The sequence below is a fragment of the Pelophylax lessonae genome (assembly GCF_965119305.1).
Source record: "Pelophylax lessonae genome assembly, chromosome: 9".
Lineage (NCBI taxonomy): Eukaryota > Metazoa > Chordata > Amphibia > Anura > Ranidae > Pelophylax > Pelophylax lessonae.
This window is the reverse complement of record NC_138776.1, coordinates 173627682-173699770: the sequence shown is the minus strand read 5'-3', so window position 1 is coordinate 173699770 and position 72089 is coordinate 173627682. Positions and strand designations below refer to the sequence as shown.

At 43.2% G+C, this 72089-nt stretch overlaps 1 protein-coding gene across 1 annotated transcript; it reads right to left on the bottom strand.

Annotated features, from left to right (window-relative positions):
• Positions 1-14994: 14994 nt before the first annotated feature.
• SNCG (synuclein gamma) lies at positions 14995-53076 on the bottom strand. Its single transcript, XM_082268036.1, has 5 exons — positions 52633-53076; positions 44119-44160; positions 35423-35550; positions 17660-17731; positions 14995-15319 (listed from the first exon to the last, which is right to left on the bottom strand). Exons 1-5 carry the CDS (start codon positions 52751-52753, stop codon positions 15299-15301), a joined length of 384 nt encoding a protein of 127 aa, XP_082124162.1. The 5' UTR covers positions 52754-53076; the 3' UTR covers positions 14995-15298.
• Between the last annotated feature and the right edge of the window lie 19013 nt (positions 53077-72089).

The window sequence follows — 72089 nt, the reverse complement described above, 5'->3', positions numbered from 1 at the left end:
ACCTTAATGCATTAGGGTAAAAAAAAAAACCTTTTAAGCGTAGCTCCCCCTGCAGCCCCCCTAAATGTTCACCTGAACCCAATACCAGTCCAGCACTGTGCACATCTAAAGCAGTCTTCGGCTCTCACAGGCTTGGAGCGGGAGCCATGGGAGAGGTCTGAGCAAGTGGAAATGGGTACCAACAAATAATGATACTCCCCACCCACCCCCCAAAAAAAAAGAAAACCCTGCAACTCAGTTATAGGCTGTGGGTAGGGAAAGAATGCGTGGTACATGACTTTCTTGAGTTCAGTTTGGGTTCTCAATAGGGACACTTTCTGCATAGAATTTTTAGGTTCTTTCTCTGTTTGTTTGGGTTCCTTCAGGTATTCAGATTTCTTTCCTTACACTAAAAACTTACTATTAGATTAGCTGTTGATAAAAACGGGGGGGGGGGGGGGGTGGTTTGAGTGTGTATGTGTGTAACTGCAATAAATAAAATGAGGAATGACAGGAAGAGCCTGTGACACAATAGAGTTTAAAATACTCCATGTGTTTTCTTGAGTTTTAGGGAGCAGGGCCTCTACTTTCATGTGTAGCCAGGTCCTTAGCTAGAGAGAGAGCAAGTTAGGACACTGTGCTGTAGCTGCTCTCTATGCTTTTACTGAGCTGTTCATGCTGCATTTAGTGGCACTGTCTGCTTCCAGCCAGTAGGGAGAGAACTACAAGCAGAACAACTCAAGGGACTTTAAAGTGAGGTGCACTGCATGATTCGAGGTGTAGTTCAGGATGGGAACTATGCTGTGGAAATCAATGGACAATCTGACTACAATTACAACTAAGGGAGCCTACTAGGAGGAGAAAAGAGCTGTATTTTACTGGGCAAAGAAGGTGTAACTTTCTCTTTGCTGTGGGGAGAGTGGAGAGTGCACACCTCTGCCATAGAGTGCACACCTGCATGCCACAACCTGTGACTGGGGGCTTAGGACCAGAGCAATGAGGATTGAGGTGTCATGACCTGAGTGCCTGAGTGCAGTTGCAAATAAATTACAGACAGCTGGGCTTAGACTTATTGTACCGCTAGGACTGGTGAGGGGCAGCGGCCGTGATTGTTATTTTGCCGCTAGTAGAGACTGAGCACATAGGTACAGTACCAGAAAAGTCTGCATGCAGTGGTAAAGGCTACTAGCCTATGTGCACCAGCTGGGCCCCAATGCTAGCCAGCTGAATAACTAGGCCAAAGGACTGTCTCCTCAGATAGCTGCTCTACAAGGACTTCACTTGCAGCCTATAGAAAAGGGTACCTCTGCAGTAAGGTCTGGGTTTTACCATAGTCATTCAATAGAGTGCACTCTAGCAGGGTAGTAAACTGGTCAAAAAAAAGTCATTACTGCACTAAATACCATTGCTGTTAATGTGATCTGTGCCAATGTTTTATGCTAACTTGCAGGCTCTCAGGTATAGATTACTCTAACCATATGGGTTCTTAATCTAAACTGCTACAATATAGTAATTCCTTTGTCTAGAAATTTGTGTTTGACTCACACTCTACTTGTTCCTATACAAATGTTAATTTTGCCATCTACTTTGATCCAACATAATACAGTGAATTGCTTTATTCCTAACCAGTTTAGTGTTTGCTTCCTAAAACTGAGCTGTGTGTGCAGGATATTTATATTTGTGCTAGTAACAGTAGTGCAATATCCTCTTTTCTTAGCCTGGTGTGTCAGAGGGGCTGAGGAGCTCATCGAGTTAAGGCAAAGAACAGAGAACCTAATCTACCAAGCAGCTCCTGCAGGGGTAGAGGTACACATGCCTAAAAAATAAGTCTATATCACCATGCCCACCAATTATTTTTCCGTTAATTTCAAACAGTGCAACTTTTTTTTTCAGTGGATAGTATTTTACAGTATTTATTTATTCAGCTTATTTATGCTTTCTGTATGCCCACAGTATATAAGAAAGGTAGGCATAGTCTGAGTTATTGCCATGGTAATGTAAGATTTTAAGTTTTTATTTATTTTTTGGCCAGGTCAAGATAAGATGGCACGCAGCAAGCATAATGACCTTAACCACTTCCCGCCCGCCCTATAGGCAAATGACGGCGGGAAGGTGGTCGTATTATCCTGAGCTGCCGTCATATGACGTTGTGCAGGATAATGCGCTCTGCGCGGTGCTGCGCATCTCCGATCTCGGTAAAGAGCCTACTGAAGTAGGCTCTTTACTATGTGACCAGCTGTGTCCAATCACGGCTGTTCACATAGTAAATAGGAAGAGCCGTTGATCGGCTTTCCTCAGTTCGTGCCTGACAGGCACGAGTAGAGGAGAGCCGATCCGCGGCTCTCCTCACAGGGGGGGATCTGTGCTGGTAATCAGAGCATTGATTACTAGTGCAGACCCTGGGGGGGGGGGTGCCAATAGAGCCACCAGGGATGCCCACCCATGACCACCAGGGATGCCCACCATGGCCACCAGGGATGGCAATCAGGGCTCAGGGAGTCTGCCAGTGGTGCCCTCCCTATCAGTGCTGCCCACCATTGCCATCTATCAGTGCTGCCCACTAGTGCCCATTATCACCATCTATCAGTGCCGCCCACCAGTGGCCATTATTGCCCACCAGTGCCACCTATCAGTGCCCATCAGTGCCGTCTATCAGTGCCCATCAGTGCCGCCTATCAGTGCCCACCAATGCTTCATATCAGTGCCCATCAGTGCTACATATTAGTGCCAGCCCATCAGTGCCACCCATCAGTGACTCCTCATCAGTGCCTGTCAGTGCGGCCTCATCAGTGCAGAAAAAAACTTATCTATTTACAAAATTTCATAACATAAACAAAAAAGTTTTTTTTTTTCAAACTTCAAGCTGATTCACGGGGCCGGCAGCCGCAATTGCCGCCGGGCACCCGCCATCGCTCCCCTTTGAGAGAGAATGGCGGTCTGCTGTTGTAAACACAGCAGACCGTTGTTCTCTCAGGAATCAAATTAGAGCTCCTGTATTCCTCCTATTTAGGATCATAGATCTCTGTGTTGATTCCACAAGCCCACCCCCCTCACAGTTAGAAAACACCCCCTAGGCATTCACTTAACCCTTTGATTGCCCTTGGGTTAACCCAATCCCTGCCGGTGTCATTAATACAGTAACAGTGCATATTTTTAGCTCTGATTACTGTGGTAATGTCCCTGGTCACCCCAAAAGTGTCAAAAATGTCAGTTAGGGGTCCGATCTGTCAGTCGCAATGTCGCAGTCCCACTGATTGCGGCTATTACTGTTAAAAAAATAAAAAATATAATAAAAATGACATAAATCTTTTACCTAGTTTGTAGACACGAGAACTTTTGCTCACACCAATCAAACCAATGTTACATGTTACACCCTGAATATGGATGTAACATGTTACAAAAGGTGAACTTATCCTTTAATATGTTCGGTACAATAATATTGACCACAGTGATTGACCACAGGTCACAAGCATATCATTTGACAAGCTGTCAATAGGGCATGCAAAGACAGAATGACACTTACCTGGCTATGGGCTAAGCAACGGCAAACTGTTTTCTTCCTCAATATTTGGTTATACAATGTTTTGTTACCTGTGTCATTTCTTCAACTTAAATGGAAATCTATTTAAACTGTCTCCGTTCCCTAAAGGCCCCTTTATGTTACATAAAAATATATGCATACATATTTTTCAATTGTCGTCTGCCAGCATCAGTACTGGTACTGGTGGGTGGTCCTTGCTGCTAAACCGAAGACGCTCATGTAATAATGTGTGAGCATCGTTTATTGCAATAGTACAGTGGATACCATAATGAAGGATACCATAATGATGCATACCCAGGGGTGTGTGTCCATGATAGCCTGAACCATATGGGTTCAGTTTCATTGATAAATCAAAAGATTAGCGACAAAATGGGAAGAAATTAATGCTTGGAAAGGGGGGGGGGGTAAGGCAAGGGGTGAAGGTAAATGACCTATTACCACAATTTTTTTTTCCTTTATGTAGCACCCTCCTAGGTAGGTGCTAGGAAAAGGATAGTTTGCTCTGCCTGCTTCTTGGGAGAGCCTGATCTTTAGTTATGCCTGTTACATGTGTCCAGTGGGTGATTCATCTGGGCTAACAGAGTGTCCCCACTGTATCCAATAGGGAAGCCTGTTGGACAGTGGAGGAAACCCAGCCAGTGACACGCAGGTTTTTGTGGCTGTCCCAGAGGGTTGGCTCAAGAGTGTTGCATCCTGGGATAGGTCATAAAAGCCAGGGGCTCATGTGACAGGGCATCTTTAGGCAGGAAGCCAGGTCCCAGGAGGAGGGTGACGGCTGTCCCTCCTCCTGTCTGCCAGGAAGGTGATCACAGGCAGTCGGCCTAGTGAGCCAGAGTGTAATGCTGTGCCAGAAGGTCCAAGAGGCTAACAAACGGGGCTGGGAGCAGAGCAACCTGGGGAAAAACAGTGTCTGTGAGTACCAGGGAGCTTGCCAGGGGTCTTCCCAGGAAGGGGACCACTCCAGTGAGATGTCAGTGGACAGGAGCTAGCACACACAGCAAGTGACAAAGGGGGTGCAAAGTTAGACCCTGAAGAGTAACTTAGAAAGAGTCCACGTTCTTCATCTTCACTTTAGTGGCAAAGTGAAGCAGCGGCCTTGCCGCATTCTGCAGTCAGTTGTCCTCAGAAATTGTGCATAGTTCAAGTTGGAGTATCCCACTCATCCCTTCTCCCATTTAAGTCCTAAAATAAAACAGAAAAAAAAAAAAAACAAATCCCCTGGACTGTTCATTGTCTAAGCCAAGTTTTTAAATGGATATGTTTCTACAGGCTGTTGCTACGGGTAACCCAGGGGAACCCAAGAAGTCTAATTCTCAGCAGCTCCCTAGGGGGGCAGTGCTACATTTATTTTAATGGGCTTTAACTACTTCAGCCTCTTAATGACTACTGTGTTACTTTAACTGACAATTGCACGGTCATGAGGCACTGCACCCAAATAGGTATGTCTTTTTTTCCCCCCCACAAATAGAGCTTTCCTTTCGTGGTGTTTGATCACCTCTGCATTTTTTATGTTTTGCGCTATAAACAAAAAAAAGAGCGACAATTTTAAAACAAACCCAATATTTTTTACTTTCTGCTATAAAACATACCCAGTAAAAAAATGTAAAAAATTAAATTTCTTCAAAAACTTAGGCCAATATGTATTCTGCTACATGTTTTTGGTAAAAAAAAAAATCCCAGTTAGAGTATATTAATTGGTTTGCGCAAAGTTATAGTGTCTACAAACGATGGAATATTTTTATTGAATTTTTTTAAAATTTTTGTTTTTACTAGTAATGCTGGTGATCAGCGACTTATAGTGGGACTGCGGCGAACAAATCAGACACCTAACTGACACTTTTGACAATTTTTTGGGGACCAGTGACATTATTACAGTGATCAGTGCTAAAAAAATATGTTACTGTACTAATAGGGATACTGGGTACTGGCAGGGAAGGGGTTAACATCAGGAGCAATCAAAGGATTAAATGTGTTCCCTGGGAGTGCTTGCTGACTGGGGGGGTTGCTCTGACTGGGGGGGAGACAGATATCGTTGTTCCTGCTTAGCAGTAAAAGTACGTTAGGCCATAGTTTTATAGCGGCAGGTCGGCTCTATTACGTGAAACAACGTACCTGTTGCTTGCTTAGTGTAATAGATAGTGGGGGCACGAGCGTGCCGCTGGAGGCGTGCACATGCGCTTATTGACCAGAGAGGGTGCCAATTAGTGGGTCCGGTCGACGTGATGTCCACCGGCCACCCACGATCGCTCCCGATGTATACAGAACAGCAGTCTGCCTATATGAACAAGGCAGACCACTGTTCTGTCAGAGATGAACACATGGATCCTGTGTTCCTCCTATTTAGGAACACAGGTCTCTGTGTTCATCCGGTGAGTCGATCCCCCATACAGTTAGAAAGCACTCCCTGGGAGCACACTTGACCCTTTGATCGCCCCATGGTGTTAACCTCTTCCCTGCCAGTGTCATTAGTACAGTAACAGTGCATATTTATAGCACTGATTACTGTAGTAATGTCAGTGGTCCCCTCAGAAGTGTCAGTTAGGTGTCCGATATGTCCGCCGTAATGTTGCAGTCCCACTAAAGATCGCTGCCATTACTAGTAAAAAAAAATAAACGAATTAAAAATGACATAAATCTATTCCCTAGTTTGTAGACGCGATAACTTTTGTGCAAACCAATCAATATACACTTATTGGGTTTTTCTTTGCCAAAAATATGTGGCAGAATACATATTGTTCTAAATTAATGAAAACATTAGATTTTTTTTACTGGGAATGTTTTAGAGCTGAAAGTAAAAAATATATTTTTTTTTCTTTCAAAATTGTCACTTATTTTTTTGTTTATAGAGCAAAATATAAAGACCACAGAGGTGATCAAATACCACCAAAAGAAAGCTCTATTTGTGGGAAAAAAAGGACATCAATTTTATTTGGGTACAATGTCGCACGACCACGCAATTGTAAGTTAAATTAATTCAGTGCCGTATCGCAAGAAATGGCCTGGTCATTAAGGGGGGTAAAACCCTCCGGTTCTTAAATGGTTAAAGTAGATGTAGACCCTAAGGCCCTATTTCCACTAGTGCGACTTGTTGTGCGTCTTGACACATGTCAAGTCGCATGACTAGTCAAAATCTATTCATTTCAATGGCACCCTTTCCCATCTATGCAACTTAAAGTTGCAACGACTTTGAAAAGGTGCCTGCACTACTTTGATGCGACTTTGAGTCAGAGTGTGTCAAGTTAGATCAAAAAAGTTGCATCAAAGTTGCACTGCAAAGTTGCACTGTAAATAGCACGACTTTGGTCTCGCACTAGTGGAAATGTAGCCTAACTGAAGGACTTTTTGTATGCTGATACACTGTGCATCATAAACAACTGGTATTTTTTATTTTCAATAAAAGCTTTTTTTTGCACTTTTTCTTTAATTCTCTGTTGTATGTCAGTGCTGCTGAACACATGCAGCCCTTGTACAGTCACTTCCTGTCTACATGCATGCACTTCCGGAATGGCAGCATATAATTCCCCAAATGAAATTCCTCATGGTAACCGTAGGGAAAAATGCCTGCATAATGGCGTGTTGAAAAGTTTACATGTAGTCTTCATCAGAAGAAGATAATAAAAAGTAAAAGAGTTAGAAGAAAGGGACAGAGTATTGTCACCCTATGACAGGATGTGCCTGAACAAGCAGGGCCGGCGCTACCAGTAAGGCGACTAAGGCAGCTGCCTAGGGCGCAGCTTAACAGGGGGCGCCGCCATCCTGCACCCCGAATCAGTAGTGGACCGGCCGGTGTGGCACTCCTCATGCTGTGCCGCCTGAGCGCTACAGCAAGCGAGCCTCAGGCAGCACACACCACTAGTCTAGAGCGCACATTAGAATAGTCGGGGCGCCAGAAGTGCCCTCCATAGAATCCTGGGGATCCAGCTCGGCGCTCACTGCACTCCGGTCTCCGCCCCTCCAGCTGATTTCTGCTTGAAGAAGATCAGGAGCCGATCTCCAATCACACTCAGGGAGCTGGGCTTGTGCCTCTCCAGACGCCCCCCCCCCCCCCTCTGCTCCGTGTTCAACTTCTGGCAGAAGCAGATTGCTGGACACCGGACAGTCTCCCATCCCCCATCACATGCCGAGGACAGCATGCAAGGTGAGACGATGTGTGTCCCGTCCTCTCCCACCCCTCACACAGACAACACAGTACACTCCCCCACCCGGACACTGGCCTCACTCTTCATACATGGGGGGCTGCATTGTATGATATTGGGGGGGGCTGTATTGTATGATATGGAGGGGGCTGCCTGCATTGTATCATGGGGGGGGCTGTATTGTATGATATAGAGAGGGCTGCCTGCATTGTATCATGGGGGGGGGCTGTATTGTATGATATAGAGGGGGCTGCCTGCATTGTATCATGGGGGAGGGCTGTATTGTATGATATGGAGGGGGCTGCCTGCATTGTATCATGGGGGGGGGCTGTATTGTATGATACAGAGGGGGCTGCCTGCGTTGTATCATGGGGGGGCTGTATTGTATGATATGGAGGGGGCTGCCTGCATTGTATCATGGGGGGGGGGGGCTGCATTGTATGATATGGAGGGGGCTGCATTGTATTATATGGAAGGGGCTGCATTGTATGATATGGAGGGGGCTGCATTGTATTATATGGAAGGGGCTGCATTGTATCATATGGAGGGGGCTGCATTGTATTATATGGAAGGGGCTGCATTGTATGATATGGAGGGGGCTGCATTGTATCATATGGAGGGGGCTGCATTGTATTATATGGAAGGGGCTGCATTGTATGATATGGAGGGGGCTGCATTGTATCATATGGAAGGGGCTGCATTGTATCATATGGAAGGGGCTGCATTGTATCATATGGAAGGGGCTGCATTGTATCATGGGGGGGGCTGTATTGTATGATATGGAGGGGGCTGTATTGTATGATATGGAGGGGGCTGTATTGTATGATATGGGGAGGTTGTTTTGTGCAGGCTGTATTGTGTGATATGGGAGGTGTGCTGTATTATATGGGGGGGGGGGGCTGTATTGTGTGATATGGGGGGGCTGTGTATAATGGACAGTGTCCCCGTCTACCCAAATGCTGACCTCGTCTGACTGATGGTGATCTGTGATTGGCTGTCTCCATGACCTTATTCACATGGATGGCGGTGAAGCTGCATTATTACCAACCACCAACCGGGAGGAGAAGCTGAGGTTGGTGGGGACTGTACACAGGTCACAGCAGAAATTACCCCCCATCAGTGTTCCTTTAAACTGCTTCCCACCTCACTACATCAACCACTGTGCTCACACTTTGCGTAATGCAGAGATCTTCTGGCTCTTGGCTGATGTAGTGAAGGTAGGTCATATGGGGGGGGGCCGCAATTTTTATTTTGCCTAGGGCGGCAAAAATCCTTGCACCGGCCCTGTGAACAAGGATTCACATAGCAGGATTATCAGATATTATTTTAACAAAAGCAACAGATTTAAAAAATATTTTAAATTATGCTTGAAATTACGTTAACATATTACTGTACATCTTGTATGAAATTTTAGTGATTGGGTTTACATTTTCAATTTTACAGTTTTTTAAACTTGCGTCAATAACTGGTCCATAAAGCCATACCTAGTAAGTACAGATCTAAATTCTCATCATTTTTTTTTTTTCGATCTGCAATAAGAATTACGCTTTAAACTCAGTTTTATTTATGTTGGTAAGAAATATAATTTCCAAGAAAAAAAATTAAAGTGCCAGTATGCCAAAAAAGAAACACAACAATGAGGATTCAATGGCAGACATAGTTTTGACACATTTAGAAGACAGCATACAACTGTGGGAAAAAGTGTATAAACCTCAAGGAATTTATTTCAATTTTTTTTTGAATGGCTCTGAAAATGTGGTCCAACACTTATACGGTGTATACTTATGGTCTTAATAAACAGAGCACATTAAATTGCCATCATTTTATTGAGCAAATAGTGTGATCAATTAAGGTCATTGGTGGAAAAAGTATGTGAAATTTTAGATTCATACCATTCTGAAAAGAAGGTAAAATTCATGCATTCCAATCAATTCAGATGTGGGTTTTACATGCTTTTGGCAATCCACTGGTCACAACAGAATGCCGTTGTAGTGTATATGCCTGGAAAGGATTATAAAGAATTTCTGACAACATGAGCCCCCTTTGGTCTACAGCTCCAGTTTACAAATGTTATAGCGTTATCTACAGTTAGGTCCATATATATATTTGGACACACCACAATTTTAGTTTTTTTTTCAGGTATTTACCAAAACATATTCAAGCTATAGTTATATAATTGTATGAGTATGGTGTGTACATCCAAATCGGAGGAAGGGTTTAGGAATTACAGCTCTTATGAATAGTCATCCCCCTTTTTCAAGGGACCAAAAGTAATTGGACAATTGAATCAAAAGCTGTTTCATGGCCAGGTGTAGGCTACTCCTTTGTTATTTCTTGATCAATTAAGCATATAAAAGTCTGGAGTTGATTCTAAGTGTGGCATTTGCATTTGGAGCCTTTTGCTGTGTACCTACATCATACGTTTAAAGGAGCTGTCCATGCAAGTGAAACATGCTATTGTAAGGCTTCAAAAACTAAACAAATCCCTCAGAGAGATAGCAGCAACATTAGGAGTGGCCAAATTAACAGTCTGGTACATTCTGAGGAAAGAAGAATGCCCTAGTGAGCTCAGCAACATAAAAAGGCCTGGACATCCACAGAAGACAACAGTGGTGGGTAATCGCAGGATCCTCTCTATAGTAAATACCAACCCATTCACAAAATCCAGACGAGTGAAGGACACTCTCCAGGAGGTGGGCGTATCATTGTCAAAGTCTACAATCAAGAGAAGACTTCAGGAGGGCAAATACAGAGGGTTCACAACAAAGTGCAAACCATTCATAAGCCTGTAGAATAGAAAAGCTAGATAAGAATTTGCCAAAAAAAAAAACTACTGAAAAGCCAGACCAGTTCTGGAAAAGCATTCTTTGGACGAATGAAACTAAGATCAATCTGTACCAGAATGACTGGAAGAAAAAAGTGTGGAGATGGTTTGAAACAGCTCATGATCCCAAGCTCACAATTCATCTTTAAATCATGGTGTAGGCAGTGTGATGGCAGGAGCATGCATGGCTTCCAGGGGCACTGGGTCATTGGTGTATATTGATGATGTGGCAGAAGACAGAAGCAGCTGGAAGAATTCTGCAGTGTTTAAAGAAATACTGTCAGCCCAGATTCAGCTAAATGCAGTAAAGTTGATTGGATGGTGCTTCACAGTAGGGATTGACCGATTATCGGCAAGGCCGATATATCGAGGGCCGATATGCACTTTCCCCGATATATCGGAATCGGCCCCGGAAGTTACCGATATTGCCCATATTGTGCGCAGCGCGCACGCGACGTCATTGCGTATGTTACTTCACATGTCTCCGTGCTCTGGGCCTATAAGTCGACACGTTTTGCCTTCTAAGACCGCCTCCCATGCCTCGGACAGTGTGTGCAGCTGCAGTCCGGTCACGGTGCCAGCCAGCCACCCACAGTGTTCCAGCAAGCCAGCCACCCACAACAGGCCAGGGTGAGTGACACCAAGCCAGCCACCCACAACAGGGTGATACCAAGCCAGCCACCCACAACAGGGTGACACCAAGCCAGCCACCCCCCACAGTGTTCCCGCAAGCCAGCCACCCACCACAGTGTTCCAGCAAGCCAGCCACCCACAACAGGGTGACACCAAGCCAGCCACCCACTACAGGGTGACACCAAGCCAGCCACCCACCCCCCACAGTGTTCCAGCAAGCCAGCCACCCACAACAGGGTGACACCAAGCCAGCCATCCACAACAGGGTGACACCAAGCAAGCCACCTACCACAGTGTGACACCAAGCCAGCTACCCACAACAGGGTGACACCAAGCCAGCCACCCAAAACAGGGTGACACCAAGCCAGCCAGCCACCACAGTGCTCCAGCAAGCCAACCACCCACAACAGGGTAACGCCAAGCCAGTCACCCAGGACAGGGTGACACCAAGCCACCCACACTGCCAGACATCAGCCATCGACCCACAACAGGGTGGCAGCAAGCCACCCACACTATCAGGAGCCACCAACCCACAACAGGGTGCCAGCCAGCCACCCACACTGCCAGGCGTCAGCCACCGACCCACAACAGGGTGCCAGCAAACCACCCACACTGTCAGGCACCAGCCACCGATCCACCACAGGATGCCAGAAAGCCACCCACAGCAGGGCAGGGTGCCAACAGTCAGCCATTTTTTAACCTTAGTGTCTCTTTCAAATTGCAATGGAGATGGATGAAGACAGAAAAATTAAAAATGTGTTCTGGGACTATTTCTCGTCTCAACCATCTCCAGGAAAAGCAGCAGTGTGCAACTTATGCACAAATAATGGGATTAGTAACTGCAAAAATATGTCCACTATTTTGGCCCATCAAAGAGTTCATCATATTGAATTATATCATACAGCACAGAAAAAACAAAATTAATATCAATGTGATTTTGAAATACCTCCACCTCCTCCACTATCCCAGGCAACAATAAAAGATACTGTAAGTTTCAGAAAAAAAACAGGTGTCACCATCTAGTTTCATATGGAAGATCCAGACTGCTGGACAGAGTAATCACAGAAATGATGATCACTGATAACCAGCCATGTACAATGGTGTCAGACTCAGGATTTAAGCAGTTGATGTCCATACATGAGCCAAGGTACACACAGAAGAGTGAGAAGAATTATCAAACCGAAATGTTTGGAAATATTCACCAAAAGTTCGCTGAGAAAGTAAAGGCTATACTGCAACCAGAGAATGCTGGCAACTCGCTCTCATTCATGACTGACTGCTAGTCAGGAGGACAAACAGAGTCACTAATGACTCCTTCATGCCACTTCATTGACAGCGGATGGACAAAAAGGCAATTGGTCTTGAATAGAAAAGTGATGCAAGGATCCCACACTGGGGAGTACAGTAGAGAAATGTTTCTAGGCATGCTTGAAGAATGGGGAATCACCAAAGACCGAGTGATGCTTGTGCTCCTTCAAGACAGCGGAGCAAACATACGAAAAGGAATCAGGCTTGCTGATATGTCAGACCTCAGTGTCATGGCACACAACACCCTCCAACTTTCAAATGATGGTCTGTCAAGCCAGAGAGATTTGATTGATATATGTTTTGAGAAGCATGAAGAGATTAAAAATGTTGTGCTGGCAAGTCTTTTGAATCCTTGATACAAGAACCATGCTTTCTCTTCTGATGATGTATTGGCCAAGGCAAAACAATGGCTGACAGAAGATATTCAACAGGAGGTGCAGGATGTTCCTGCCGAAATAATCTGAAAGAGCAGCATGTTGCAAAAACAGAAAAATGTACAAAAAGACGACAACGAACAGAAGAGAACCTTCTTCATCATGATCGAATTGATCATGACATTTTCAGTGTTTTATTGGGGCCTAATGTGGAGGATTCTTTTGAATCTGCAATAATGAGCCTGGATGATGATCATCTCTATTTGAAGGAACCAGTTATTGACAGAAGAAGTGGTGATCCTCTTCAGTGGTGGAAATAAAATTAGGCATGCCACAAAAGACTTCCTATGCTAGAAGATACCTCTCTCTCTCTGCTCCTCTGTCCTCCTCTCCTCCTGTACCAAGTGAGCATGTTAATGAAGTGGCAGCATTATATGAAAAAAACAGAAGCCGTTTAACAGTTGAACATGAACACTGCTGAAATGTTCTGCTTTCTGCAGTATAATATTAATCTACTTAACTGGGAGTATTGAAAAGGGTAGTAGTACTAGTGTCCAGTCCAATCCACTGTCTAGCTTTTTTTTCTAGCAGTTTTGCACTGACAGCAGTAGTGATTCAAATCTTTGCAGTGAGTGCACTACTGCAGCAGTAGTCCCCTGACTCCAGTCCAATCCACTGTCTAGCTTTTTTTCTAGCAGTTTTGCACTGACTGCAGTAGTGGTTAATATCATTGCAGTGAGTACACTGCTGCAGCAGTGGTCCACTGACTCCAGTCCAATCCACTGTCTAGCTGTTGTCCAGCTTTTTTACTGCAGTAGTGATTTTAAAATCATTGCAGTGAGTGCACTATTGCAGCAGTAGTCCACGGGCTCCAATCCACTGTCTATCTGTTGTCTAGCTTGTTTCTAGCCGTTTTGCTGCCACTGACTACACTGCTGCAGTAGTGATTTAAAATTATTGCAGTGAGTGAGTGCACTACTGCAGCAGTTTATACATCATTCACAATCAGATGATGTGAAACTGATGTCCCTGCAAGTGCAGTTTTCCTATCAGTTTTCATGCAGTTAAGGTGTGAAGAACGAGCACTTAATGTTAAAAAAGTTAATAAATAAACATTACCATGTTCAGTAACAGATTTGTGTCGAAATTTGTGTTTATTTTGCAAAACTTTAAATGTACAAAATATCGGCCCATATCGACAGAATACCGATATGCAATGGCCAAAATATCAGTATCGGCAACGAAAAATCGATATCGGTCGATCCCTACTTCACAATACAGATGGGCAATGATCCAAAACACACTGCAACAGCAACCCAGGAGCTTTTGAAGAAAAAGTGGAAAATACTGCAATGGCCGAGTCAATCTCCTGATCTCAACCCAATTGAGCATGCATTTCACTTGCTAAAGGCAAAACTTAAGGCAGAAAGACCCACAAACAAAGAACAACTGAAGACATCTGCAGTTAGAGCCCGGCAATGCACCAGAAAGGAGAAAACCCAGTCATTTTTTTTATGATTATATTCATTTCGTCCAATTACATTTGAGGCCCTGAAAATGGGGGGGGGGGGGGGGGGCTGTGTATAAAAGGGGTTGCAGTTCCTTAAATTTGTACTTGATATTTGTTTACCCCTTGAAATAAAGCTGAAATTCTGCACTTCAAATTCATTTGGTTTGTTTCATTTTATTTTATTCTGGTGGCATACAGAGCCAAAAGAATGAAAAGTGTGCCTGTGTCCAAATGTATACAGTATGGACCTAACTGTATTTACTCTTGTGTTTTAGATCTTTGTTATGTTGCAGGCCCCAGATTATTTGGAGCCTTTGCAGATATCCCTGTAGGACATCACTCCTAGGCCAATAATACATACAAGTGTAGATCAAGTACTTCCCAGCAACTGGAGAGGCCTTCTGTTTGAGGTTATTTTCAGTTTTTCTAACGACTAAAAGTAAAGGTTTACATTTAAAGCTTTTACTACAAGGAAATTCATTGTTTAAAGCATTTGTTCAAAAAAATATGGCAGTATAAATGTTATATTTGTTTTTAGTGGACTTAGATAAGGGTCAGATCACATTTGGAGAGCCATTTTATGCATATATGTAGAAAATTCTAAAGGGTCCTCAAACTTTTTCTCCCCAGAGAATATGAGAAAACACGTGAAATCAAAACTGACAAGATGAAAAAGCACAGACGACATCAAACTTCCCAGCATATAATTAAGCCATTATTTGGTTTAAAAGACAATAAAAACTTAATAGGATTTGAGTAACAAGACATTATGGGAAGTAAACTAAAATTAACTCAACATTTCACAAAATAAAACCAATGAGTGAGGTATAAAGAGCTGACTCATTTAGCTGAACACATAATAACATGAATCTTTACAGATACAGGATGAACTGTACAATGGATAGTGGGTGCCTATTGTGTCCTTTATGGCTTCCCTGCTGTGTTCACAAATAAAATCTTCAAGGATTTTCAGCAGAAAATGAGGACAGTTGACTAATTTCCACCTTCAACAGCCTGAAAAAGACATAGTTAAAAAAAGACCATGAATTAATACTTTGTTTTATATACTGTTTCTAACTTTCTTACTTCTGAGCATGGCACTTTAAAAAAAAAAATTCAAAAGTAATACATCCAGTGCTGCATCTACAGTATCTCACAAAACTGAGTACACCCCTCCCATTTTTGTAAATATTTTATTATATCATGAAAGAAATTACACTTTGCTACAGTAAAGTATTGAGTGTAGAACCTGTATAACAGTGTAAATGTGCTGTCCCCTCAAAATAAATCAACACACAGCCATTAATGTCTAAACCGCTAACAACAAAAGTGAGTACACCCCTAGGTGAAAATGTCCAAATTGTGCCCAAAGTTTCAATATTTTGTGTGGCCACCATTATTTTCCAGCACTGCCTTAACCCTCTTGGGCATGGAGTTCACCAGAGCTTCACAGGTTGCCACTGGAGTCATCTTCCACTCCTCCATGACGACATCACAGGGCTGGTGGATGTTAGAGACCTTGCGCTCCTCCACCTTCCGTTTGAGGATGACCCAGAGATGTTCAATAGGGTTTAGGTCTGGAGACATGCTTGGCCAGTCCATCACCTTTACCCTCAGCTTCTTTAGCAAGGCAGTAGTCATCTTGGAGGTGTGCTTAGGGTCGTTATTATGTTGGAATACTGCCCTGTGGCCCAGTCTCTGAAGGGAGGGGATCATGCTCTGCTTCAGTATGTCACAGTACATGTTGGCATTCATGGTTCCCTGATTCAACTGTAGTTCCTCAGTGTCGGCAGCACTCATGCAGCCCCAGACCATGACCCTCCCACCACCATGCTTGCCTGTAGGCAAGACACACTTGTCTTTGTATTCCTCTCCTGGTTACCACCACATGCGCTTGACACTATCTTAACCGAATAAGTTTATCTTGGTCTTATCAAGCCACAGGACATGGTTCAAGTAAGTCATGTCCTTAGTCTGCTTGTCTTCAGCAAACTGTTTGCAGGCTTTCTTGTGCATCATCTTTAGAAGAGGCTTCCGACTGGGATGACAGCCATGCAGACTAATTTGATGCAGTGTGTATTGTATGGTCTGAGCACTTACAGGCTGACCCCCCACCCCTTCAATCTCGGCAGCACTCATACATCTATTTTCCAAAGACAACCTCTGGATATGACGCTGAGCATGTGCACTCAACTTCTTTGGTTGACCATGGCGAGGCCTGTTCTGAGTCAAACCTGTCCTGTTAAACCACTGTATGGTCTTGGCCACCGTGCTGCAGCTCAGTTTCTGGGTCTTGGCAATCTTCTTAAAGCCTAGGCCATCTTTATGTAGAGCAGAAATTCTTTTTTCAGATCCTCAGAGAGTTTTTTGCCATGAGGTGCCATTTTGAACTTCCAGTGGCCAGTATGAAAGAGTGAGAGCGATAACACCAAATTTAACACACCTGCTCCCCATTCACAACTGAGACTTTTTAACACTAACGAGTCACATGACACTGGGGAGGGGAAATGGATAATTGGGCCCAATTTGAACATTGTCATTTAGGGGTGTACTCACTTTTGTTGCCAGCGGTTTAGACAATAATGGCTGTGTGTTGAGTTATTTAGAGGGGACAGCAAATTTACACTGTTATACAAACTGTACACTCACTACTTTACATCGTAGCAAAGTGTCATTTCTTCAGTGTTGTCACATGAAAAGATATAAGAAAATATTTACAAAAATGTAAGGGATGTACTCACTTTCGTGAGATACTGTAAATGCTACTTTTGTAACCCAATTGAAGTCATAGAGATAGCTATTGAGTCAAAGAGACGCTTAACCTACAATTTGATAATATTATCTCCACACTCATGTTATAGCAGCTGTATGGTATGTATAAATATGACTAAGAAATCTAGGGGGCACGAGAGTTTGACTGCGCTGACCAGTGCACCCTATGAACTACTAGGCCTAATCAAACACACCCGCTCTTTTCCTTAGCACTTCTATAAGTCTATTTGTAATGGTGGTGTGACCATAACCTATTTATGCCAACATATTGCACAAGTATAAGGGCAATATATATATATATATATATATATATATATATATATATATATATATATAATTTATTTTTTATTTTTTTAGTGGACTGCTCAAATATTTGATGTTTGGACCATATTATTTTACAGAATTGTGGTCTTGTGCAATGCCAGCATTAAAAACAATGATATGTGAAAAGTACTTGGTTAGGAGAAGTGGATATGAAGGGAGTTCAAGAATACAGTGGCTCAGTACTCAGAAGTCTGGGTCTAAAGACTGTTGAGGAGGTGCAGAAAATAGAAAAAAATTGTGTTTTTTTTTTGTATTTACCTGCTCAGCCTCTTCTGTGGCCTCCATAGATGGTTCTTCTGTAGCAGTTTCATTTGGACGTGCAAGGTCATCCTAGGATTGTATAAAGTTAAACACAGGTTATGAGCTATAGATATTTAATTGTACTAAGATAACGTTTAGTCCATATCGTACATTTTTAATGCAAGTTATTATAGCCTAATACGGTTGGGAATATGGCATATAATTGCAGGAAACTGATTGTAAACCTGAACTTTCAGTCGACTTCTTTGTGAATGACTGGTTTAAGAGATGACTGTTTAAAAGATGACAACACAATCCTCACTGGTTACAGCAACCTAAAGAGAGTAATCAGCATTATTTTATGTAAGTCTAGTCTGGAAACGTATAGCAAAGTTGATTGCTAAGCGGTCATTATGAACTACAGCACACTATTGGGTCTCTTTCAGACAGGCGGCAGTGGATTGCTTTTCAGGGAGTGGTATAGAACCTAACACTAGACCGCCTCCCCAACCCCCCCCCCCCAGTCCCCACTGTACTTACTGTGGCAGTGCAGTACCCTGCCAGGGTCCAAACAGTGGGTATAACCCAGGATTCTCAACCAGGCAGGTTGAGGGGCTCCAAGGCGTTTGCTTAATGAGTTTGCTCATTGTACCGAAGAATCCATTTTGGGACCTATTGCCTGGAGATTTCTTAGAGAACCAGGTGGAACGAAATTTCTAATCCTGGGTCTAGGTTTTTGAAACCACCAGCACACTGATTGGTCAGGGGTGTGCTGGGCTATTATTAGTGACATGGCCATTGTTCTAGGAGGAGTCCAGGTGTGCAAGGGAGAAGTCAGAGGAGTGCATGTGTGCACTGGAAAAGACAGAGCCCCAATTCTGAGGGCCAGAGCAGCGAGGGGCTTCTATCTATGTGGGCAAAGAAAATGGTCGTGGGTAACAGACCAGGCCCTAAAGTGGAAGGCCTAAGCAGCACTGTGGTATGTGTAAGCCAGGAGACTGTATAACTATTCCTTTACTAAAGTGAGCCAGGAGGCTGGATATTTCATTTTTATGTTAATGGTGAAGTCCCCTGCATGGGAAATCTGGAAAAATGGAAAAGATTATGCTTTCTGGAACTTTGTGTGAACTTACCTTTAACTGCTTTACAAGCACCCAATAGTGGATTTAGTGCTACAGTACGGCCACTCTGTGCAGAATCGCGTATATATATACCTGATTTTGCACTTCTGGTTTTTGGGCGCTAGCGTGCATCCCCAGCGGCTCGCTCCCGCTGTGATTTTAAACAGTGGGAGCTGATCAGCGGGTCCCGTGGACCTGATGTCTGCCAGGACCTACCAATCGTTTATTACTCTGACAGAATGACAGTCGGTCTATGTAAACATGGCAGCCTGTCATTCTGTGAGTACAGAAGACATGGATCCTGTGTTCCTGTGAAGCAGGAACACCGATCCATGTCTTCAAGTAGTAAAAGCACCTCCCCCACAGTTAGTAAGCGCTCCCTGTAACTGTCCGCTGATCACTTTAAATCTTTGTTCAGCACTTACTGCCAGGTGGAACCTTTTTGCCTTCCTTTTGGTTCTCTGAGGAATGTTTAATCAGCAGAACCACTAGACCACTCCTCCTACTCCTCCTTCTCAGCTCTGAGGTAAACTTTCTGGTGACTCAGATTTCATACAGAGCATGTCAGAAGCATTTAATTTGAAAGGCGATTTCTAAAGTTTAAAGTTTTAGCACCCCTTGGCAAGCGGAGTGAGGTATGCAGTAAAAGTGCATATATATATATAGAAGTATATATGTTGTTAAACATAAATTGTGTCCATGCTGTTAGTTTTAATATGCTATAGATAATCCAAAGCATCCTGCATGTTGGCCATGTTTCCTTAGATGTTTTAATGTCATTTAGATATGTGTGCAGACAACTGTAATCCACCTTGTAACTTCACATTTGTAATTAACCTTGTAACCCCCTTTTTGGTGACCACTGTAAACAAATGTATTGTATGTCGTTTACAGTTTTCACGGTGCTACGGTGTTTATGATGCTTATGGTTTACGGTGCTCAAGGTGTTAAAGAGAATAACGTTCAACCCTCCTGCACACCTTTGATGCAAAAGTATAAAAGTACTGCACCCGTCAGAAGCTCTCCTCTCGTTATTCACTCGATGCCAAAGGGGCCACTACAGTGAAAACTCGACGCTGAAGTAACAACTCGTCACTGCCAGTGAAAACTCGTCGCTGCGGTGGAGACTCGACATCACCGGCTGCGTCGCGGTCTTCATCAAACTGTGAGTAAAGGCTTCCCAACGCCCCGCAGGACACGTGCGGATGCCATCTTGGCAACAGAGACTTGGCTGAAAAGTAAACGTGTCACGTGGACTTTTAAATATAGCGGGCTCTTTATATGTGATCTGGAAGCCGCCCTTAACTAGTATGCGAGCCAAATAGTTAATATTTTGCTAAAGCAGTGATTAAGTTATTACATGTGTGTTTAGAGGCCTAGTGTCAGATTTAAAGCAACGCTATCTTCCAAGTTCCTGATCCACTAAACTGCAGTTAGTTACGTAAAGGGTTAATTGTCTGGTTAGAAAGTGTCAGCAGAATATTCGTTTAAAACATTTTGTCGTACTGTATGCATTGCTTGCTAATCTTTAGTTACAAGTGTAAATGCCTGTTTTCTGTCGTAGCCCTTAGTAGCAAGTTTGAGCCAAGACTCATTCAAGTTAGGTTTCAGGCACACACACTTGAAAGGCAAAGGCACACTAGAACAAAATGTTGTCACCTGCTGAAGAAACAGACAAACCCATAGTCACCACAGGTTCAATCCAGAGATCGGAGCCTAACAGAAAAAGGCAAAGAAATGCACGAAGAAACAGTTAAGAAAAATGAAAAGGCATTCAACGAGGTGTACAACTCTTGGAAGGAGCTAGCAAAGGAATTTAGGACAAAGTTAAAGGATTTCTGCTCAACTGAAGACCTTAATACAAGATTGAAAGAGATTAAAGCCAAAGAAGCATTAGTACACCAACAGTATGAGTCCATGTGCCGAAATAATTCCACTACCCCGTACCTTGTTAAGAGAATGGATGCATGCACCGCGTTAACGGCTGAAATCTGCAACCTCATCAGCAAGCGGCTAGAGAATGTAGATGAAATCTTTAACGATCAACTTGAGAAGGAAAAGGTGAGGATGGTGCTTAATAAGAAAGAGCATGAGTCAGTCTTTGGAAACAGAAACTGTCCTCTCAGAGTCATTACCAGACTCCAACGCAAGCTCGAGAGCCACTTCCAGATCTAGCAAACGCGCAGACGCAGAAGCAGACCTTGCAGCCAAGATAGAACAGGCAAAGCTGAGCAAACTGGAGGCAGGAATTAAACTTAAGTTACAAGAGGAAAAGACAAGACTGAAACAGCTACAAGCAGAAAATGAAGTCAAAGTAGCTGCAGCAAGGGTGAAAGCCTACCACGCCTTTGATAGTCTTGAAATTTATGAACAGGAGACAGACCACAAGGTGCAATACCTCTGCCAAACTAATGAACCTCAAACCTCTTTGAATCCAAAGGCTGTGCCATTTCAACCTTCAAATACACCACTTGGGGTGTCAAGATCAAAAGAAGAAGCTAGTCTAACCCCAGAACTTGCAAGTCTGCTCATCTCCAACAGCCTCCCTTTACCTGAACCAACTGTATTTAAAGGTGATCCTTTGAAGTTTATAGATTGGAAGATATCCTTTATGGCGCTGATTGATCAGAAACCACTCCCTGTGTGTGAAAAAATGCTGTACTTGAACAGGTATCTCGGTGGTGAAGCTCAGAAGGCAGTGGAAGGTTTCTTCTATCGGAATTAAGAAGACGCTTATCTAGGTGCTTGGGGAATCCTACAGGACAGGTATGGAGGTCCATTCATAGTGCAAAGAGCTTTCAGAGAAAGGTTGGCTAAATGGCCAAAGATATCAGCAAACGACCCTGTAGCATTAAGAGAGTTTGCGGATTTCCTTCAAGGTTGTGTGGCGGCCATTCCTCATGTTAAAGGTCTACCTATTCTAAATGATTGTGAAGAAAACCACAAGCTTCTCAAGAAACTGCCTGAATGGATCGTGTGGAGATGGAGTCGCATAGTTGTGGACGAGCTAGACAAGTCTCAAGAATACCCAACCTTTGCTTGCTTCACAGAGTTCCTGCAAAGGGAAGCTAAGATTGCATGCAACCCCATTGCCTCTCCTTTCCTCCTCAGTACTAATGCCCCGTACACACGTGCAGATTATCTGAAGACTTTTGTCTTCAGATTTACCTTTTCTAAGTAGTGCAAGGGCCTGCCAGATTGCATACAAATTGAAAGTGTTTAGGTTTGACCTCATATTATATGGTTTTGGTAAGTCTACAGACAAAAGTCTTCAGATAATCTGCACGTGTGTACGGGGCATCAGACTACAGATGAGAGAATTCCCAAGAGAGCCAAGGCGCTCAACACAAGCACTCAAACAAAGCCCTCTACCTTCAACGTTCCAGAGATCTCAGCTTCAAGACCAAAACCACCTTGTCTAGTCTGCAAAGACGAAACACACGGTGTCGCTAAATGTCCGACTTTTGGAGCAAAGACCATCGATGAAAAGAAGGCCTTCATTCATGAAAACTACCTCTGCTTTGGTTGCTTAAGAAAGGGCCACACTACAAAAAAACTGCAAAGGAAGACACACGTGTAGCATATGCAGTCGACGTCATCCAACCTGTTTGCACATACAGAGAAACACTGAGCCTGTCAAAACATCAAACGATGATTCAGTAGCCATGAGAAATAAGGCAAACGACAACGTTCCCAAAGTTATGTCCCATACTTTGACAAGACATACTTCTGCCACATTCTGCATTGTTCCAGTTCTGTTGTCAGCTACGGCGGAGCCTCAGAGGGAAATCCTCACTTATGCCTTACTTGACACGCAGAGTGATTCAACCTTTATTCTGGCAGACCTGGTATCGAAGCTAAGTGTGAGCACCAAGCCGTTACAGCTAAATCTCAGCACAATGACAGCTGTTGACACAGTTATATCCAGCCAAATTGCTCATGGTCTGCGAGTGCGTGGTTTCAACTCTAAAGCTCAAGTCCAACTCCGTCAAGCCTATACAAGAGATTTCATTCCAGTAGATAAGTCTCACACTCCGCTACACTCCCTAGGTACACATTTAACCCTTTGATCGCCCCGGATGTTAACACCTTCCTTGCCAGTGTCAATAGTACAGTAACAGAGCATATTTTTAGCACTGATTACTGTATTAATGTCACTGGCCCCCTAAAGGGTCAAAAGTATCAGGTGTCTGATTTGTCCGCCGCAATATCGCAGTGCCTCTATAAGTCGCTGATCACTGCCATTACTTGGAAAAAAAAATCCCACAGTTTGTAGATGTTGTACCTTTTGCGCAATCAATATACGTTTATTGGGATTTTTTTTTTTTTTTTTTACCAAAAATATATAGCAAAATACATATTGGCCTAAAATGATGAAGATATATGATTTTTAACTTTTTTTTGGATGTGTTCTAGAGCAGAAAGTAAAAAATATAGTTTTTTTTTTTTTTCAAGATTGTCAGTCGTTCTTTGTTTCTAGCTCAAAAAATAACAACCGCATAGGTGATCAAATACCACCAGCTCCATTTGTGGAAAAAAAAGGAACATAAATTTTATTAGGGTACAGCGTCGCAAGCCTGCGCAATTGTCAGTTGAAACAATGCAGTGCCGGAACGAAAAAAATGGCCTGGTCAGGAAGGGGAGTAAACCTTCCAGGGCTAAAGTGATTAAAGCGGAGTTCCACCCTGGATTTTTTTTTTTTTTTTTTAATACCCCCGGGACAGTCAGGGCTAGTACATTCCACAATGGCTAGCCTCTGATCTGTCCCGGGTTGCACTTACCTGTTAGGACAAATACTTACCTTGCAAACGTCTTGTCCAGCGCTGCCATCTCAGATGTGGGCAGCTTGAAGCCAGCGAGATCCCCTTCAGCGTCTTCTTCCGCCTTCTTTGGTCCCACGATGCTCTGCGCCGGCCCCGACGTCACTTCCGGGTCGCGCGCGTCATCCCTCTACAGCTTCTGGGCATGCCCAGAAGCTGTTTAGAAGGGGATGACGCGCGCGACCCGGAACTGACGTCGGGTCCGGTGCAGGCGCAATGATTCCTGGGAGCTATGACGTTCAGCTCCCAGGAATCATTGCAGAGCCAGGAAGTGACGACGGGCCGCGGCCGAGGAAGGAGGAAGAAGGAAGTAAGGTAAGTATTTTTTCTTCGCTACGAGGTAAGTAAAAAAAAAAAAAATATGCGATTATCCATTTCTTTTTCAGGTGACCCGGAGCGAGAAGATGGAGGTAAGTATAAAAATAGGGTGGAACTCCACTTTAAATAAAAGTAGGCCAACAAGCCCTCAAATGGAAATGTTTGGCATGGACTGTACTCGCTAGCGGGCACTACACTTGAGCTATTCAACCTTAAACTCTACACTTACCTCCCGCAATCCTGAGCTGTCAGGGCTCCCATTATCCGCTCTGCAGGTTCAGGGATTTGAAATCCCTGCTGCTTTCTCTCATTTTTGTCCAGCACTTCCCGGACAGGACCAGACAGATTCTAATTGGTCAGCACTGTCACATGGTGCTGACAAGCTTTCTATAAAGGTGAACTAGTACTTTGTTATGTGAATAAAAACATAGTCTGAGCCCTGGGTCACACTTGTGTGGATGGTTCCTGCTGAGGGTCTGCACCTGTTCCTGCAGCCGCAATGACCTGCACAGAAAATGCAGGAGATGCATGTGGGTGTCATTAATCCTAATGGCAGCAGCACATGCTGGAAATCCATAGTTTCCATGTGGGCTGCGATTTCAAAAATAGAGCAGGGCACTTGTCCCTGTATTTTCAGGAGGTACAGCATCCCATTCAAATGTACAGAGCCACAGAAGTGTTAACCAGACCCTAGTCTTAGGCCATGTTATCACCATATACGGTACATTTCCATATACCAGTGATGCTGTTGTCTCCTGTTCTTGTTCCTCCAGTACAGACTTGTTTCATTGAAACTTGAAATTCCTTAAAGCAGGTCATCAGAAACTGACAGTAATCACACAGTAATTCATCATGGTACAAATTAGTATGCCATTTACGCAATACTATATCCACATGACTCTGGGATACCTTTCATTGTGTGTTTCATCTTAGAGTGTTTTATGAGTGCCACGTGATTTATCACTGAGATTTGTTATAGACTACAACTATATCATTATTCCTTTTGCAAGACTTCTCAAAGCTGTGGAATTTTCTATAGAAACCAGTCACTTTTATATTATTTGGGGCTTGTTCACATTAGGTGCAGTGACTGGCAAATTTCTGCACTGAATAAGCAGCAAAGACATATAGAAATCAATTGTTTTCTATGTGCCCTGGGCACACTGCAATGCTGGTGTAATGCAGGGCCATCTTAAAGCATGGGAACCAGGGGACCCTGCAGTCTTCCCCCCCCCCCCCCCTCCCCAGCCCCCTGAAGCACATGTGGACAGAGCAGTATAATTGGTGCAGCGGGAGAGGGAAATGACTGAAACCGATTTTCTACATGGCTCTCTGAAAGCTGGAATCTCCTCTTCCCTTCCATAGACTTTCAGCTGCTGCAAAGAGAGCCACTCTGTCCACATGTGATTCCTCCTGCTGCCCGGGTCCCCGCTGTGTGTACCCTGCCATGTGCCTGCCATGCAATGTGCCCCCCCCCCCCCCACAGCACTGCCTGCTTTCCTCTTTTCACACTGGCTGCTGTGTGCCCCCTGCTGTGTGCCTCCCATGTAATGTCCCCCCCCCCCCCCCACAGCACTGCCTGCTTCCCTCTGTTCCCGCTGGCTGCTGTGTGCCCCCTGCTGTGTGCCTCCCATGTAATGTGCCCCCCCCCCCCCCACAGCACTGCCTGCTTCCCTCTGTTCCCGCTGGCTGCTGTGTGCCCCCTGCTGTGTGTCTCCCATGTAATGTGCTCCCCCCCCCCCCCACACAGCACTGCCTGCTTCCCTCTGTTCCCGCTGGCTGCTGTGTGCCCCCCGCTGTGTGCCTCCCATGTAATGTGCTCCCCCCCCACAGCACTGCCTGCTTCCCTCTGTTTCCGCCGGCTGCTGTGTGCCCCCTGCTGTGTGTCTCCCATGTAATGTGTTCCCCCCCCCCCCCCACAGCACTGCCTGCTTCCCTCTGTTTCCGCCGGCTGCTGTGTGCCCCCTGCTGTGTGTCTCCCATGTAATGTGCTCCCCCCCCCCCCCCCCACAGCACTGCCTGCTTCCCTCTGTTTCCGCCGGCTGCTGTGTGCCCCCTGCTGTGTGTCTCCCATGTAATGTGCCCCCCCCCCCCCACAGCACTGCCTGCTTCCCTCTGTTCCCGCTGGCTGCTGTGTGCCCCCTGCTGTGTGCCCCCTGCTGTGTGCCTCCCATGTAATGTGCTCCCCCCCCCACAGCACTGCCTGCTTCCCTCTGTTTCCGCCGGCTGCTGTGTGCCCCCTGCTGTGTGTCTCCCATGTAATGTGCTCCCCCCCACAGCACTGCCTGCTTCCCTCTGTTTCCGCCGGCTGCTGTGTGCCCCCTGCTGTGTGTCTCCCATGTAATGTGCTCCCCCCCACAGCACTGCCTGCTTCCCTCTGTTCCCGCTGGCTGCTGTGTGCCCCCTGCTGTGTGCCTCCCATGTAATGTCCCCCCCCCCCACAGCACTGCCTGCTTCTCTCTGTTCCCGCTGGCTGCTGTGTGCCCCCTGCTGTCTGTCACCCATGTAATTTGCCCCCCCCCCACAGCACTGCCTGCTTCCCTCTGTTCCCGCTGGCTGCTGTGTGCCCCCTGCCATGTGCCCACCATGTAATGTGCTCCCCTGTCCACAGCACTGGTCTGGAGTCCGGTGCGGTTTTGTTCACCGGTTCAAGTGCGAATCAGGTGCCAACTGTTACTTGAATTCACACCTAAACCAGAACCAAAATCGCATAGGACCTTTTTCAGAAATGGGCCCCGGCCGCCCTGGACATGTGTGAACTGCCTCCATTGAAAGCAAGTCCAATTTAGATGCAATGCGAATCTGATGCGGTTAAAAATGAATCAGATTCGCATATATGTGAACCAAGCGTACAGGAAAGCCTTGCAGCAAAAAAAAGCTGTTTAACCTAAAACAAAGACCCACCCCATCAACACAAAATAAAAAAAATGTACCCCCCAAATAAATGAACCCCCCCCCCATACGCAAACATTTACTTTTTTTCAAAAGGAAGCCTTGCACAAAAAAAGTGTACTATGGATGAGACCTAATAGACTACCAATCAGAAATAAAGTAGAAGAAAAAAAAGTTTAGGATTTTCAAACAGCTGTAACTACTGTAAATGTGAAAACTCGTGCTTTATGCAAATGTAGGTGCATTTTTCTTTGTTTAGTAGTACATATGATGCTTTTTTTCCTTGACTTGAAAGCTATGTACATTATATTGATGTATACTGCCCTCTATTGTTCACAAAGAGTAATACCAAGCCTTGCATTTCTTTTCAAAATGTTCATTTCGGCTGCTGCTTAACCAGCTTATTTCTGACACTTGTTGTTTACAAGTTAAAATCAGTATTTTTTGCTAAAAAAATTACTTAGAACCCCCAAACATTATATATATTTTTAACAAAGACTATAGAGAATAAAATGGTGGTTGTTTAACTATTGTTTGTCACGCGGTATTTGTGCAGCGACCTTTTAAATGCAATTTTTGTTGGAAAAAATACACTTCACTGAATTTAAAAAAATTAAACCGTAAAGTTAGCCCAATGTTTTTTGTATATTGTGAAAGATGATGTCACATCGAGTAAATAGATACCTAACATTTTTTGGTTTAAAATTGCGCACACTCGTGGAATGACGACAAACTACGGTACTTAAAAATCTCTATAGGTGACGATTTAAAAATGTTTAACGGGTACCAGTTTAGAGTTACAGAGGAGGTTTTCTGCTAGAATTTTTGCACTCTCTCTGGCGATCGCGGCGATACCTCACATGTGTGGTTTGAACACTGTTTATATTTGCGGGCGCGACTTATGTATGAGTTATCTTTGGTGCGCAAGCTCACAGGGATGGGGGCCCTTTAAAAAAAAAAAAATGTTTTTCTTATTTATTTCATTTTTAACACTGTTCCTTAAAAAAAATTAAAAAAAATCTGATCACTTTTATTGCTGTCACAAGGAATGTAAACATCCCTTGTGACAGTAATAGGCAGTGACAGGTACTCTTTATGGAGGGATCTGGGGTCTAAAAGACTCCAAGCCCCTCCACTGCACTTCAAAGTATTCAAAACGCTGAAATCAGCAATTTTGACTTTTTTTTTTTTTAATCTTTAACCACTTGCCGACCGCCGCACGCCGATCTACGTCGGCGGTCAGCCCCTCACAGGCAAAGTGACGTAGGGCTACGTCACTAGCTTGTGAGGGACTAGGGAGCGAGCGCGCGCCGCCGGAGGCGCGCTCCCGCTCCCGCGTGGTCACGGACCCCCCCCGCGCGTGTGACCGGCGGACCCGATGTCCGCCGGCCACTCTGCGATCGGCGGGGGAGAGGGAGAAAGTCAGGCAGCTTGTGTAAACAAGCTGCCTGTCATTCTCCCCTCTGTATGAGAGCTGATCATATGGATCTACTATGTAGATCCGTTGATCACTCTGCATACAGCTGAAGCCACAGCCAATCACAGTAAGAATCACGCCCCTAGGGACACACACAGCCCCTCCCTCTCAAATAAAGTTAACCTCTTCACTACCAGTGTATTTTTACAGTAACAGTGCATATATATAGCACTGATTACTGTAGAAATGTCACTGGTAACCCCAAAAGTGTCAAAAATGTCAGTCAAGGGTCCAATCTGTCCGCCGCAATGTCGCAGTACCGCAAAAAAAATCGCAGATCGCCGCCATTACGCGTTAAAAAAAAACAACAAAAATGACAAAAATCTTTCCCTTAGTCAGTAAACGCAATAACTTTTGCGCAAACCAATCAAAATACGCTTTTTGCGATTTTTTTTACCAAATATAGGTAGCATAAAACAAATTGGCCGAAAATGTTAAAAAATTTTGATTTTTACATTTTTTTTGGGGGGAATTTCATATAAAAAAAAGGGAAAAATATTGCTATTTTTGCAAAATTGACGCTCTTTTTTTGTTTATAGCGCGTGATTAAAAAATCGCACAGGTGATCAAATACCGCCAAAAGAAAGCTCTGTTTGTGGGAAAAAAAGGACGCCAAATTCGTTTAGGTACAGCGTCGCACGACCGCGCAATTGTCCATTAAAGTCACGCAGTGCCGAATCGCAAAATACCCCCTGGTCGTTTAGCAGCCAAATCCTCCGGGGCTTAAGTGGTTAAAGAGGAAGTAAACCCTCCTCTAAAACTTTTACCTATAGGTAAGCCTATGATAAGGCTTACCTATAGGTACTGTAAATATCTCCTAAACATGTACCGTTTAGGAGATATTTACCTTACATGCAGCCAGTGACGTCACTGGCGCATGCGCTCTGAAGGAACGGCCACTGGTGCCGTTTCTTCAGAGACCCGTGCCGTTACTGCCGGCTCCCGCGCGCGTGCGCGGGAGTGATGTCACCGCGGCTCCGGCCAATCAGATGGCCGGATGCCGAGATCCCGGAAGACATGTCGCCCGTCATAGAGGTGAGCGGACGGCACGGCGGGGGCTCGTTCTAAGGTAAGTATTTCATAATGAGCTAGTATGCGATGCATACTAGATCATTATGTGTTTCTCTTTCAGCTTGTAAAGAACAAAATAATAATTGAACTGAGTTTACAACCTCTTTAACCGATAGTGGCTTTGTGACGTCGCTTCCGGGTTACTTGATCGGAGACCCGATCGAAATAGAATCTGGCTTCGTTCGGGAATCTATCCAGCCGGCGGACGTGCTGCTTCCTCATTCCACATAAGAGAGATGGATGGAGGAAATTCTCCCACTGCTGTATTGTATGCTAACAGCGGAAATTTGAATTGTCTGAAATCTAAAACTCCTGCATTAAACATAATAAAGCAAAAAAATGAACAAGCCTAAGGATTTAAATAATAAAAATAAATAAAAGGTATGGCGCTAACTGAAACCAACCAACATTAATAATAATAATATAGTAAAGAACTTAATTCATGATAACAATCCTTCATGATGCAAATTTGCGAAATTCCAAACAATAGTGTTTAACTGCTTGCCGACCACCTGCCGTAGTTTTACTGCGTCAGGTCAGCTTTGTCCCGCAAAACGATGTACCTGTGCGTTGCTTTGCAAGACCGCTAGTGGGGGCGTCCGTGCGCTGCCAGAGGCGCATGCACGCACTGATTGGCCACAGGGGTAACCAATCAACGGGTCCGGCAGCTGCGATGTCCGACGAGCACCCGCAATTACTCCCTGTGGTTGCAAACATGGCAGACTGCTGTTCTGTCAGCTATGAACACAGGGATTCTGTGTTCCTCCTATTTAGGAACACAGGTCTCTGTGTTCATTCAGTAAGCACACACCCCCCCACAGTTAGAAAGCACCCCCTAGGGACACATTTAACCCTTTGATCACCCCTGGTGTTAACCCCTTCCCTGTCAGTGTCATTAGTACAGTGACAGTGCATATTTTTTAGCACTGATTACTGTAGTAATGTCACTGGTACCCCCAAAAGTGTCAAAAATGTCAGTTAGGTGTTCGACCTGTCCGCCGCAATGTCACAGTCCCGCTAAAAATCGCAGATCGCCACCATTACTAGTAAAAAAAAAAAAAAAATTACATAAATCTTTCCCCTAGTTTGTAGACACGATAACTTATTGGGATTTTTTTTACCAAAAATGTGTAGCAGAATACAAATTGGCTTAAATTGATGAAAACCCTTAATGTTTCCTTTTAAAAAGATATCTAAATTATTATTATTTTTTTTAAATTGCACTGCTTATAGTCAGCAAGCTGTGTTGTATTATTTAAAATGTTACTAAACCCACAACAGTAAAATCAGTCTGTATATGCAGTAAAGCATGCTTGTTATACTCACTGTGGAACCTAAGGGTAATCCTCTGCATTGTGTGAAAAGGGTGTTTGATCCTGTCTTCTCTGATCCTCCCTTCTTCCACTGTCCCCAATTATCTCCTGATAGAACAGAGCCTTGGGGGTACTCTGGACATGCTGTTTGTTGTGTATTGCCAGAGGGTTTCTTCTATTTTGGAAGAGTGCATGTGATCAGCACAGGGCCAATCACCACTGTCCAGACAGAGGGTCAGGGGTCCTGCAACCTCATAGGACAATCAGGGGAGAATGAAAACTCCTCCTCCAAGCTTTAACCAGACACTGATAGAAGTCACAAGACTGCTATATACTGCTGATGAGAAAATGTATTTATCAGTTTATATTCACTACAAACAGGGCCGGTGCTAGACTATTTTACGCCCTAGGCAAGACCAGCTACTTGCGCCCCCCCCAAAAAAAGGGAAAAGGTTAAAAACTCCTCTATGTAATACCCAGTGACCCTGATCTGATGGTTCCTCCATGTTATGCTGTCATACCCAGTGACCCCCATTTTCCTTCATGTCCTTATGTCCCTCTATGTCACACCCAGGGACCCTGATGTTTTTCCATGTCACATCCTGGTACCCCAATATTCCTCAATGTCATGCTGTCATACCCAGTGACCCCAATGTTCCTCTATGTCACACCAGGGGCCCCTGATGTTCCTCCATGTCATACTCAGAGAGACCCTGATGTTTTTACATGTCACACCTGGGGACATCAATCCCCCATGGCACACAAAGGGACACCAATTTCTCAGGGCACACATGGTGACCCCGAACCCCTGTTACACCCAGTGACCCCTATCCCCCATGTCACACCTAGTGACTCCAATTCACCATGGCAAACCTGGTGACCCCAATTCCATTTCACACCAGGGATCCTCCATGTCACACCCCGGGACCCTGATCCCCTGTTCTGGGGACACCCACTGGGCAGTATGAAGAGAGTGGTCCGCACCCTGCCCTCCTTCACCGTGATCCTGCTGATTCCTTTTCCCAGGACGCTCCTCTCCTGGACCACAGTGCTCACCACGGCTCCAACTGGCTCATGGTGGATGGAGAAGCAGCAGTCAGTGCCGAGCTCCGGCTCAGGTTCAGCTCTCCTCCACTCCCTGCTTAATATCGACCCAGGGAAGTGAACGGCTGCCCACCAGCTCAGTGCAGAGTATCACTTCCTGCTCGGGGTTTAGGCCACTCAGCTCCAGCCGAAGAGGATCATCATGCAGGCAGCACTCCGGTGGGCTCCCTTCCTGCCTATTGGGGCCCCCCCCCCAAACAGCGGTCGAAAGCCAAGGCCTGGTAGTTCTGCCACTGCCCCAGACACCTATCATCTTCCTCTGTCCCTTCTTCCTCGCCCACTGCCGCCTCTCCCCTCAGCTCACAAGGATCATTAATGACGGAGAGAGAGTGCCGACTCATGGCTACGCCCCTAGGTGGCAATGTGCCCTAGGCGGCTGCCTAGTTTGCCTAGTGGAAGCACCGGCCCTGACTACAATAATTGCATTCCCATGTTCTGTGTACTGGGAGAGGCCTGATATAGTGAATTCATACAAAAATCCTGGCGCTGTGGTGCAGGTGACCAGAGTTCAAGGATGGGATGGTGAGGACAGATGATACCCAAAGAAAGCCACCATCAGCTAAAAGTCCATGTCCGGGCTGCAGCCTACCCAAACCCAGATCCTGACTGAGAGAGAGATAGTGCAACAAAATAGGGTATACTGGCGCTCCCAGACACAGTGTATAGTGAATGCAGGCTCCTGGGTTTAGTAACACTTAGATAGATAATCTCCTGCAAGGCCATTTGGCACAGAAGTCCTGAACCCTGCAGTATCCGGCCAACAGGAAGGGCATATACCATACCATACCATATACCATACCATACCATACACAGGTCCCACAGTATGTAGGAACACATCCAGCCTCTCTTGCTTGCTCCCGAGAGGGACTAAGGACTATGGCCTATGAGATTTGCAGGATGCAAAGAGCAGTGCACATGACCACAACTAATGTGCACTGCCTGTTCCAAACAAATGGAAATGAGGGGGAAAAGGAGAGGTTCAAAAAGGGATATTACAAGGAGGCAGAAAAACAGTAGATGGGCATGGATTATTTTTGGAGAATAGAAATAGCATTTAGTGTCACTTTCTTGGCCGTGTAATTAGGGTTGCTACCTCATCCCTATTAAACCAAACACATATTAATTACACAGGTTCTGGGGCGAATTTAATGCACATAAGGCACCAAGTGAGTTTAAATACCACCTTAATCAGCCACAGAACCTGTGTAATTAATATGTGTTCAGTTTTAAAGGTATGAGGTGGTAACCCTACATGTAATCTATGTTTCATCAAATTGTTTCTTACAGTATTTTTCTGCCTCCGTGTAAGGTCCTATGTGAGCTCTCTGACCTCTCCTTTTCCCTCTCACTTCTGTTTATTTGTAACAAACAGGGCATGTTAGTTACCATGATGTACACTGCTCTATGCACACGATAAATCCCATTGTCCATAGTCTCTAGTCCATCTCTGGAAGGAGCAAGAGAGGGTGGTTATGACATGATATCACTTCCGGTTACAGGAACCTTAAAGGCGCCAGGTTTTAAAAAAAATGACAGTATTCAAAATAGCCAAATTTGCTGTTTTGAATGCTTTTAAGTGCAAAGGAGTGATTTGGGGTCTTTTAGACCCCAGGTCCCTCCATAAAGAGTACCTGTCACTGCCTATTACTGTCACAAGGGATGTTTACATTCCTTGTGACAGCAATAAAAGTGATAAAAAAAAAAAAAAACATTAAGAGCCCATTCAGACTAGCGCGACTTGTCAGGCGACTTGTCAGCCTGACAAGTCGTGCTCGGTCGCGGTCAATTGAGTAGTAAATGACCCGTTCTAATAGGAGCGACACAAGTCGCTCCGACTTAGAAAAAGGGTCCTGTACTACTTTGGGGCGACCTCGGAGCGACTTGCATAGACTTCCATTATGTGAAGTCCCTGCAAGTCGCTCCGAAGTCGTGGTGCACGGGACTGACAAGTCGCCTCCCCAAGTCGTGCAGAGTCGTGTCGCCCCAGTGTGAACCGACTCTTAGGCCCCGTTCACACTGGGGCGACGCTACTTGCCGGGGCGACCTCGGAGCGGCCGGCACGGACTTCATAACATTGAAGTCAATGCAGGTCGCTCCGACTCGCCCCAAAGAAGCTCCGGACCCTTTTTCTAAGTCGGAGCGACTTGTGTCGCTCCTATTAGAACCGGTCCGCAGCTTCTCTATGGAAGGCGACCTACGGCGACCTGTCAGGCGACCATATGTAAACGGTGTTCAAACCATACATGTGAGGTATCGCCACAATTGTTGGAGCGAGAGAAATAATTCTAGCAATGGACCTCCTCTGTAACTCTAAACAGGTAACCGTTAAAATATTTTAAATTGTCCCCTATGGAGATTTTTAAGTACCATAGTTTGTCACCATTCCACGAGTGTGCGCAATTTTAACCACTTCTGGACCGGAAGATTTTCCCCCTTAATGACCAGACCATTTTTTGATTTGGCACTGCATTACTTTAACAGGCAATTGCCCTGTCATGCAACGCTGTACCCCAAATAAAACGGATGTCCTGTTTTTACCGCAAATAGAGCTTTTTTTTTTTGGTGGTATTTGATCACCTGTGCGATTTTTATTTTTTGCGCTATAGACAAAAAAAAGAGCGACAATTTTGGAAAAAAAAAAAATACAATATTTTTCACTTTCTGCTACTGTATATAACAACCCCAATAAAAAAATAAATAAAAATCGAATTGTTTTAGATCATTTTAGGCCAATTTGTATTCTGCTACATATTTTTGGTAAAACCAATCCCAATAAGCGTATTTTGATTGGTTTGCGCAAAAGTTATCGTGTCTACAAACTAGAGGAAAGGTTTGTTATTTTTTTACTAGTAATGGCGGCGATCAACGATTTTTAGAGGGACTGCGACAATGCGGGGGGGACTTACTGACATTTTGACACTTTTGGGGGGACCAGTGAAATTACTACAGTAATCAGTGCTAAAAATATGCACTGTTACTGTAATAATTTCGCTGGCAAGGAAGGGGTTAACACCAGGGGCGATCAAAGGGAATAAATGTGAGCCTAGGGGGTGTTTTCTAATTGTGGGGGGGGGGGGGTGGGCTTGTAATATCAACGGCGATTCGCGGGAACCTGCCGACCTGTCACCGTATAACTGCGGTGGCTGGTCGGCAAGTGGTGTGTTAGGTATCTATTTACTCGGCGTAACATCATCTTTCACATTATAAAATAAAATGGAATACCTTTTACTGTTTTTTTTTTTTTTTTTACATCGTGAAAGTGTATTCCAAAAGAATTGCTATCGAAAGACCACTGAGCAAATACCGTGCGACATAAAATATTGCAACGATCGCCATTTTATTCTCTAGGGTCTCTGCTAAAATACATATATATATATTTATATATATATATATATATATATATATATATATATATATATATATATATATATATATGTTTGGAGGTTCTAAGTAATTTTCTAGCAAAAAATGCTGATTTTTAACTTCTAAGTAACAAATGTCGGAAAAAGGCTTAGGCATGGAGGGGTAAAACCAGAGTTTAGTGTCACTAACATTGGCAATAGACGGTATCTACGGTGGAGTACCCACCTCACTATCCTAATATTTGATATTATTCAGTAGGGTGATTGTGTATAGTATATGTCTGGGAAAACTATGCGAGTTACCTTGCTTACAACACTGGTTGCAGTTACAACATTTTCTGCTCCTTCTACCGTCTTCGTGGCAACTTGATTTACGCCACTAACCACAGCTCCTCCCACAACATGAGCCTGCTCTTTGGTCTTTTCAGCGACTAAAAATGACAACAAAGCAAGCAAAAAGTAAATATTTCAGAAATGACTTCCTCCCCACTCAGCGGGTTTCGTCCTCGAACAATATGTTTTGACTGACACAGATTTCCCTTACTATTTTATGCTGTAAAATCGTGTTATTCTTACAACAAAGACAGAAATAGTGACATGACATTTTGAAAACTTTTCTTTAGAATATCACAGTTGCATTTTGACTTTTTAATATCAAATAGATATTGCTAATGACTAACTCTACTCAAAACCAATTTTTTACTTTTGCTGGCTACATTTGTTTTTTTAATGGCTTTTTTTATTTCTTGGGACTCTAAGTGTCGGTTCACACTACCGGGGCACGACTTCGGGGGCAACCTGTGAAGTCGCGTGCACTGTGACTTCGGCGCGACTTGCACGGACTTCATATAATGAATGTCAATGCAAGTCGCTCCGATGTCGCCCCGAAGTAGTACAGGAACTATTTTCTAAGTCGGAGCGACTTGAGTCGCTCCTATTAGAACGGTTCCCGTAGCACTGCATGGACCGCGACTTGTCAGGCTGACCAGTCGCCTGACCAGTCGCGGTAGTGTGAATGGGCACTTATGGCAATATGTCTCAACCAAAATGTATTTTCTGTGCAGCTAATGTGTTCATTACAAAGCCAAATAGTGGTATTACAAGTTTTAACATACACTATATTACCAAAATTACTGGGATACCTGCCTTTACACGCACATGAACTTTAATGGCACCCCAGTCTTAGTCCTTAGGGTTCAATATGGAGTTGGCCCACCCTGTGCAGCTATAACAGCTTCAACTCTTTTTGGAAGGCTGTCCATAAGGTTTAGAAGTGTGTCTATGTGAATGTTTGACTGTTCTTCCAGAAGCGCATTTGTGAGGTCAGGCACTGATGTTGGATGAGAAGGCCTGGCTTGCAGTCTCCGCTCTAATTCATCCCAAAGGTGTTCTGTCGGATTGAGGTCAGGATTCTGTGCAGGCCAGTCAAGTTCCTTCACCTCAAACTCACTCATTCATGTCCTTATGGACCTTGCTTTGTGCACTTGTCTACAGGCGAGCGCAGAGGCGTGCACACCCCAATCACCCCGTGAGGCACATATTTCCCCTGATCAGACCCTTGATAGTTCACGAAATAAAAAAAGTATTTTTTTTTTGTTTTTTTCTGCTAAAAAATAAAATTGTAAAAAATACCCTACTGAAACCAATCTCTGCCCTTATGACACCATCCACTGCTCTACTGAGACCATCAGTATATATACACATGCACACACACGCATACAGTAGATGTTTGAGTTTTGGGGTGCAAATCCTAATGAAATAAGCTGTGCACACCTATGCACTGGTTCAAATAATTTGGTGGAGGGGGATTATGGTGTGGGGTTGTTTTTCAGGGGTTGGGCTTGGCCCCTTAGTTCCAGTGAAGGGAATTCTTAAGTGCCGGTTCACATTGGTGCGATGTGAGAACCCTGCAAATCCACTGAAGGTTCCCGCATCGCACCCAAGTTCACACTGCCATATGCGAACTGCATGGAGTGTCAATACAAAGTTAACGACACCGCCAGTTTAGTTTGCATATCGCAGTGCGAACTGTCAGTTCGGACAGGAATTGGTCGCATAGGTGTGAATACCCATGTGATCAGAGGACCAAAAAAAGGGTTCTGTGCGACATTGGTCTAAATGGGATGTAAATTCAGCCATGCAATCGGCATGGCTGAATTAGCATTGCACAGACATCACATGTGATTTGCACAGCAGTGCAGTGTGAATCACATGCGATGTCTGACTTCGCATATGTGTGAACCGGCACTAAAGAGTCAGCATACCAAGACATTTTGGACAATTTCATGCTCCCATCTTTGTGGGAACAGTTTAGGGATGGCCCCTTCCTGTTCCAACATGACTGCGCACCAGTGCACAAAGCAAGGTCCAAAAAGATATGGATGAGCGAGTTTGGGGTAGAAGAACTTGACTGACCTGCACAGAGTCCTGCCCTCAACCCGATAGGACACCTTAGGAATGAATTAGAGCAGAGATTGCAAGCCAGGCCTTCTCATCCACATCAGTGCCTGACCTCAAAAATGTGCTTCTGCATGAATGGTCAAAAATTCCCATAGACACACTCCTAAACCTTGTGGACAGCCTTCCCAGAAGAGTTGAAGCTGTTATAGCTGCAAAGGGGGGGCCAACTCAATATTGAACCCTACGAGCTGAGACTAGGATGTCTTTAAAGTTCATGTGCGTGTAAAGGCAGGTGTCCCAATACTTTTAGTAATAAAGTGTATATAACAGGACTGTCCTGACATAATACAGGTCCTAAAGGTGCCTACTGATATCAATGATTGTTTATTCTGACCATTTATGATCAGATCAGACAACGTTACCATGTCTGGTGTAGGCCCTGTAGGCAGGAGTGCTGATCTGATGGGTCAGATTTTTATTGTTTTTCCCCAAGAATGAGGCCATGTCTCTAAATGTCTGCTCATCCACTGCATGCACACCTACACAAAACTAATTGGATCCAGTAATCAATTCCAGGTCTGTAATGTGAAGCCAACAGTAAATTATTTATTGGTCTAATATCTATAGATTGGTGCTTGAACAGTGTATTGATTCAGGCTTCTTCAGCTTTTGATCTAGGGCAATTGTTTCAATGTCATGATTTTTATTTTTTATTTCTTTGTTAAATTGGGTGAGAATAAGTTCATGTCTGTCATTCTTTCCATCTGCGTTTTATTGGCAAGATTTTCCTTCACTTCCTGTCCTGTAGACACTATGAGAAGTGTCCAGACTGAGGAAAACCCCCACAAACAGTTGTCACCAGAACAAGTGTCCCCATTGTACAATTTATTTTCTATTCTTGCTCTGATAACTAGGGATGATCGAACGGTTCGGGTCAACCATCAGTTCGACCCCGAACATTGGCTGTTCGAGGTTCGGCCGAATTCCAAACTTTTTGCTGAAAAGTTCGGAATTCGGCAACCAGAACCAACCAAAATGCAATGGGACAGGAAATGGGCTTTAAAAGCCTGTGAATGGACCAGAACCATCAGTAAAAGCCAATTGAGGGGGCAGGAGAGTGCTAGGAATGTGATTGGAGTGACTAGGGGGTCCAGAGGCCAATCATTAGTGAATATGCCCCCCAGTATATAAGATAGCCCCCACCAAATTCCTAGCATTGTAATACAGGGACGTGAAAGAGAGTGGAAGCAGTTCTGTTACTTCTGCTTCAAAGTGTCATTTAGCAATTATTAGTGTGAGGAAAGGGATATCTAGTGTAGTTAGGGTACTATTTTCCACTATAGTTAGATTTAATAATTTAGTTTCTGTAGGGAAAGTGTTAAGTGTAAGGGGACCGTAGTGTAGTGTAGGGTTAACTTACTCTGACTTCAATGGCAGGGTGACAAAACCCTTCCATGTCAGGGTGACCGCTATAGAGAAAAGATCGTTTCTCTTAGGACACTTAGAGAACAGCGATATGGCTTCGCCCCTGTCACCCTACTTTTTGCTGCAGGCGTTTATAGGGCTTTTTTGAGGACATGTTTGGAGTCAGGCATGACATCTACATCTGAACTTCTGTGTAGGGGTATATATACACACACACACATGTATGTATATATACACATATATAGGTGTGAAAATAGCAGAAACCTATGCTTACGCTAATGAAATAATTAACACCCATATGGCTTCTCTGCTATAACCTATATATGTGTATGTGTATAAATACATATAAGTGTGTGTGTATATATATATATATATATATATATATATATACCCCTATACAGAAGTTCAGATGTTTTGCCTGCCTCCAAAGACCCCAAAAAAATGCCCAAAAAAAACGCTTGCAACAACACACCTGGGCATTTTCTTTGGCGCAGGCATTTTTTTGGGCATTTTTTGTGGGTCTTTGGAGGCAGGCAGAACATCTGAAATGCTGTATAGGGGTATATATACACACACACACTTATATGTATTTTTACACATACACATATATAGGTGTGATAGGAGCGGAGACGTATGCCTGTTAATTATTTCATTAGCGCAAGTATATGTTTCTGCTACTTTCACACCTATATATGTGTATGTGTATAAATACATATAAGTGTGTGTGTATATATACCCCTATACAGAATTTCAGATGTTTTGCCTGCCTCCAAAGACCCACAAAAAATGCCCAAAAAAATGCCTGCGCCAAAAAAAAAACGTGGATCTTTGGAGGCAGGCAAAACATCTGAAATTCTGTATAGGGGTATATATACACACACACTTATATGTATTTATACACATACACATATATAGGTGTGAAAGTAGCAGAAACATATGCTTGCGCTAATGAAATAATTAACAAGCATATGGCTCCGCTCCTATCACACCTATATATGTGTATGTGTATAAATACATATAAGTGTGTGTGTATATATACCCCTATACAGAATTTCAGATGTTTTGCCTGCCTCCAAAGACCCACAAAAAATGCCCAAAAAAATGCCTGCACCCACAAAAAATGCCAGCTACAAAACCGGCAAGGTGTGAAAATAGCGGAGCCATATCCCTGTTCTATATTAATTCTAATACAAACAAACTTTTTTTTTTCTGGTTCTGGACATGCTACAGAGCTGAAACTTCACAGGTACACTTTTTAGACCCCCCCAGACACTAAATCCAAATAAATCTCTTTTTTTTTTTAATAATTTTTTCAATAATTGTCTCTCTATCAAAAAATGACAATTTTTAAGAACTTTTTTTGTGTGATTAATAGTCCCTGGGGCATGAACCAGAACCCTAGGCACTTTTTAGGGGCATTTATTGGGTTTTAGGGCTACAAAATTGAGTTTTTTGATTACCGAAGTTTGGGTCCCATTGATTTCAATGGGGTTCTGAAATCCGGGCCGAACTTTCGGGAAGTTCGGGTGTTCTGGTCGAATCAAACTTTTGAAAAGTTCGATTATCCCTACTGATAACATGAAATCTTGGATTACCACTTGTTTTCTGTCCCAAAGACACTCTTTAGAAGTCCAACGTGCCTCCACACGACAAATAACAAGTGTAGGTCAGTGATGACGAACCTTGCCTCCCCAGATGTTTTGGAACTACATTTCCCATGATGCTCATACACTCTGCAGTGTAGTTGAGCCAACACTGTATCTTGGCCTAGGCCAACAAGGCCCAGGCCTAGGGCAGCACTTTGCAGGGGGGGCGACAAAAAGGCCGCCCCCGCATAAAAATTACAGCCTACTCCTGGCTTTTAGTATAGCGCCATTCTTGTGGGCCAGACTGGGCCGGGTGGCAGGGCCAATGAGCCAAATCAGTCTGGCGCCCCCATAAGCATCCAATAGACTCGCGTAGGTATTGAAAACCTACTTGAAGCAAGCAAAAGCCTCTCAACACAGCTTAGGGTCCATTCGCACCAGCCGCTGCACTGGTGAAGCCTAAAGAGGAAGGGGTGGGGTTTGCAGATGGCAGGGGGGTCTTAAAAAGGAAGGGGTGTGGCCCTGGCAGGAAGGGGTGGGTCATATTTAAAGTAGGGGGTGCATGAGTTTAGTCAGGCCTAGGGCAGCACAAATCCTAAATACACCACTGAGTTGAGCGTCATGGGAAATGTAGTTCCAAACATCTGGGGTGCCAAGGTTTGTCATCACTGGTGTAGGTGATGAATTCATATCTCTGTTGTACAAATCTGTGCAGAGGCACACAAAGATCGGAGTGTGCATTATACGCTTTTTTCTCAGTGCAGCTGAGCTCTCTCCCTGCTGTTGCTAGGTCACAAAGAGAGAAGAGTGGCCGAAACGTTTTTAAGCTGTGTGGGCAAAGTCTGATGGGGATTCACAGACACTAGTTCCCCATTAGGTACGATCCTCTTGTGATTGACAGCAGGCAATGGGCAAATACAAAGCCAATGAACACTGCACAACTCGTTACTGGGAGGCTATCTGCTGTGAAGCTGACAACTTTCCCTAACAGCAGGTGATAGGTGGTCTCTTCATGCCAACTTAGGACGGCCATACATGGTTCAAATCTCAGCAAGAACTGGCTGAGATTCGAACTGTTAATGGGCAGTCTGTGTACAGACCATTCGGCTGCTATAGCTACTAGCGAAAATCAATGTGTTCTCCCGGTGGGGGCGATTTGCCCTGCCTTCCCGCTGGGAGAACACAATGTCAACATGTGCCCGCTGGGAGAATTCCCCTGACAACACTGTCTGCGGTTGCAGAAAAGAAGATCACTCCATCTAGTAGGAGCAGACAACTGTTCGGCAGCAGGGATTCCCCTGTCAGCACGGTCTGTGTTGATGAGGGAATCGCACATATTTCAACGGGTTGCAGGAAAGAAATTCGCACCATGCCTTAGAGTTGGTCTTAACTCCAGTCTCATTATCTATGAACTGGAGTTAACTGTTTTTTAATTTGGTGTAGTAATAGCATCAATTTGTGGATAAAAAATGTCAATATGGTGCAATGGTTGCAACCTGGGCAGGGACAAACTACATCGATGGAAAGTACAGTGTTGTCCAAATCCTCAGGATGAATCCTATGGCTTTAGGAACCACTAAACAATCCAATCCAGCACACTTAGTGCTGGTTCACACTACCGCGGCACGACTTCGGGGGCGACCTGTGAAGTCGCATGCACCGCGACTTCGGCACGACTTGCATGGACTTCATATAATGAATGCCAATGCAAGTCGCTCCGATGTCGCCCCGAAGTAGTATAGGAACTATTTTCTAAGTCGGAGCGACTTGAGTCGCTCCTATTAGAACGGTTCCCGTAGCACTGCATGGACTGCAACTTGTCAGGCTGACCAGTCGCCTGACAAGTCGCGGTAGTGTGAATGGGCACTTAATACTGCACTTCCAAAGCCTCGTACACACGATCAGATTATCGAATGATCTTTCGTCCGTTTTTTTGCTGCATGCTAGTCACATATGGAAAGTGAAGAGGTTACTTTCATAAGAAAATTCTCGTACGACAGAATTCAACCTCAGAATTGATGTCATGTGTTGAATTGTTTTGTATGTGTTCTTTCGTTTCTGAGCATGCCTAGTCTTGCTCTTACGATTTTTTTCGGACGAAAACTGTACTAATTAAATGAAAATCGGATGTTGTGTTGACATACGATAAAAATATTATAGCCTGCACATCCAGTTTTTGTCGTCCCGAAAATTCGTAATCGGCTGTCGAAAGCACTATATTAACAATCCGAAAGTTTGCGGATTGTTAGTCGGACAAAATTTTACTTGCGATTTTCATACGTGTACGGGCCTTAAGAGACTGAAGAGATCTCTAAGCAGAAAACAGACAAAAAGAGCAAAGTGCACATAAGTGTAGTGGGTGTGTAAGCATTTATTAAAGGAAGACAATTAGCAACTCACATAAAGTAAGAAGAACTATGCTTTATCATGGTTCTCAAAAAGATTATCAGTTGGGGAAGACACCAAGAGAACTGTCACAATGGATACACTGGATATGGTCTGGATGGCACCTGCAATAGCTAAGAGAGACAGCAAGGGGGCACCAATCTAAGTGCAGCAAGGTGGATACAGCACACAATAATTGGCAACTCAGTGTGTAGATGAATTCATGCATTGGCTGAGAGCACTGATCATGGGCTGGTCAGCTGCTGATTTTCCAGAATGCTCGTCCGACAAAGGCTGGCCAAACAGCGACTTCTGATGGACCAGCTGACATACGCACGGGCTGAATGTCGGGTGATTTTATTGAACCTGGCATTGTCTCCCGACATTTGGCCCCTGTGTAGAGAGCTTAAGTCTGTGCACTTTTCTCATTTTGTCTATAGCACCCCTTTGCATGTGTTGGGACAGCTTAGGAGCAACAGGCATTTGATTGAGCAACTACTCTCAAGTTGTTACTCTGTTGATTACTTCAATAGTGGTTCTATTATACCCCTGAGAAAGGTGGCGTGGTGTTGCCCCCAAAATGCATTGGCTGTTTTTATATGACTTATTTTTACCAGCAACTAAAATTATTTTGGATTCTTTCATCCGATTTTTTTTTTTTCTGGTCCTCCTTTCTATACTGCCATCAAAGTATTGCTTTATTGAATTCAACCAGTTGAGCGCAATAATGCACAGCAATCAGATGTCACCTTGTATTCATCTGAAGCATGAATTCTGATTGATCCCAATGGGACACTGCACTTAATTATTGCTTTATCAAAAGAACTCTTTATTGAACAGCCCTCATATATAAAGCCAGCAATAGACAATTTGAATCTCGGCCAGTTCAGCAAGAATCAAACCATGTATGGGCAGGCTGAATGTACCCAAGTTGATCAATCAATCAACTTGGGTACAACCAGCTTGATGGATTTTACATGCAATTACTGCTGGTGGCTGTTATAGCCGCTAGCAATAATCACTGTGTTGTCCCGCTGGAGACGGTTTCCCCTGCCTTCCGGCTAGGAGAACCCTATGGCTCTGCGGAAGGGGGGATCACTGAAAAATAATCACTCCATTTATGGCAGGCCTAAGACCTATGTAGTAAGTTAGCTACACCTTGTGACTGTACCTTAGAAGAGCTATAGAAGATATATGCTGTACCTGTGCTGACACTGTGCACCACACCTTCCTTGGTCTTGGCACCTGTAAAACAAATTTGATATATTGTGTCATTGTTGTGTAAGACGTGATGTTCTGGATTCCTAAACATAAATTAAATCTAATTGGAGGTGACAACCCAAACTAAAAAAGGGCTGATCATGCAGCAATATTCATTATTTACACGTTTGCTACATACACTTAGCAAGATTCATTCACTTACACACCTTAGTGTTTATTCATCTTTGCTCCCATAACATGGTAAAGGAAACCATTGCCTTATTTTTTATATTCAGTTTTTGTTTCCTTTTTTTTTTTTTGCAAAAAAAACAGAGCATTAAAGGTTTCACATTTCTGTTGTGGTTGTACACTGCTACTGTTAACACAATAAATCTTGATCATTTACAGAAATAATAATGAAAAACTACAATTTCTTTCTTTAATACCAAACAACCCCCTTGTACCTGAAGTATTTAAAGATATGTTGTACAGAGATATAACTACAGCCATAGCAGATCATACGATTGCTTAGAAATTTAGTGCATCCACTACAGCATTTTTTTAACCTTTGTGAGATCAGGACCTGCCTGGTAAACTCTTTTAAAAATCTTCCAGGCTCCAACAGTATAACAAAAAAAAAAAGAAAAAAAAAAAAAGTTTAAGCTTATACACTACAACTACTTAAAAAAGTGGGACATCTTTGTTGAATACAATGACAAAAATTATTTATCTGAATACAGTAAAACCTTGGTTTGAGAGTAACTTGGTTTAAGAGCGCTTTGCAAGACAAGCAAAATTTCCAAATAAATTTTGACTTGATATACAAGCAATGTCTTGATATACAAGTAGCCTCAAGTCACAGCTGAGTATAAAAGAAGAAGAGAGGCGCTTCTAAGTGTAGCAATATGGTTACATTTAATGAAGGTACAACATTTAGCAAATCACATGGTTGATGATTAAAACAGGCACATCTAAGGATGCAGGCATCAGGGGTAAAGCTGTCCACATAGACCATCCTCCGCACCACCATCTACGTCATCCCTTCCATGCTGCCCCTCGCTATCAGATCGCTTTACTCCAGGGTGGTCTTCCCGGTCAGGATTACAGACTAGCAGCCGGTGGTTCAGAAGATGGTCTATGTGGACAGCTTTACCCCGGATGCCTGCATCCTTAGATGTGCCTGTTTTATTCATCAACCATGTGAGTTGCTAAATGTTGTACCTTCATTAAATGGAACCATTTTGCTACACTTAGAGGCGCCTCTCTTCTCTTTTGATACTCTGTAGCTCCTGCTGGATTTTTCTTCCAATCCCCTTGTGGAAGCGGCTATTTGTGGATGGACATTTTATGGTTACACAACCTATCACATTGCTATAATCTTTTTATATGGACTATAAATTGAAGGATTTATGAATAAATGATTGTGGAACGAATCATCTGAGTTTCCATTATTTCTTATGGGGAAACTTGCTTTGATATAAGAGTGCTTTGGATTACAAGCATGCTTCCGGAACGAATTATGCTCGCAATCCAAGGTTTTACTGTATAATATTCATATATATATATATATATATATAGATATATATATATATATACATATATATTAATATATATTAAATTCTGAATTTGGTGTCAGCATATTTTATAAATAAATTAAAGTTAGATAATCACTAATAGTCTCCATCTCATTATTTTATACCTTTACTCTAGTAAACCCCAGTCCCCACACCAGCACCATGAATTAAATCCCTGGTCTAGCAACTTGCACAGCAGAAGGTGACTGCTTTCAGTGTTTTGCCCCAGAACAGTACCTACTTCAACCAGGGCATTACAACCAGGGTGCCCATTCGTGGATTAAAATTCAGCCGGGTACTGGCTGAAGGGGTGCACTGTAGCTGCTCTCAAGCCACTGTGCCCTGATCTGTAGAACCTACCAGGCAGTAGAAATGTTTAGGTCATTGTATTCCTGTCTGCACTGCTCTATAGCAGCCAAAATGGATCCTGGGCCTGACAACATATCACCCCTGCCTACAAATTTCCCTTTATATGTTATGGTGTATGTATATTTTCTACCATTACACCTTAACTCAAAGCAGCAATCTTTCTCAACTCCACTCTGGCACAAAGTTGTTATTTTTTTGGTTATAGATAATGGAAAATTAGAACATGTGTCAGATATTTATTGCTTTGTTACTATCATATCCCAGTAACAGGGGGCCAGAGCGACAGTAAAAGATAGTAAATTGTTCCAATGGGACAAAGGCATTATATTTTCCCTACTTCACTATAAAAGTGCTTTTGTTGATGCCTATGTGAGGTTTTATTACTGTTTTCCTTCCTGCCTGGGCGTTGAGGTGTTTGGATGTGTCTGGATCCTAGTCCAAACCCACCTGAGCAAGCCCACCAGGAAACTGTCACCTGTATTGTGCCAATAATCCCTACTGGTGATCCCCCTTTCTGCTCACTTCTGCTCCTGGTGTCTTAGAGATAAAAAAATAAATAAGGGGAAAACTCCTATATGGAGCTCCATACAGCAGGATTTTTTTAAACTTTTTTATTTCAAGGGCCAAAATAAGAAAAATTTTACCATAATGGGACCCAAGAGGAGAATCATTACCAGAATGTCTGAAAAGCTAAAGACAAATAACAATGGCCGTATAAAGCATGCATTGTGGATGCTGTTTGCTATTCCTGTAGGCTTTAGTAACATTTTTGAACTAACATCAACTTCTCTTCACCTCCCAAACTCGCCTATGTAATTCCATCTGCCCCCTATCTTGTATGTGTTCGTGTTTGTGTATTCAGACATATTCATTAGTTTCACGGGTTTTGAGAGAGGTGACTATGTTGTGGATGGAAAAGCATATTACATTTTTTAGGCCATACATGGTCAGTGGTTATCTTGCAGTATCACTCGCCACTGATTTTGTGCTAGGACAAACTAGGCTATGATGCAAGCTTCAATAGAGCATATGCTGACACATGATCCAGTCAAGCTTGCGCCAAAATATCTGCAGGAATCCCATTATAAGCCACTGGTGACCTTTCCTCTATTTGGCTCTGGTGAAAGCTTGACTGAGGCCTAGGCTGACATGTGTGCAAGCTTTATGATTGTTGTATATCTTTTTCTGTATTAGGTGACATGGTTATGAGGTGTAGATGAGCTTAGATGTCATTATGACACATATTTTTCATCACATTTCATTGGTTATACATTCTTCAAACAGTTGCCACTGATTTGTGGGTTGCACTGTGATAAAGGGATCCTGCAAGATCCTAAGACATGGGTGATGATTAAAACACAAGTCACATAGGTCGTTCTTCTCAGTGGTGTGCTTGTGATGTTTCTAGATGTATGAATTTATAAGGAAAGCAGAATATCCATTGTGATGAAGATACTTTCTCAGGGCGCCCTGACTGGTTTATTGCACCCTATCCTAAAATATTGAGGTCCAGACTTGGCCTACATGTGGTAGAGGCCTACAAAGCCATCTTCAATCCTGATATCAGTACTCACTACTTTTACACAGTCTATTAAATAAAAATAAAGAAACACTTTTTAATGTGAAAAAATCTAATACTGTCTGCTGGCTTGCTTCCATCTCATCTTATTGGTGGAATAGGGCAAAATCAATGTATATAATATCAATTTTTTTCTTATATGGGCACAGTTTATATTACATTTAAAATACCATGTGATAACAATATACCCTTCACTAGGGGTTGTTGTGTATTTATTTAATCTAAACTTTAATGAGGACAGTCTGATTATATGATTACTGTTCAAAAGTATCAGCAGGATATCCCAGAGGTGTAACTAGTTTCTGGATTTAATTCTCATCCATTCTGGCCCTGCCCTGTATTGCTATACTTTCCCAGACTAATGAGATTTTCTTAAGGTGTGGGGATAATTGAACTGAGCCGGGCATGGTAGCCACACCCAAATCTCTGCAGTATACTCTGACAAGCACCAAGATGCCTGAACTGGCTTGTCCGGTGATGAAACATATTTTGAAATGAATTGATTTTGGCTTTTAAGCTACACATAAAGCAATGGGTAGAGCCCAGCTAGCAATAATTCGAGACAAAATCACTGAATAGATAGTTACGTGCATTCTCTATCAGTAGTTTAGATATTTGATGATTGCCTTCCCAAGCAGAAGAGCGTCTCTCAATATCAGACACTAAATTTGATTAGTTTGTACCTCTATATATGTGGAAAATTGTAAAACCTATCTGGTCATAATGTTCCCAATTTTATACAGCATTTATTAACTTGTGTAATTCCTAATAATTACATTTTACTTGAGGGTTGCTTTTTCTTATGAATGATTTTTTTGAACTGCCACACTTACAATATTATATTGAAAATACACTACAACCATCTAGGAGGAATTTGAAGCTAATACATATCAACCTTATTTTAGTAATCTACCACAATTACTTTGGAATGGATAGCCTTTATTGAATTCTTGGTACGGTGACTATACTCATTGCATGGATTCCTTAGGGCATTACTCAGCACAAATCATTCTTGTGGTTTAGCATTGCTGACATAGTCCTTAGGGCTATCAAGATGCACCTTCCAAGGCCTATCCGCAATCTTCAGTGTGTCTTTTATTGATAATACCATGTCTGCCCCAATACACAATATTGAGTATCACTTGTTTTAGAGTTTCTAGTATTATTATTTTACCACTATCAGAATTATATGACTATTTCACTGGATTTTACCCTCATTTATTATGTTTCACTACATAAATTATATTGATTTTTGAACTTGCTAGTTTAATTGGTGATATTAAATGTTATCATCATCCACCCAATAATTTATTTCAGTAGTATCACTCATTAGGAATAGTGATGGAAAAACACATGCCTATAAAATAGGCATAGAAACTGCTAGTATCCTAAATGTTTGCATACACACCCCAATGTCATATATATAATTTAGTATTATTGGGCCTCCCTGTATGTAGTTATAAACAGCTAAGGTTAAAAAATATTTTAAAGTACCACTGTACTGTCCATATTGCTGCCTTGAATAATTTTTTTTTTTATTTAGATTTTAAATTTGAATTTTTTTCTTACAAAAAAACATCAACAAAACTACAACAGACGAAGAAAAAAAAAAAAACACCCAACATCTAAATGAAGGTCAAAACATAATTCCAAACAATATCAGCATTAGTACATTTGATACATATAGTTCACCCAAAATATTTCCAGATATTCCCAGATACTTAAGAATATAAAGATGCTCTGAAGCAAATATGTAAAAATAAAAAATAAAAAAAGAAAAGCCTTTCATTTAATTTCTTTCCTTTTCTTTGACAGTCCTTCCCCCTCCACTAAAAAGGTACCGATCTAATTTTATAGACTTAGATTAAAATTGTTGTAAATCGATGCATCCAACCATTTCTCCATATTTTTTCAAACTTCTGAGAGCTGTTGCGTTGAGCATAAGTACATTTTTCGAACCTTCTATATATTTCCATAAGTACATTTTTCGAACCTTCTATATATTTCCACTTCACAAATCCATAACCTTATAATGTGATTATATGTATGTGCATCTCTTGTCTTTTCACTAGCACTCAATGCAAAAAAATTAAGTAGTCAGAAAAATAATCTCGTTTGGTACATTCAATATAGAGAGTGGTTTTATGTACGTAAGGGATGCCTTGAAATAGATTTGTACTGATAAGGATTGAGGAAAAAGCACACTTCAGTTTTATGGTTAAATATATGACTGCACATCGAAATCATTGCTGTTTTCTGCCTTAGTTGTTGCATATTAAATGTACTTTCCATGGGATGGCAGTGTGATCAGCCTTTAGATGTCCCTGAACATGTTATAGCTATGATGCAATGAGTTCAGATATGGGTCTTATCACAGTGGAAAATTTCCTATGACAAAAAAAATAAAAAGAATATTATTACTGCAGTGATGCTGACACACCCAGCTTCACACACATCGGCCATTGTTTCTCTCTGCGCCCCACCCAATAACAGATACAAACCTGCCTGTATGATGTACAGCACAGGACTTATTGCATATTCTTTGTAAAAAGTATACATTGCTTTATCATATTAGAAAGCAAGAGACCTGCAGATTATTTTAAACATATCTTTTTTTAACACTATAGTAGGTAAACTTTAGCTATTGAATAGAGTTAACCGAGATTACAAATTGTCAGACAATAATATTAAACAATAAAGAGCCATATAGCAGTGAAAACTCTTGCACAATCATATTTACTTTATAGGCATCGATACAATTTTCTCCTGCAGTTAATATTCAGTTGTAGGTCAGCTTAAACTATTTTTACCTTGATATTGTATTTCATAGCATACCAAGCAACGTGCAGCCTCTTAAATGTATAAAGACATTGCCACCAAGTGTTAACATACTGTATATTCATGCTGTGCAGTACGAATGCTAGCAAATGCCATCAACTATATATTTCTTTGTAAAAAGTGCCAAAAAAGTAGTTGATAGCAACTAATAGGTTGAAGCTAGTAAATGACAGAGCAAAAAAACTGTGCTTGTGTACCAGAGTTATTCAGAAGAAATAAAGGAGCACGACTGCAGGGTCAAAGTAAACTGAGAAAAATACATAGGCCACTGTTGCTGACTTTGCTGTCATTCTGATCAAATATTGCTAACGCTGACTAGAACAAGCATGCACCCAGTGCAATCAAAACAGCTAATCTGCATTCTCGTTCTGGCTCAGCGAAACTATTGAAGTCATGGGGTCGGATGAAGCCGGAGGTTTACTAGTTCCTAGGTCAATGACTCTACCACTACTGAAGCCAGAGGTTTACTAGTTACATACTTGTTCCTAGGTCAATGACTCTACTACTACTGAAGCCAGAGGTTTACTAGTTACATACTTGTTACTAGGTCAATGACTCAACTACTACTGAAGCCAGAGGTTTACTAGTTACATACTTGTTCCTAGGTCAATGACTCTACTACTACTACTAAAGCCAGAGGTTTACTAGTTACATACTTGTTCCTAGGTCAATGACTCTACTACGACTGAAGCCAGAGGTTTACTAGTTACATACTTGTTCCTAGTTTAATGACTCTACTACTACTGAAGCCAGAGGTTTACTAGTTACATACGTGTTCCTAGGTCAATGACTCTACTACTATGTGAAGCCAGAGGTTTACTAGTTACATACTTGTTCCTAGGTCAATGACTCAACTACTACTGAAGCCAGAGGTTTACTAGTTGCATACTTGTTCCTAGGTCAATGACTCTACTACTACTGAAGCCGGAGGTTTACTAGTTCCTAGGTCAATTACTCTACCACTACTGAAGCCAGAGGTTTACTAGTTGCATACTTGTTCCTAGGTCAATGACTCTACTACTACTGAAGCCGGAGGTTTACTAGTTCCTAGGTCAATGACTCTACCACAACTGAAGCCAGAGGCTTACTAGTTGCATACTTGTTCCTAGGTCAATGACTCTACTACTACTGAAACCAGAGGTTTACTAGTTGCATACTTGTTCCTAGGTCAGTGACTCTACTACTACTGAAGCCAGAGGTTTACTAGTTGCATACTTGTTCCTAGGTCAATGACTCTACTACTACTGAAGCCAGAGGTTTACTAGTTGCATACTTGTTCCTAGGTCAGTGACTCTACTACTACTGAAGCCAGAGACAGCATTAAAAAAAAACAAAAAAAAAAAAAAACAATGGCTACCTACATATAAATGTTAGTAGAGGTTTCCTTTATGTTGAACATGCCTGGTATGATGGTAGAGATCAGCACTATGGACAGCTCACATTATAACAAATAATATTTAGGCCCAATCTATAAGATCTAGATCTGACTGTAAGCTTTGTGCTGGGAAATGCCATTTTAGTATTGATCTGTTCACGTCAATGAAGCATCTTCTATAATCTCTCCAGAATACTAAAAGGATGAGCAGTGCTGTCTCCAATTACCAGAATTTCCATTAAACCTCTGCTTTCCTCTTGTGCAAGTCATCATCATGGGACACTGTGACCTTAATCTTATTTTATAAGACTTTTGTTAACTAAATGTATCATATATCACTTAGTTTGTAATTTAAACAATAGAACAACTGATCTATGGGCTCTATTTTTAATATCATCTCTGATAAGTTTCATCAGCCTTGATTGGTTTCAGGTACGTATATGAAAAATAATAAAGGAGTAAACTATCACAAAACAGCGATCTACTATATTCATATGGTTTCTTGTGTTTGCATTCTTTTTGATCATATCAGCTTTATAATTTGTCACATTAAACATTATTCAAGGTCATCTTGTAATTGCTTCAAATAATCATTTAGGTATTTGTCAGCAAATAATTATTATCATTGAGATTTGACAGTTATGCCCTATATATGAACTCTGTAGGTGGGTTATGGCATGCTTGGGCAAAGTAAAGCAGAGGAAGCAAGAGAAAGCTTAATTAAGGTTAATTAAGCTGTAATTTTTTTTTTCTGTGCATTTATCCAACTTTTATTCACTCACCTACATACATGACCCCCTCCTTGGTCTTCTCTGCAGCCTCAGTCACACCCTGCTTGGTCTTCTCTGCAGCAGCCACCACACCTTCCTTAGCCATGGAGAAACCTTTCTTAAAGACATCCATGTTAGTTGTGTATGTAAAGGGAAGTTTCGGAGACCGTTTCGCCTTTCCTGCGTCCCACCTGAGCTGCTGTGCTGATCTTCAGGAGGGCGGTGGCAGTGTGATAGTTTTCAGAGATTTCGTCAGCTTCTTATCAAAGTGCTGCACTGCAGTCTGACCAATGACCATGAGTATCCACTTCTAAAATATTAATGATATGTGCTGGAGTGGTACAGTATGGTGGGTTAGGGGGACTGTAGGGGAGGAGCAGGTTGCTGAAAAAAAAAAAAAAAAGGATGGGTAAGTGCAGAGCAAGAGGGGGGAGATCTGGAAATGGAAAGCACCACTGGAACATTTCCAGGCACTTCTGAAGCTGGAGATGTGCTGTGCTGCAGTATGCTACATTCATTCAAGGGCAAGCTGCGGATAGAGAGAGAGATGCTGCACAGGCACATCTATCTTGCAAGCTGCTTGAGGATTCAGCTTCTGTTTTGCAGTAGTGTGCTTTTAACCTATTGCATCCAGGATCCATATATGTTATTGCACTAGCATAAAAAAGGTACATCAGTAATTGAATTTGAGAAAAGTTACGTGATGCATTCTAACATACTAAGTACCCTGTCTGAGAAAGGTTTATTACATTAATAGTCAGGCAGAGAAAGGCTTTTACTCTTCCACCAGTAAGATCTTCGCTACTTGCAATTCACAAGGCCAAAGTGATTTGTTGGTAAAACTGCATAATAGCTCAAAGGAAAGGGCCAATAGTCAACTGACCGGTGGATGATTCTGCAATTCCTACAAGAGGATAAAGCGGTAAACGCCCACTTAGCACAGTTACCGCCCCCTCTGCAGATCCAATTTATACAGTAAATGCTATACTCATTATACATATTTTTGGAAACTAAAGCTGAACTCTTTCGGGTCCCTCGTTTTTATTTATAAACCGGATTGACATCATTAGGGACTATTATAAATTACTAGCTATATTCTTAGATTTTGCTATCACATGGACACCAGTACATTTAGTGTCAGTACAGTACATGCTGCAGTTCTATATGCATGTCATAATCTATCCTTCTTCCAAAAGTGAATGTATAAGCATGTATCATAAAAATTTGCAAAGTCAGATACATTTTTGCTGCATAATGATGTCATATATGCATGCTGCAAGATAATTGAGCCTCCCATTGGTGCTTTTAATTGAATGGAGGCTAAAAGCACACCTTAGATATAAGCCATTTATTGAAAGAATGTCTTAAAAATATGTTTGCCTTACTTGGAGGACAATGGGAATCCTGAACAGCGAAGTACAACCATTATTTATTCGGCCTTGTCAATCTTGCTGTTAAATTGTCTGAAGAGCAAATGTTGCATATGCAAAAGAAAAAAAAAAATCACTGCTGTTTTAGGAAATTTATGGAAAAATATTAGAAAGGGGGAGAAGTAAGCATCTTCCAGTGATCTGATCAAATCTATTCCTAAAATAAACACCAGCCTAAAGCTGGCCATACATTATATACTTTTCTTGTTCAATTTCCTTTAAGGGCCATACACACTATAAGATTTTCTGAAGACTTTTTCCTTCAGATTTACCTTTTCTATGTAGTGCAAGGGCCTGCCAGATTGCATACAAATTGAAAGTGTTTAGGTTTGACCTCATATTATATGGTTTTGGTAAGTCTAAAGGAAAAAGTCTTCAGAAAATCTTATAGTGTGTATGGCCCATAAGATTTACATTCAACTACGTAGTACAAGGGCCTGCCTGATTGCATACATGCTGAAAGATTTTAACTTTGATCTCATATAATACGGTTTTTGTAAATCTAAAGGAAAATTGTGGAAAACCATTGTATAATGTATGGCCAGCCTAATGAGGCAACCACGGGTTGCAGGAAAGAAATTTGCACAATTTCCCCATCAACACAGACAGTGTTGACAGGGGAATCAGCAATCATCTTCTCCCAACGGGGGGAAGGGGGATTGTGGGGAAGCCATCCCCATCGGGAGAAGACTGTGATTATTGCTCGCGGCTATAGCAGTTGCTAGTGATAATTGCAAGAGAATCTAGCAGGCTTGTTGTACTCAAGTTGATCGATCAACTTAGTGCATTCAGCCTGCCCATTAGCAGTTCGAATCTTGGCCAGTTCCTGCTAAACCAGGCCAAGATTCGAACCATGTATGGCCGGCCTAAGTGAGGGCTATGTGAATATACACTGTTCAAAAAAAGTAAAGAACACTTTTTAATCATAGTATAGCATCAAGTCATTTAAACTCCTGGGACCCTATAGAGGTTGCACAGGCAGTCCAACTCCTCCTGGATGGCAAATCAATACCATTGCCAAAAGGTATGCTGTGTCACACAGCACAGTCTCAAGAGCATGGAGGGGATTCCAGGAGACAGGCAGTTACTCTAGGAGATCAGGACAGGACGGTAGAAGGTCCTTAACCCATCAGCAGGTAATTGCTCCTTTGTGCTACGAGGAACAGGCTGAGCACTGCCAGAGCCCTACAAAATGACCTCCAGCAGGCCACTGGTGTGAATGCCTCTGACCAAACAATCAGAAACAGACGTCATGAGGGTGGCCTGAGGGCCCAGCGTCCTCTAGTGGGCACTGTACTTACTGCCTGGCACCATGGATCTCGATTGGCATTTGCCATTGAACACCAGAATTGGAAGGTCTGCCACTGGTGCCCTGTGCTTTTCACAAATGAGAGCAGGTTCACCCTGTGCACATGTGACAGACGTGAAAGGGTCTGGAGAAGCCAAAGAGAACATTATGCTGCCTGTAACATCACTCAGCATGACCGGTTTGGTGGTGGGTCAGTGACACACAGACCTCTACAGGCTAGAAGATGGCACCCTCACTGCCATTAGATATCAGAATGAAATCCTTGAATCCATTGCCAGACCCTACGCTGGTGCAGTTGGTCCTGGGTTCCTCTTAGTGCACGACAATGTCCGGCCTCATGTGGTCAGAGTATGCAGCCAGTTCCTGGAGGATGAAGGAATTATACCATTGAATGGCCCCCATGCATGTCAAACCTTAAGTCAATAGAACACCTCTGGGACTTTATGTTTCGGTTAAACCGACACCGCCAGGTTGAACTTCAGTCTGAAGCTCATTGATGCTCTGGTCCAGATCTGGGAGGAAATACCCTAGGACACCATCCGTCGTCTCATTAGAGCACCATTTTGAGTTGCTGCAATGATATTTCAGCAAAATATACTAGAATCATTTGTTTCACTTTGATTTTTTGGGGTGTCTTTGAATTCAGCCCCCTGTAGGGTGATACATTTTCATTTCCATCAAATGATGTGGCATCCTTGTGTTCCTAGCACATTACCCAGTCCATATCAGTATAAATATCCAGCATGAGATTTTTCCCTTATTGAGATCTGATGTGTTTTTAAAGTGTTCCTATAATTATTTTTTGAGCAGTGTAAATGGAATCTAGGTTTTTCTAAATCTATGTTTCTAAAGCCTATCTAAACACAAACTAACATTTATGTGAACCATAACAATGGCCATTTTCTTTGCTCCCTTTTGGTCTGTTAAATATACTATTGAAAGAATTTGTTTTATATGTGTTGATCCTGACAGAAATGCAGCAAGCTGATAACCCTGTAGCAGACAGCACAGAACATTATCAGTTAGCATTGTTCCTAGGTCTCTCATTTGGCACTGACATCTTGCTGTTGTGCAATCCGGGTCGCCAGCAGCAAGTTTATGTGAGTTTTTGGTTTTTATATTTTTTTGTACCTTGTGTGCATTTTATTGTTGAATTAAACCATACTACACAATGAAAGCACTTTTGGGTTCTGGGTGAGCTTATTTATTCTCAGTGGGACCCTGATCTGATGGATCGGCGAGACCATCCACTGTATGATTTCCAAAGAGACTTCCATAGGGAGTGATGAGGCGTATTTGCTGTTGTAATGACAGCAATTACATCTGGTGAGTTTGCATTTTTTCCACTGGTGGCGTTCTACTAATCATGACATCGTTGCTTTGCTGTCTACTCACTGGATTGGTGCTTCAATTATTGACTAATGTATAGACAAAGGAATTATTGTCATTAGATGGACCATTGATCATATCCATCTAGTGTGTTTATATTTTTGCTATGCTTGATTGCATAAAAAGCGCTACACTTTTGTTTATCATTAAAGTATATATCGCTGCTGTGCAAGTGCCCTGCACTTGTATGGGGTTAAAGCAGGCTATAGCAATAGGCTACCTTTTCACTGCCTGTCAAATGCTCTCTGAAGAGTGATCCAAATAATGACTGCTCTTCAGAGAGCAAAGCTCATGTGAACAAGTCATTTTTTTTTCAATTATTTTTTAAAGCTTTAACTTTTTTTGCATTTTTTGTATAATTTTATTTTTTATAATTTAATTTAACTACCCTGTTTGCGGTCTTTGAAATATCAGGGGTCTAAACAGACCCATGATGTCTCACATTGGAGACAGGGAAAGGGAATGAGAACATAGATTTATCACTGCCTTTCTCTGTAGCCTTAGCTGCACTGGTGGATAGTGAATGAATGGGAAGCCCTTTGAGGGCACCGCACTACTTTTGGCGACTTCGGAGGCGATTTCAATAGACATCTGTGAAGACCCTGCACAGATGTCTGTCAAATCGCCCCCAAAGTTGGACTGACATGCGGATTTGAAATTGTGCATGTTCAACTGAACTCTCACACTTTCAAACCCGCATTCAGTGTGAACCTAGGCTTAATGTGAATGAGGTGGAAATGTATGAGCTCCGCAGGAAGCATCTTTGTGTCTGAGATGACAATTAGAACCCAATATGGTTTATAACTTGACTGTGAGATCAATCTATATATGGATTCAGTGCCTCCTACCTCAATCTCTTGCAGATTTTTATTGCTGTCTGGGTTACCCAAGGTGCAATTTTCCCTTACTTTCTGTACTTTCAGCCAGTGAGTACACAACCTATCTTTCCCATCCCTCTCTATCCAAAAACATGTTTAGGCTGTAACTGGGCTCTACATTTGACCCTACCTATACCACGAACGCACATAAAAAGTAGGCCTTGTCTTCTTGAAAACAAGAGGTCTCTTGTGTACCAGTGTACCACACAACCTGGCACTTGGTGACCCTTGGTGGACAATGATTATGTGGGTACAGTAGCAGTGGTCTTGATATTATTTTATGAACTATGCTTAATAAACATTTATGAAAAGAAACCTGTGTTAAAGAAATATGAAGGTTACTACCGTACTGCTGATTTATATTTCTGAAATACTGGTAGCCTGGCTGTCATGCTGCTGATCCAAGAGTTTTGACATCACTTTAAATTTACTTGTTGCATGTTTGCTCAAATTCAGGAACTCGGACACTATTGAAGGCAGTGGTGGGAAAGTAACGAGCATTCTTAGTAGAAGGTCAGGAATGGTGGCCCCCCATGTTTCTCCCTGTACAGATTTTATTTAACAGTAGTGGGCCTACTGTGGTAGTAGGTCCTGGAAAAGTTTTCTTAACTGTTTATCAAAATAGACCACTATTATAAGCTAGTACATGGGTTTAGGGCTTTTTTGCTCAGAGAATAGGTGCAGGAACTCAACTACGAACCCCCCCCCCGCCTCACAAGCCCCCTTCCCGCCACACACATCCTCCAAAACTGCATCAAATGCTGGGTGCAACTAAATTTCACAGGTGCGTTGTAAACACCACAAGTGCATCATGTAAAGAGTGCAGAGTTCAGGGGTGCGCTATGTACAGAGTGCAGAGTTTATGGGTTCAGCCCTCTTCCCCAGCTTACCTCTGTATTCCTCCATCCACATCTCACTCTTACCCCCTTCAGCTATGACCGCTGCACATAACCCCCCCCCCCCCCCCCCACTGCCCCATCTTCTCCCCTTCCTTAAAAGTTCTGCCATCTCCCCCATACGTCTAACTTTTGTTGCCATATTAAGCTCAAGCACCCAGCCATCTTTAGTATTGCCCTGCACACTGTAGGCAGCTCTGACTCTCTCACTTGCAGTTAGATCATATAGCGGGGACGTCGGCATCCACCAAAATAGCAAGGATAATTTGTCACAAATTTGTGGCAGTATTAAGTCTTGGTAACTTGTTGCACTTTCAGAGCTCTTGAAGCACAAGTTCTAGTTGACACTTTTCCAATTTGTAGCAACTTGGCTTGGCAAGTCTCTAACAAGAGCAAAGTTGCAGTGGTAAGTCTACAGTAAGAGCTCTGTAAGTCACAGTGACCCCTGTGGTGGGAGGACTATTGCACAACATAACTGAACCAGAATTTGCAGCAGACTTGCAGAATGTTTGCAAAGAAAGTTGATCTGAAGTCATGCAATGCGGACTTGCTGCAATTGTGCAACAAACTTGTAAAGCTTGGCAAGTCGTTTTAAAACTTGCAGCTCAATTGCTTGATAATTGAGCAGTCACCAGGAAAAAAATGGAGATCACAAAGGGGTCAGCCTATGACCCAATACCCCCCTCATGCCCATAACCACACTGCACTCCTGGCACTTGCATTTCCCTTGTCCCCATACCGCACTCAGTGGGAGCTGCTCAGGAGATCAGATGCGTGGTAGCTGTTGGAAGACAAGCTGTCACTCGTAAACACAGAAGCTTTACTGATAGTGGTGAACAGAGAGCCTGAGCCAAAGATGGGGGAACTGAGTTCCACCAAATTTCAGCTGAGAAAAAGCCCTGCTTTTTTTGATGCAGGGCAGAGATCATATTTAGGGATGTGATAAAGTTGCAGCTTTTATTTCTTTTTCTTAAGATATCAGAATAATGGATTATGGCTTTCTTTAGGATACTTGCTCTCTGAGCTCCAGTGAGTTGTAAGAAACCAGTGACTGCATCAGTCAACCAGCTTTCACATAACAACCAAATGCTAGTTTTAAATGGATGTTTTATGTGTGTAAACTTGCATTTAATTAATATGTAGGCATTTCAAATTCACTGTGTTCTTGTAATTCAATATTATGACTTTTATTTGTGTGCTTTTATGATGTTGGTGAGCAGAATGAAATGAAACGTTTGAACACGTTGTGCACATACAGCTTCCAAAGCAGGTTTTGCATGCGTGGTGACGTGATTTAGGTAAGATCCCCCAGAAGGGAGTTCATTTCCTCATTCTGTCATTAGTCAGTAGCATCAGTATAAGACTATTGACGTTCTCAAGGTCAGATCATCTAAGCTTTCACAACTCCAGATGTTCCAGCAGTATTGATTACCTACTGACTGCACTGAAAGGAGCCGTATCTTTGTTGCATCTTTATCTCTTACATAAAACCTTTGTGACTAAGCAAATGCTTCAGAAGATGTGGTTAAAATCCATTTCCAGCAATAGTGCGGTAAACCTTTTCCATGCAAGGAGTTGTCTATTGGTTCAGGTGGCTACATGTATTAGTAGAATATCTGAAAATGACATCCTTCCTAAAGGCTTTTTTAAAGGTCCCATAATTGTGGATTTTTTGCATTTTTAACTTCTAAAAATTGTGATACTTTATTTTTTTTTTAATGATGCATAGGTAATTATTAATCTAATGATATATGGTTCATACATATAATACATCAGAGTAGTTAATATTGAAAGCTGTACCCACCATCAATAATTACTTTAACAAGTCAGCAATGGGAATATTCAGTCAACTCAGCAGTGTCGTTCGACCCTTCAATTTCCATTGTGATGATTAAAGCAATCCTGTACTTTATCCAGGAAGGGGATAAATCCACTAAATAAATAAATCAATCAATCCTAATTCTCCCTAACGCTCCAGCAGAGTGAAGCAAGGAAAAGGGAGCCTGTTTAGGCCCAGAATTGCTTTTGTTGGAATTTAAACAGGGCTGAGGACTCTCTTCCTGCCCCTATGTAACAGTGCTCGCCTAATAACAAGTTTTATCACATGGGGGAGAGAGGACTATTCTCCTCTATACTTAGAATTACCAGGGTTTTTTTTTTGTCCTCTACCAATCCATTTAGTGCCCATAGCAAAGGAAATTAGAATTTCCTCCTGGGGAGGTGGGTGTAAAAGGGACCTTTTATTTTGCATGGACAATACACAAATTAGCTTTATGTCAACATTTAGTTTTGGTAAGCATACTGAGTGGCCAAACTAAGATGTTAACCAGGAGTTAGGAGCTCAGGATCAATCCCAGTGTCAGGCTTAAAGGAAGACTTAGGTCGGCCATACACTGTTCATCTCTCAGCCATTTCAGGAGGAACCAGCCGGGATTTGAACCGTTAATGGGCAGGCTGAATGTACGAAGTTGATCAAGAATCAACTTGGGTACAACCGGCCTGACGGATTCTCTTACGATTATAACTAGGGGCTGCTAAAGCCGTTAGCAATAATCACTGTCTTCTCCCAGTGGGTCTGGCCCACTGGTCCTGTGATATATAAGAGTGACAGTAGTCCCGTGCAAGGGTAAGGTAGTTGGGGAAGGTTCATGGATCCCCCCTTCCCCATGGAGAGCCCAAGAGAGAGAGCTGAGACCAGTGACTGAAAGGGTTAGGGATGAAAAATTGTACCCAAGAGAAGCAGAAGAATGTCGCCTATCACCATCAGGATGTAAAGTCATCTTAACCTGGGGATCACCCCAAAGACAACAGCTCTGTAGTATGCCTCTGAAGGACTTACATCTGCACAAGAGCACTTCTGAAGGACTATAATTGCTGGGCTTCATTTTTGCAGATATGCCGAGCAGCACAAGCCTGTAGTTAGGAGTAGGGATGTAGGAAAGACCTTGTACTTGTAAGTTGGACTTTAAAATGTTAATTTTGCACTTTTCTTAAGTATTGAAATGTTGTCTTTGCCTGGTCTGAATTTACAGTACTGAATGGGGTGTATTGCAGGTAACCGGCACACATAGTTTACTGAGTGGGTTTTAAAACACTGGAGTATGAAGACATCAGTATGGAATAGAGTATTGTGAAGATAGAAGTGGTTCTCTAGGGTAACAGAAGTTTAACCACTTTACCACCGGAGGATTTCCCTGCTTAACGTCCAGGCCACTTTTTGCAACTTGGCACTGCGCGACTTTAACTGACAATGGCGCGGTCATGCAACCCTGTACCCAAGCGAAATTTACATCCTTTTTTTCCCACAAACAGAGCTTTCTTTTGGTGGTATTGGATCACCTCTGCGCTTTTCATTTTTTGCGATATTAATAAAAAAAGAGCGAAAATTTTGCGAAAAAATTGACATTTTCTACTTTTACAGTTAAAAAATATCCAATATATTAAATTTTTGTCATATATTTAGGCCAAAATGTATTTAGCTACATGTCTTTGACAAAAAATTCTCATTGAGTGTATTTTTAACTGCTTTAAGACCGGAAGATTTTACCCCATTCCTGACCAGGCCATATTTTGTGATTCGGCACTGCGTTATTTTAACTGACAATTGCGCGGTCATGCGACGCTCTACCCAAATTTAATTTATGTCCTTTTTTTTCCCCACAAATAGAGCTTTCTTTTGGTGGTATTTGATCACCTGTGCGATTTTTAATTTTTGAAACAAAGAGCGACAATTTTGAAAGAAAAAAAACAATATTTTTCACATTCTGATATATAACATTCCCAAAAAAAATTATAAATCAAATTTTTTTAACATTTTAAGCCAATTTGTTTTCTGCTACATTTTTTTGGTAAAAAAAATCACAATAATGATTGGTTTGCGCAAAAGTTATTGCGTTTACTAACTACGGGAAAGATTTGCCATTTTTATTGTTTATTTTTTTTTTACTAGTAATGGCGGCGATCTGCGATTTTATTTGCGGGACTGCGACATTGCGGCAGACAGATCGGACCCCTGGCTGACATTTTTTACTACAGTAATCAGTGCTATAAATATGCACTGTTACTGTAATAATGACACTGGCAGGGAAGGGGTTAACACTGTTGTGATCAAGGGGTTAAATGTATGCCTCATGCTTATTGACATGTGTGGAGGGAGGGGAGTGTGTGACACAGACACAGATCGCAGGTTCAGCTATGCTGAATCCTGTAATCTGTCACTGTCTGTCACATAGGAAATCCGCCCACTTTGTTTACACAAGTGGGCGGATTTCCTCACTCGATCCCCGACGATCGGGGAAGAGCGACGGTGATCACCGCCTCTCCTCCCCTGGCCCGACTCCCTCTGTGTCTGAATATAGTGGGACCGAGCCTCCGGCGGGAGAGGGGAGAGTCTGGTGACGTAGGTCTACGTCGCCAGACGTTAACGAGCCACTTTCCCGCAGTAGCAGCACAGTGAGCAGTGGGCAAGTGGTTAACAAGCAGTCTGTCGGTAGTGTATACCTGTTATAGGAGGAGTGGTCTCTAGCAGCAAGGGAGATGTTGCTGGCTCTCCTTCCAACACCAGTCTGTCTGCCAGAGCAATGGGAACAGATTTGCGCCACCGAGGTTCCCATTTTATATATAGGTACGAAAGCTCCAGAGTTTAGTTAAGTACATATGTGGAGTCCGCGCAGAGTGCACGGCGGGGGCCCACTCCACTACTAAGGAGTAGTAGTGGAAAACACTGGACAGGTGGAGGTGGACAGAGCTCAGAGTGTCCCTCCTAAATGCAGATTACAGAGAAGGTGTACATTGTCATGGGGAAACGAGAGGTAAACTGGAGAACAGTTGCAGTGCACAAGTGTACATTGTGTACAATCATCTCTAAGAGTAGAGGCCTGCCTTGAGGTCAAGTATTTCCCCATGGCAGCCTCAGCCCTGTCCCAGGGCATTGATGAAGACGGCATAAAGTGGAGGTACCCCACGTGAACAAAGTGGCCTTGTACAAGGTGCTTAGCTTAGACCAGGCCTAAATGTGGTCACCCACTTTTGATATGATCAATCAATCATTTATTGCCACTAAAGTGATAAACCAATGATTCCCCATTCAATTAATTTGAGCTTTTGATCAATACAACTGTCAAGCTGATCAGCTGTGGTGGAAAATTGTCAATCACTTCTAAACAATTCATCAAAAATCTGCATGTTTTCTAATTGTAATTCAGATCCATTAAATGGTTGGTCTTGATATATTAGTAATTAATCATATTTTTACTTGATTGTTTAGCACTACTCCCTTGGGAGCTGCTGGTGATGGGTTCCCCTGGGTTACCCATAGCAACAGTACAATAGTTTAACGACTTTAAAGTGCTTGGCTTGTTGTTTTTAAAACTTGGATAGGAGAAGGGAATGAGTGGGATACTCCAACTTGAATACACTATGCACAATTTGCTGGGACGTTTAACTGCACTTGAATGTGGCAAGGCCGCTGCTTCACCTTGTCAATAGCGATGAAGTAGTGATAAATGAACAGCTTTAGATAAGCTGTACTGTACTGCAGAATACACTTCAGGGTCCTTCCTGGCACCCCCTTTTGTTCATATTCTTCAGGGCTTTTTACATGGCACCCCCTTTACTGTAATACTCTCCGTGTGAGCTAGCTCCTTGATCCCCTGACTTCACTGGAGTGGTCCCCCTTCCTGGGCCAGACCCTTTGGCAGGTCCCTCAGTACTCACGGACACTGTTTTTCCGAAAAGACCCTGCCAGCAGCTCCACCGTCAGTTATACCGGATCCTCTGCAGCTCAGCTCCACACCTGGTTCACTAGGCTGACCGAAGGTAATCAAAGAGGAAGAAAGCCGCTCAGGTGTGTCAGTCCAACCTGGTGCTGGCAAGACCCGTAATCCGGAGCGATGCAAGAGAAATAGTAGTAGAACCGCACTCAGGTATATGAAAACAATAAGGTCTCTTTATTCTTCAAAATCATAAGTAGACAGACAGTGCAGGGAACAGGTAGTCCAGGTTTACGCGTTTCACGGCACACACGGCCGCTTACTCATAACCACTATTTCTCTTGCATCACTAGGCTGACCGCCTAAGACCACCTTCCTCCCACACAGCAGGAGGAGAGACAGCCGTCCACCTCCTCCTGGGACTCTGCTTCCCGCCAAAGACGCCCTGTCACATGTCCCCCTCAGTATTTATGGCCAATCCCAGGATGCATTGCAGAATGCCCTCCCACTGGAACTGTCATAAAACATGATGTGTCACTGGCTAGATTTCCTCCAATGTCCAACAAGCTCCCTCAATGGATGCAGTGGGGACACTCCCTCAGACCCAGTGAATCACATCTGGAAACATGTGACAGGCAACCTAATAGATCAGGCTCCCCTGATAAGCAGCAGGAGCAATAAATACTTTCCCTAGCACCTACCTAACTAGGAGGGTGCTACATTTGCAAAATGCAAGACAATGCACGCGTTGCATTCTTCATTATTTTGATCATTGATAGATCGCTTGTTTATGAGTGATCATATCTAAATCGATTACAACTCAATATCTTTAATGCCACATTAAAATCTACAATTGCTAGAGCAATTTTACTGGAAAATTTGCTGGCTTGAATGCAGCTACATAATGCAATGCAGTGCATGATAAAGCAACATTTGATAATTGATACCATCATTTATAATGTATTAATTGCTTAAATTAAACTTTGAACAAACTGACAAGTATGCTCCACTCCCTAAAACTGTAATTCCTGGAACTAGTAGATATATTACCTCTATTGATAGCATTTATCTGTACAAACAGGTACTATATTGTGCGCTATGCTGACTTCACCCAAACCCTTTGATAAAGAATTGTGACATTACCAACTACTTTTTAATAAATCAACTTTACTGTTTTTAAAATCGAGATTGGTCAGCATGGTAGAGTTTTCACCTAAAAAGCCAGACCCCTGAATCGAAACATCTACCCAATGCCCCGTTACCTATCTTCCTTAGGTACATTGTTTTATTCACTTGAAACCGTCTCACTTCACAGCAGTTCTAAAATAATACCAAACCAAACTGTGGAAAGCCACCCAGCTTTGATTGGTGGTAGTCTCGTATTCTTTGCTTCCCCCTATGATTCATTACTGCACAGTGAATAGACTTGTCCCTCAAGTCTAGATGCAGAGCTATACCCTCTTCGACCACTTTATTAGGTACACCATGCTAGTACCAGGTTGAACCCCCTTTTGCCTTTAGAACTGCCTTCATTTTTCATGGCATAAATTCAACATGGTGATGGAAACATTCCTCGGAGATTTTGGTCCATATTGATATGACGCTGCAGATTTGTCGGCTGCACGTCCATGATGCGAATCTCCGGTTCCACAACGTCCCAAAGGTGCTCTATTGGTTTAACCACTTAAGCCCCAGAAGATTTTACCCCCTTCCTGACCAGGGCCTATTTTGCGATTCGGCACTGCATGACTTTAACGGACAATTGCGCAGCCGTGCGACACTGTACCCAAACGAATTTGACGTCCTTTTTTTCCCACAAACAGAGCTTTCTTTTGGTGGTATTTGATCACCTGCGCGATTTTTTTGATCATGCGCTATAAACAAAAAAAGAGTGTCAATTTTGCAAAAATAACAATATTTTTCTCATTTTTTATATGAAATTCCCCCAAAAAAATGTAAAAATCAACATTTTTTAACATTTTAGGCCAATTTGTTTTATGCTACATATGTTTGGTAATAAAAATCGCAAAAAGCGTATTTTGATTGGTTTGCGCAAAAGTTATTGCGTTTACTAACTAAGGGAAAGATTTTTGTCATTTTTGTTGTTTTTTTTTTTAACGAGTAATGGCGGCGATCTGCGTTTTTTTTTTAGCGGGACTGCGACATTGTGGCGGACAGATCAGTCCCTTGACATTTTGACACTTTTGGGGTTACCAGTGACATTACTACAGTAATCAGTGCTATACATATGCACTGTTACTGTAAAAATGACACTGGCAGGGAAGGGGTTAAAATGACACTGGCAGGGAAGGGGTTAACTTTTTTGAGAGGGAGGGGTTAAGTGTGTCCCTAGGGGCGTGATTCTAACTGTGATTGGATGTGGCTGTGTGTGTAAGAACAGAGATCAACGGTCCTACATAGCAGAACCGTATGATCACTATTCTTACACAGGGGAGACTGACAGGCGGCTTTGTTTACATTAGCCGCCTGCCTTTCTCCCGCTGTAACGGACAATCGGAAGTGCCCGGCGGACATTGGGTCCGTCAGGCACACGCATGGGGGGGTCCGTGACCGAGCGGGAGTGGGGGGACGCCTCCAGGGGCGCACGCTCAGGGGAGGGCTGGCAGCTTTAGGCCTGGGGGGCAAGTCCAGTCACGTGGCCCATTGAACCATTGAATCAGCTCACCCGGTTTTATAATGGATATTGATGTTATGAAGCAAGACAAACTTGATGCAATGTGGTAACAATTTAATGTTAATAGCAATAAAGGAGGTTTAACAAAAATACATGACATCACGCCAGGTGGGGGCCTAGGAAGCTCCTGTCGGGCAGAGGTCACTCTGCCTGACAGGGAAGTAACTGTGTTAGTATTCTGCCAGCCGGGTGCAGGAGCGCGCTCTGCATACTCATACCGCTCCACTGCAGCTCTGCAAATATAACATTTTGTAGCTGTATACAGTGTCTGGACCCTATATTAATCCAGCCCTGAGTGTGGCCTTTTTACCTGGCAGCAGAGTGGCCCGGGGGGCATTTTCCACCCTGCCCCCCTTCCCAGTCCTCCCCTGCGCACGCGCGCTCCCTAGAGCCTCACAGGCTAGCGACGTAGTCCTACGTCGCTTTGCCTGTGAGGGGCTGACCACCGCAGTAAATAGTTGTGCGGCGGTCGGCAAGTGATTAAGATCTGGTGACTGTGGATGCCATTAGAGTATAGTGAACTCATTGTCATGTTCAGGAAACCAGTTTGAGATGATTTAAGTGTAGCACCCTCCTAGATAGGTGCTAGTAAGGAGAACAGTTTGCTCTGCCTGCTTAACAGGGGAGCAGCAGGCAAATCGTAGTCTGCTCCATCTGCTTATCAGGGGAGCCTGATCAGTAGTTATGCCTGTTGCATGTGTCCATGTGTGATTCATCTGGACTGAGAGAGTGTCCCCACCGTATCTAATAGGGGAGCCTGTTGGACAGTGGAGGAAACCCAGCCAGTGACACACAGGCTTTGTAACTATCCCAGTGGGTTGGCACAAACATTGGTGCATCCTGGGATATGTTATAAAAGCCAAGGGCACATGTGACTGGGTGTCTTTGGGCGGGAAGCCAGATCCCAGGAGGAGGGTGACAGCTGTCTCTCCTCCTATCTGTATGGAAGGTGGTCACAGTCAGTCGGCCTAGTGAGCCAGAAGCACGGTGCTGAGCCAGGAGGTCCAGTGGATGCTGACAAGTGGAGTTGAAGGCAAAGCAACCTTGGGAAAAACAGTGTCCGTGAGTACCGGGAAGCTTGCTAGGGGTCTGCCTAGGAAGGGGGACCGCTCCAGTAGAGAGTCAGTGGTCAGGATCTAGCACACACAGCAAGTGAGAAAGGGGGTGCCAAGTTAGAACCCTGAAGAGAAATAGATCATATTATTTTTCTTCACTTCAGTGGCTAGGTGAAGCAGCGGCCAACCTGAACCATTAATACAAGGCAATATGGATCCATAAATTAAGACTGAGCCATGTTTTCATGTTGTTTATGCCAAATTTTGACCCTACAATCTGAATGCCACAGCTGAATTCGAGACTCATCAGACCAGGCAACGTTTTTCCAATCTTCTATTGTCCAATTGAACCTGTGTAAATTGTAGCCTCAGTTTCCTGTTCTTAGCTGACGGGAGTGGCACCCGGTGTGATCTTCTGCTGCTGTAGCCCATCTGCTTCAAGGGTCGATGTGTTGTGCATTCTGAGATGGTATTCTGCATACCTTGGTTGTAACAAGTGGTTATTTGAGTTACTGTTGCCTTACTATCATCTGTCCATTCTCCTCTGACCTCTGACATCCACAAGGCATTTTCCTCCACACAACTGCTGCTCACTGGATTTTTTAATTTTTTTTGGACTATTCTCTGTAAACCCTAGAGATGGTTATGTGTGAGTAGATCAGCAGTATTTGAAATACTAAGACCAGCCCATCTGGCACCAACAACCATGCCATGTTCAAAGTCACTTAAACCCCTTTGTTCCCCATTCTAATGCTTGGTTTGAACTTCAGCAAGTAGTCTTCACCAAGTCTAGATGCCTTAATGCATTGATTTGATCGCCTAAATTGCTGTGATGTGATTGGTTGATTAGTAATTTGTGTTACCAAGCAATTGAACAGGTGACAGGTGACCTGTGGCGGGTGAGTGTATATGCCCTTCCTGTGATCCCCTGTCGACATCTCCCAACCTGGAAGTGCCCATGCAACAGTTATCATTGCCCAAGAGATTAGCTAGTAATCAAAAGTTTACTCAGCTAATAGTTTGACCAATCTACTACTTAGATTAATTCAGCCAGTTTCTAGTTTGCTGAACTGTAAACGTCTTTTGACTCTTCCCCCCCTCCAAAGGATATAAACTGCTCAAAAAAATTAAAGGAACACTTATTAATCATGGTATAGCATCAATTCATGTAAACTCCTAGGATATTGATCTACTTAGTTAAGTAGCAGAGGGAGTTGTTAAAGAGGAAGTAAACCCTCCTCTGCAACTTTTACCTATAGGTAAGCCTATATTAAGGCTTACCTATAGGTACTGTAAATATCTCCTAAACATGTACGGTTAGGAGATATTTACCTTACATGCAGCCAATGATGTCACTGGCGCATGCGCTCTAAAGGAAGCGCGCGGGAGTGACGTCACCGCGGCCCCGGCCAATCAGATGGCCGGATGCTGCGATCCCGGAAGACGGGTGACTGGACATGTCGCCCATCATAGAGGTAAGCGGGCTGCACCGCGGGGGCTCGTTCTATGGTAAGTATTTTATAATGAGCTAGTATGCGATGCATACTAGCTCATTATGTGTTTCTCTTTCAGGTTGAAAAAAAAAATTAAAATTTTTGGGTTTACAACCTCTTTAATCAGTTTCAGCTGCTTTGTAGGTAATGAATTTAACAGGTGCACTAGATGGGCAACAAGGAGACGACTTCCAAAGCAGGAATTGTTTTACAGGTGGAGGCCACTGACATTTTTTTCCCTACTCATCTTTTCTGAATGTCTTTCACTAGTTTTTCATTTAGCTAGGGTCAGTGTCACTGAGGCCATACCTGGACCCTATAGAGGTTGCACAGGCAGTCCAACTCCTCCAGGATGGCACCTCAATACCTGCCATTGCCAGAAGGTTTGCTGTGTCTCTCAGCACAGTCCCAAAAGCATGGAGGAGATTCCAGGAGATAGACAATTACTCTAGGAGAGCTGGACAGGGCCGTAGAAGGTCCTTAACCCATCAGCAGGACTGGTATCTGCTCCTTTGTGCAAGGAGGAACAGGATGAGCTCTGCCAGAGCCCTACAAAATGACCTCCGGCAGACCACTGGTGTGAAAGTCTCCGTGTGTATCAGGGGCGTAACTACAGGGGTTGCAGGGGTTGCAATTGCAACCGGGCCTCATGCTCCAGGGGGCCCATGCAGCTCCACTGTATACCTGGATAGGAGGGGCGGCGGGGGCAGCATGTAGAGAAATCACTGTCCTCCTTTTTCCTCCTGTAGCTGCAGGAGGAAAATGAAGGAGATCGGTTCCTCTGTATGCTGCTCCCACCACTCCTCCTATCCAGTTCACTTGTGTTCTGCTGTCTCTGGGCCCCTGTGTGCTCCCCTGGTCCCCTCCCCCCCCCCCACTGGGCCCACTGCAGAACTTGTGAAAGGGTCCAGCTGCGGGATCATAATAAAGGGCCCCGCAAAGAGAGTGAAGGGCCCCAGGATCAGTGGGAGGAGCCCTAGGCTTGAAGGGAAGGGCCTTGGCCTGGGATCCGGGGGGCCCTTCATTGTTTCTTGCACCGGGGCCCTGAAGGTTCTAGTTACGCCTCTGGTGTGTATCCTCCCGTAGGAGTGATGGGAAGTCACCAAACAGTGAAGGAGCAGGCAAGTCCGCCATGTTCAAACCTGCCGAGGCCAGTGTTCTGCAGTCTGTTAGGTAGGCTGTGATCACCCCTTGCTTTCCGCTAGCAGAGTCGGGAGCTGTGTCAGTCTCGCCTTTCTTCTGCAGCATGTCAGCAGAGACGAACTAGTGGAAGACAGGCTGAAGGAGCCACTGTAATGTCCAGGGCCTTCTTTAATATTGATTGGACCCTGGGCATATATTTTCTTGGGCCCTGCAAAATCCACGTATTAACTGTTTGCAGGCAGTGCGGGCTAAAGGGACAGCTGCTCTGAGCCCCACAACAATGACTGGGCCCAGGGCAGCTGCCCCTTTTGCCCTGTGGTAAAGACGGCCCTGGTTATGTCGATGAGCATCAGGAGCTACAGTGTTCAGCAGCCACCCGCCATCATATCTAAGGCACACTCCCCCCGACAACGGTTCTTAAACTTCCCTCCATGCAAAACTAAGAAAAAAGGTTTTGGCTTGGCATGCACTTTAAAAATATCTAATAGCCGTGGGCTGGATGGGCTAAAATAAGACTTTGGTCATGTATCAGGGATACAGACAGGTGCCAACAGGGCCAGGAAGAAGTCATAACTAAGACATAACTACACTTTATTGTCAAAAGTATTGGGACGCCTGCCTTTACACAGACATGAACTTTAATGGCATTCCAGTCTTAGTCCGTAGGGTTCAATATTGAGTTGGCCCACCCTTTGCAGCTGTAGCACCCTGCTAGATAGGTGCGAGGCAGGGAAAATAGTTTGCTCTGCCTGCTTAACAGGGGAGTAGCAGGTAAATCATAGTCTGCTCCATCTGCTTATCAGGGGAGCCTGATCAGTAGTTAGGCCTGTTACATGTGCTCAGGGGGTGATTTATCTGGGCTGAGGGAGTGTCCCCACTGTATCCAATAGGGGAACCTATGCAGACATCCCAACCTGCAAAAACTCATTTCAGGGAGGCGACAAACGCATTTCAGGGAGACAGCACTCCGCGCCGCCGCCAAGGCCCCCCCCCCCCCCTTCACTAATTTAACACAACTAGAAGATGATGAAATGAAATGGAATCAGTATACAGAGGTTTACTTCTTCTGAGAAATATTAAAGGAACACTCTAACCACCATAACCACTTCAGTGATTTGAAGTGGTGATGGTGGGAGGAGTCAGAAACACTGCACATGCTGACTTAGGCAGCCATAAAAAATGTCATGTCCTTATTCATACATGTATGAACAAGGACATGACATATTATGACAAAACACAACTAGTTATTAAAAAATATATTGCAACAATTTACACACACTAATGCACATACCTTTTCTACTTATTTTGCAGACTGCTTGCGGTTATTGCTGGTGGTTACTGCTGGCGGGTAATGCTTGCGGTTATTGCTGGTGGTTACTGCTGACGGGTAATGCTGGTGGGTAATGCTTGCGGTTACTGCTGACGGGTAATGCTGGTGGGTAATGCTTGCGGTTATTGCTGGTGGTTACT

Bases quoted from the DNA above. Each gene is read 5' to 3' on its own strand.
- SNCG (XM_082268036.1), bottom strand. From the start codon at position 52,753: ATGGATGTCTTTAAGAAAGGTTTCTCCATGGCTAAGGAAGGTGTGGTG. The intron at 44,161-52,632 runs GTGAGTGAATAA...TTTGTTTTACAG, and splicing joins GGAGGGGGTCATGTATGTAG to GTGCCAAGACCAAGGAAGGT. The intron at 35,551-44,118 runs GTACAGCATATA...TGTCATTTTTAG, and splicing joins GGTGCACAGTGTCAGCACAG to TCGCTGAAAAGACCAAAGAG.